Source organism: Ascidiella aspersa, chromosome 6 (assembly GCF_963924565.1).
Source record: "Ascidiella aspersa chromosome 6, kaAscAspe10.2, whole genome shotgun sequence".
In the NCBI taxonomy this organism is placed as follows: Eukaryota; Metazoa; Chordata; class Ascidiacea; order Phlebobranchia; family Ascidiidae; genus Ascidiella; species Ascidiella aspersa.
Genome location: NC_139452.1, coordinates 15,230,724 through 15,282,659, shown reverse-complemented (window position 1 = coordinate 15,282,659; position 51,936 = coordinate 15,230,724). Strand labels below are relative to the sequence as shown.

Sequence of the window (51,936 nt, the reverse complement as noted above, 5' to 3'; positions counted from 1 at the left end):
GTGAATATTATCGCAGTCACGCAAATTAGCAGACGTGCCTTTTTTCCATTCCTCGCCTCTCTCACTCTCTCTCGTGTGTTTTCGCGGTAAACTAGTCAAGTCTGCTGTGTTGTCGCCTTTTTGAATGTTATTAATTTGGACAGGTAAATTAAATAGTGTTGGGTCGATGCATTAACCTTCAGATAGGAATTAGAAATGAGGAGTCTAACAATAGGTTTAATAAACATAAGGTAAGGCATCCCCAATCCGCTACAGGGCCAAGGTAGAATTCATTGTATTGTCTCATTTTCATTGACGTGAAAGATCAAAAAGCTATCAAAGTTCATAGAGATCGAATTTGTATAACTTTTATAATTTAGAATGCCGTATCGTGTTTAAAAAACTTGCGCAAACGCTAAAATGTTGTAGTTTAAGTAGATAAAGTTTGCCGAACAACATTTTGGGGGCCACGGTCTCGTACATGCAGACGACGAAAAACACCTATGAATCGTCTTAAGACTCCGCCTAGCGACAAAAAAACAAAAAAATAGTTGGGGAGGTGCGGGACCGATGGAACAGATTTGTTTTTTCGGTGGTAATTTCAAATAATGGATACCAATATACTAATGCACGGATGCATAGTGTACCCAAATTCCGTGCGTAGTGTACCCAAATTTCAAATAACAACTGAAAAACACTCTTGATTATTTTATTCTGGAAGCATACATCTATGGGTACCCACACGGAAAAAATAATTCAAATATAACATATCTTTCTAAATTGTTTTTAAATATAAAAAACGTCACATTTTGTTTCATCGGTCCACCTCACAGGACCTATGGAACACCCCATGGGACCTATGGAACAGAGCATGACTGCACCTAAAAAAAACTGCGCTGAGTATTACTGAAGTGCATAACTGCTCAATTAATGTTGTATAAATAATGGCACAAGAAAATATATTTACAAGAATGAAATAAAATACACATGAAAACAAGCACAAAATGCAGAAATGGCATTTTTTTTATTTCTGGCGGAGTTTGCAACCAAGGTTTATTGTATCAATTCTTTTTCTCCGTCAGGAGAACATATCTTTAAACATAATAATAGTTAATAAATGTGCGATTTCGTCGAGTCCCTCGACCGACTCAGACTCTACAACCTGTATTCCGCCAATTTACGCAACTAAATGGGTAGATATTCAGCAATCCACTCATAGGGGTGTCACCCACTTACAATACATGGTTGGAAAATATCCACCATGTGCTATTCCCGAATCCGAATCCAGCAAACCAAACCGACTCCCTCAACTCCTATAGTCCGACTCAGCAACTTAGCAATCTTGTATTGACTTACCGGCACGGCACTATTTTTAAATAACTTAACTGGACTTAAGTATTTTGGACAACTTACTTGACTGAAACTTTAAACAAATAACTTCATGTTGTATTGCCAGTGCTCCCTAAAAGTTTTGATTACCGATAGTTTTTTCAAAAGGTCGTATTTAGAGTTCGCGTTGACCTTCTATTGGAACAATACTTTTTAACGTTACTTTCATTAGAAGTTCCTCAGTTGTTTTTTTTGGCAGCTTTCCAGTGACGCGAATCAACAAAAAAACGAGGAAAGAAAACAATTACGGAAATCTCTCTTTGTGGCCTAGAGCGATTTAATATTATTTTTGATATCCTAGACTGACCTAGAGCGATTTGATATTATTTTTGATGAATTAAGTTAGAAGGCAAAGTTGCCTTTTTTCAAAAACACTATCATAGCGACAGTTTCAAAACTGGGTCAACCTGGGCAACGCTAAGTATAAGACATTAAGTTGCGCTAAAATGAAATAAACACGTTTTCTTTCCAGTAACAAAGCTAATAAACGGAATTAGTAATCCATAACATTTTTAGTGATCCATTAAGCAGCTATGGGAAATAGAAAAGTGTATCAAACAAATATTTTGTGAAATAAATTCAGGTAATTTTGTTTTGTACCAGGCACTTTTCCCAGCACTGAGGACTAAATCGCAATACCATTCTTTATTTCCTAACTGTTCCTGATCACAATACGAGATCGCAAAAGTGTTAACCACTGCTTTTGTGCAAAAGAGCCAAAATTAAAAAAAATCCGTTCACTTTATTACAAATTTATAAACAATACAATTATGCATGCAGCAAAAATAATTTGACAACAAAGAACAATGATGGTGGATTTGTCATCAACTATTGCCCGGAGAAACAGTATTCTTGCGTTGCGTTTGATATAAGAGTCGTGCTTCTCTGAAAGCAATTTTACATTAATTACGATTTTTATATCGATGGTTGGAGTTGAAACAACTAAATTATAGTCATCAAAAGTTGAACAGTAAAAAACAAAAGCAAACGCGAGTTTGCAAGTTGTGCTCTTGGTGCGTTTATCCGTCGAATGACAAGTTTCCAAGCAGTGGAAAGTTTTAAGCAACAACACCGAGTGAAGTAAATTGCAAAAATGATATTTGCTAAAAGTTTGACAGTATTCCCATTTTAGAAGAGAACTTCAATTTTCACGTTTTACACGACATAAATTTAAATATGGCTAAAATAAACAAATGAGAAAAATCGTATGGAAATTGAGACAAACAGACACTCACCCAATATCACGTAGATTCTTCGGTAACCTGCATAGAATGTCCATTGGTTTGTGTTTGTTGTTTAGCATTGCCCCCAGCATCACCATTTTCGGCACTTTTTTTCTCTGCTTTTGCCTTTGCCCTTTCTTTCTTTTGCTCGATTTTCTGTCGGATTTCATCATCCTACATTAAAAACATGTAAACAAAATAATATGTACAGTTGTACACTGTACAGTATTAAAGCAATCAATAAGTTACAACATTTAAAGTTAAGATAAGATGTCAGGTTCTAATAAAAAACAAAGTTTTAAGTGTGCTGTAAGATTGATAGTCTAGAATAGATATTCTTTGATATAATACAGTGGTCGGCAAACTTTTTTTGTCGCGGCCCAAAGCACTCTTTTCAGAGCTATTGAAGGCCCACTACGTAAAACCACTACGAAAACAGTGGCGGATTCAGGATATTTGATTTTAAGGTGAAATAGTACACGGCGCTTCAATGCCCAAATAACTGCTATAGCGTAAAACATAGTATCAAACGAAGAATTTACGCGGGAAGCCCGAAAATATTTCAATTACATTTAGTTAAAGTTGGCAAAATATATAGTTTGATAGGTTTTCTGAACCACATTTGGCACGTGGGCCTTTCCAAGCTGTGCAATTTAAAAAATCTATGTCACACTAACTTTTTAAATAGTACAATGATTGTACGGCTACCACGCGGCCAACAACTACATGATAACACTAAACTATTCAAAAGTAACTCGCTCACTGCAAATGGCTCTGCGGCCCACAGTTTGCCGACCACTGATACAATATATGGTTCAAGTTATTAGCTCTTAAAAAATTGCATGTCAATCTCAATTTTTTTAAAATCATGAGAAGGGGATGTTTTTAAATGTTTTGTCTAATTATGCCAAAAAAACAGAAAAAAGAGATTGTAGTCTAAATGAGACCGTAAGCTTTTCCTTTACAAGATACAAATAAACGTGAACAAACAAACGTGATGTGACATTTGTGTTTGTGAGTTTGATCAATTGGGATTTGGCTCCGGGCAAGCTTAACTGTACTGTAAATGAATAAAATTAGAAAAAGACTGCTCCCAAGCATAGTCAACAAACCCTAGTAACGGTATTGTGTTTTTACGAGTTCAAAGTGAGTAAGATACAGCTTAATTAAACATTGTTTATAACCCTGTCAGTATAAATACATTATTATAAACACTGAATGCTAACAAAACATACTGCGTCTTTTTTGGCAAATTTTTCAAACATGCCCTGGTATTTGGCCATCTCCTTTTGTTCGCGATCTTTGATTTTGGCTGCACACTTTTGCATCATTTGGTGGGCAGTCTTATTACTCTTGTTGACTTTGAGAACCTAAAACGAATTAATGAGAAACTAACCTACTAAATAACGTTAACCATATGTACATATAATAAGCACCCATCATCATAAGCTTTAAATATAACTGACACATTAGTGTTTTACATTAAAACGGTTAGAATGTTTTTTCACAAACAATATAAAAATTAAGTTTTTCATACTTACTCCTGCAAAGGAAACTTTAGCTGAATCAAAATCATTTTGATTAAACTGAGCCTCTCCTCGTCGAAACATTGCCTTCTCATTTAAAGGGTTAATTTTCAGAACCTGCAAAACAAAGTTTTTAAAAGCAAAAAAAACTTTATTTGTTAGGTTACTATGAATTCTATGTAAAAATATATAATTCAATGGAAAATAATAGATATTTTAAAACAATAAATAAAGTAAACGAATTATGCATAACCCTATTGTCATAAATTCTCCAACACAAATAACCTTGTTTGAGTATCTCTCTGCTCTAGTAAATTCCCCAGTTTTGTTGTAGCATAGAGCTAAGTTAAGAAGTCCAGCACATTTAACTTCATTCCAATTTTTAATCAAGGCACGGTCTTCATCAGACCCTTCTTCTTTAGTCTCATGGTAATCAAGAAACTTCTCTATCTTTAGATACTGGATAATGGCTTTTTTGTACTGTTTGGCCTGTTAAAAAAAATGTTTATTTTATAAGAAAACTGTATCTTGCAACTGTGACAGCAAAATAATCTAGCAAAGCTAGCAATTCAGGTCAGACACATTAACCAGATCTTAAAAGATATATATATATATTTCGCCAACTCAGGCATTTTGCTGTTACTGATCAGGAAATAAGGTCGACATTTATCTTGAAAGGGTCAAGGTGATTTCCATTGTTGCAAACTGTGGTTATAATAAGCACTTAGGTAAGTGTGATCCAACTAAATTTGGTCACGGGTCACAAAAGAAGCAACTTGTTTTATATTGTGGGTAAACTGATGAACTGACAATAGGGTGTATCTTTATAGAATCGAAAACCATCGGCGGCAGGTTTTAGCCAGTCGATCACTGCTCCGCTGACGCGTATATTAACAAGTAAAACTCATAGTTAAAAACATGAGTAAAAACAGGATCAGACGTTTTGTTTAAAGGAAAATATATTTCGCCAAATTGGCATCATCAGTTCCTGTAAGAGTACAAATAAATAAAATCAGAGCGCAGCCATCAACAAACCAATAAAAGTAAACAATAAAATATTAAAACATTATAATAGACTAAAAACGCAATGAAAAGCACTACAGCCTCGCAGGCAACACGACTGGGATAAATGAGTAGGCGACGAAATAAGTGGAGGAAGGAAAAAAAATACATATGAGCAGTGCGAGATGCTAGACGGTAAAATGCGGCTCGAATGGGTAGCGATAAGATAGCGGTTTATCTTATTCGCGGTGGAACCATTTTTTGGATGTTAATGGTTGCGTTGACTACCTTTAGCCACTTTGCTTCACATAAAAACCACCTTTTAATAAGTTGGACATATGTGAAGCAAAGTGGCTAAAGGTAGTCAACGCAACCATTAACATCCAAAAAATGGTTCTACCGCGAATAAGATAAACCGCTATCTTATCGCTACCCATTCGAGCCGCATTTTACCGTCTAGCATCTCGCACTGCTCATATGTATTTTTTTCCCCTTCCTCCACTTATTTGCGTCGCCTACTCATTTATCCCAGTCGTGTTGCCTGCGAGGCTGTAGTGCTTTTCATTGCGTTTTTAGTCTATTATAATGTTTTAATATTTTATTGTTTACTTTTATTGGTTTGTTGATGGCTGCGCTCTGATTTTATTTATTTGTACTCTTACAGGAACTGATGATGCCACTTTGGCGAAATATATTTTCCTTTAAACAAAACGTCTGATCCTGTTTTTACTCATGTTTTTAACTATGAGTTTTACTGATGAACTGATGGGCGTTTAGAGGTCGACATGGCAAAATGCTGTCAACCAAAGAATAAGATTGATTTCACAAAAAAAACATTGTGGTTGTTTCAACTTAGAGTCAATCTCATATATTTTTCAAATCACAAATATAATATGAGAACATTCCACACTACAATTGGCGGTAATCGATTTTGTTGCGAGATTCTGAAAAAAGTTACAAAAACACGAAGCATTTTGTTTTGTGGAAAATAGGTAGAGATCATAGGCACATAAAGTACTCAATTTAGATCATAGCATTTCTGTGTTTTGTAGTTAACTTTGAATAACTCCTATATTGAAGTAAAAGGCAATTATGTTAGTTAAATAAGTATGATATTCACATGGGCATATTCTGGGGATACACAGCCATGTTCCTCCCCACCCAAACCGAGTTCTCAACCAAAATTGGGGTAGTTTTGAAGTTTAAAGGGGGGAATCTGATTTCTGCAAGAAATCGTAATAATATTAAATGTTCAACGTCAGTTTATGTATTAATAATGCAAAAAACAGTTTTATTTTACGTTAAACATTTATTAGGACCAGCACCCTTTCCATCTTAGTTATCATGCCTGTGCACTTGAGCAGTTTTGCTTGTGCCTAAGAGAGGACTGCATTTAAAGAAGGTGTGAATCAATGGGAAAATGTCAAGAGGTAGTCTAATTAGGAAGTGTAGTGGGGTTGTCCAAAGTAATTTATAAAACATCAATAACTTTTTCAAAAGAAATTGCAAAGCATTGTTTGCACTTAAACAATTTATCAATTTAAACCAAATAAATGCACATTTCAGTAGGAATTTTTAGGACTATACAATACATGTTATTGATGCAAGTCAACTTAAAAATTTAAATTTCACACACAAGACAAAACTTTGACTGATGAGTACAGATCCTTTCGCTCACAATTGAGTGCTTTACAACAATATATATTTTTTTTTCTTAAATATATTTAGCAAATTTGATTACTAAAAAGTTGGTACTAATACAGTGGCTAAAAAGTGTAAAGTTTAAGGAGGCTATATTCTCTTGGTATTGACATATTGGCAGGTGCTGTTTTCTAACAGGAGAAACATCATATACAAGTTGTTACCTTAAAGAATTCTGTTCCCTTTGCTTTAATGACTATACTTTCTTCAATTTTTTCCTTATCATTCATTTCCCAAGATTCTCTTGTTTTTTCAAACTCAATAAGTTCTATTTCATAAATAAGGTCCGCACCAGATGGAATGTTAAACTTCTCACAGCCTGTTGCACCATAGCCATATTTAGACTTCACATTTATTTTGCAGCGCTCGCCCTTGTTCATTTTCTTTACAGCAATATCAATGGCTGGCACAAGCTGAAGTTCATCATCACCTTAAATAACAAAGTGCACTGAGAATAAATTTACAAAAATTGTCAAAAAAAACCTCAACAAAAAAATTGGATATAAAATAAATAACAATAATAATTTACCAAAATTTAAGCTTTTATTACCAGGCATATACTTTTGCTTCTTGCTGCATTATTGTAAAAGTAATATCACTATATTATTTATATTAAGTTTGAATAAAAAATCAAAGTCAATATACCTTCATTAAGGTTGTACTCCACTTCTCGCTCATCGAATATCACTTCATTAAACTTTCCTTGAAATTTTACCTTTACACGTGCCCCTTCATTAGGGTTATCAGGCTCTAATCCTGCTGTAAGGATCTGCCGTATCACGCTTTTATCATTTTCTGGGGATATATCTTCAGCCTGAAAATTATTTTAAAGTTATTGTTTGTTTCTCAACAAAAACAATGTTCTTTAATGAAATCACTCAAGGTAAAATGAACAACAGAATATGCAATTATATGGTAAAACGATGTATTGAATGATGTTTATTACCTCCCAGTCAAAGAGTTCTATTTCAAATACCAAAGTTGAGTTTGGAGGAATCTTTGGAGGGCTTCCTTGCTTACCATATGCATAATATGGCTTGCAAGTAAGTTCACAAAGCTCTCCTCGTTTCATTGAAGCAACTCCAATATCCCATGCTTTTATCACTTCACCTGGTTACAATTTTAGGCTCAGTTACATTTGGGATTACACTACATTATGGTTAATGGTTTTCTAGTTTATAATAGACCAACCTAGCAGCTCATTAAATGTCTCATTTTTTTTAGAATTTTGCAATAACAAACATCAATTAATAAAAAACTACCCCACACTATCTCCTGGACCTTTGGATTAGGGTGATAGAAGGGTACCAGCATCCAGGATCACACTATTATTTGAGAAGGGTTTATGGATCACAGATTATAGATTATTATTCAACAGTTTAAACTACTCAGTACTTAGACTTGATTAATACCTCTAAGTGCTTTTTTAACCTTTTAATGCAGCAATTGACCTCTAAACACATGGTGGTGCACCAGGTGAATAAAGCGCATCTGAATTTTTAAGGATACATGTTGTCTTAAATCGCTTGCAAGGTTTATACCATTAACCTAATTGTTAATTTTTTCAAGTACCGTCTTCTTAATGAGTCAAGGCAAAAAAGAAATAATGAAATATAAGCTGGTTTATATACGTTGCTATAAAGTCATAGAATAAACAAAAAATAGAGAATATTGGGGAATAACTAAATTAAACAATGTTGAATGTTGAGCATGCCACAGATAATGATGACAAATATTGGATATTGGTTTCATACCATTTTACTGTTGTCACCAATGTTCCCTGTAAAAGTGCAAAATGGGCTCCACAAGCTTTTACAGTGTTTTTTTTTACCAGACCACACCTTGTATTTTTACTTTCACATAACTCGTATAAAACTAATCCGGGTATTTTTTGATTCGCATGCTATTTCAAAAAACAATTTGGGGACTTTTAGTTTAAAGGTAGCTCAAAAAATTGCTTGTGCACTTCCGTGTAAAGAGTATGCAAGAGAACCTATTTTATTGCCGAAAAAGTGCTTAGCAGGAACTGGTTGTCAACAAAACAACACCAGTCACATCACTATATAGGATAGCTTTTATAAAGACTTGAAATTAGTAAGATGCTTTAAGAATTGCAAACCAAACCTTTTCCTAAATTGAAGGTGAACTTATCCCCCCTATCTCGAGATGAATCAAACTTAGTTCCATCCAGCAGTGTTCCTGTGTAATGAACAGTGACCTTATTTCCTGCAGTTGGTTGTTCATCACATGATCCAGGTCGTTTAATTACCTAAATTAAATAGCATTTATATAAAACTTTTTTAATTTTAACAGGCTAACAAAGGTTTTGAAAGAGATGTTGTAAATAATGAACTTTTGATGGGTTCAACATTCTCAGGGGCATAGAGTGGGATAATGTTTAAAATAATGATAGCAAAAACTAAAACCAGGATTGCTGAATTGTTATGTGACAACATTGCACCTGGCATTAAAACTCATGTACCCTTATTGCAGCCAACACCTAATAATCACTGCTTGTTATCATTGTTTTCTTTAACACAGGGATGCGTACCAATGAATAACATATTTTTAATGACTCATTTGTCTTTATAGTAATAGTGGCAAATGCATGCTAAAAAGCAAACTACTAAACGCATTTTGCTTCTCTTTTTAAACACCACAGATGACAACAATTAAAGAGAAGATGCAGCAGTAAAGTTTCACATTAAACTAACATGCAGGACTTGCAGGTAAATGTATGACCCACTCCGGGGATTTTTTTAGATTAGGGAGCCTGACGTTTGGCTAGAAAGCAGTGTGATATTTTATTAAGCGCACAGGTGCACTTTCAGCAGCATCAAAGCCAAGCATTTTGTAGAAAATCGCTGTTGAATTCATTTAGCCACAGAAGTCAATAAATCCAACAAAACTTCAGACTTTTGATTTCAACCAGTGTTCCATTACGGGCTGGAAACTACATAATTTTAGGCTGCATAAACAACCACCCTGTGCAATATTCACAATTTTTAATCTGGTTTGTATCTGTGATCGAGATTTGTTAGAATTCCGGGCTGGTCTGGAATTCTACCACTTGTTTTTGTTCAGTAACAAAATAAGTTGTCAAATTTGAAATAATAAAATAAATATGGTAGAAAAAATATAATATTAATAACCACCCAAAACCAAATTCGCACCCAAACTCAAATAGTGTCAGTATTTTAACCCCCAGACGAAAATAACATATGGAGGTAGTGTGCTTTTGTTTCTGTTTATATATTCATAAATATATATCCTAACATTTTAATAAAATTTTTGGATAAAAATCTGATTGCTGGATTACTTAATATGTGAAAATTTTAACTGGATCTTTGTTATGACTCTTTTGCTTTCGAGGCCAATTAGAAATATTTGACATTTATTAATTTTTGAGAAAATATTTATAAATAACTGACAGAAAATTACAGGGATTTCAAATGAACAAAAAAAATCTCGGAAATTTTTTTTACAATTCCGGGTATTCAGCAAAAAGGCAAAACTCAAAAAAAAAAAAAAATTGTCGTCCTTGACTGATATAAAGAAAAAGATATTACCAAAGGTCTATTAAAGTTGTTGCCTGAGTTGCTTTATTTTCGCTTACCAGTGGAAAAACTTTTTAACTAAATTTATCTTATCAATAAAAATGCGCCCTACACAAGGAAGAGGCTAAAAGTGAAAAGCGATTAGATGCAATCATATCGGAATCATAAACAGAATCCCGGCGCTGGTCTAGAATCCTACCACAGTGTTGATACAATTATTAAAGGAATGCAGAATATTTGGGCTAACCCGCACCCTAACCCAAGTAATGTTCGGTGTGGTAGGATTCTAGACCAGCGCCAAAGTCACTGTACAAAGCTCAGGCGAAAATCCGAATATTTATTTAAGTCATATTCTCTTACGCCTTCAATCCTTTTGCGTTTTAAAAAAACCCAAAGCAAAAAGTCAAATAATTTCGTCGGGATTCCCAGGAACTTTTATTTTTAATTCCATTTCTCGAGAGTGAAAAAATCCGGGAAAAAGGGGATCATGGCCCTGTTTAAACACATTGGTATCACCCTATGTGAGTCACTCTGTACATGCTTAATTTTTATTGCAGATCGGAATAATTTCTGATCGACATCTAATTTACTTGTGAAGATATTAGATGGTAAAATTTCGGACGCTGGTATAGAATCTTACCATAATTATTAAATCCACGCACAATATCTGGGTTAAGGTGAGAGTTAGCGTTTAGGTGTGGGTGGGTCAAGTATCATTGTATTTATTTTTTAAGAATAATACTTGACCCACCTTAATCCAAAACGCTAACCCGCACCCTTGTACACAAATGTGCGTTGTGGTAGGATTCTACCCAAACTCGCACCCTAACCCAAACAATGTGCGTGACGGTATTTGTAGACCGTTTGTTGCGTTACTTTCAACGCACCACATCGAGTGCCGAATATGTGCTATATGAGAAAGACAGACAAAAGCAATAACATAGATACCTTTAGAACGCCTCCATCTTGTTCTGGTGTTAAATCTATGGCTCCGATGTTACTGTTTCCAATTTCAGTATCAACTTCCATGATATAGTTTAAAATTTGGCTGCAATCAATCCAGTACAAAATACAAATCGAAAACTTTAGGGTAAACGGACAATTCTTTCGAAAATTCTCGAATTGTAAATTGTAAACAAAACGCACGCCGGAAAAAGAGAATTCGTAATCTATGCCGCAGGGTCCAATTTCTGCATGTTGAAAATCGAAAGGTTTAGGACTCTCGTAGTATTTTGCAAACATTTTAGCAACTGTAGGAGGAAAATGGCATATAGCATAAAATAGTCAGACAAACAAAATATAACTCCAGGGTGAATTTAAGAAAAAAGTTCGTTTACCCATATTTATAATGTTTTGGTTTGTATTAAATACCGGTATATAAGCATCATACCAAAAGTACATCACTCTTTGAAAATGATAAAGTAAAATCGTAGTTAGGCGCGAAGCGCGAAAAATTGCGTTTATTTTGTTTGAATTGACTAGAAACGCTCAACTATAAGTTCAGAGAAAAGACGGATTGAAGGTTGCATAATACGGTCTTGTTAGTACAGTGGTGCCCGACCTGATGATCGCGACTACAAATCGGTTTTGAACCCATGTGTTAGTATACCTGATTTATAACTAAAAATGACCAATCTGAATAAAAAATAATAGAAACAAGTATTTCCCAACTGGTTTGTGTCACGCGATCCGTCAGAAATTTATTTGAGATTTAAATATGACGAGAAAGGTCCTATTTCGTCGAAGCTACAAAGACGCATTTGGTTTTATTTGTCGTTTGTGGTCATTTTATGGGCCATCCTACTGCCGTGTTAGTTTTGCTTTATATATTTTATTGTGTGTTTCAACTCAATGCAATCGTATTAAAGTAACCATCAGCAACTCTATTTTATCAATACATATATAAATGAGAAAATATATAAATGAGAAAGTTTGTCCGCCGGACGGCGGACGATGCCATGTGTTCGCTAACTCGGTCGCTGGCGTACGACATAGTTATTAATAGGCCACAGCTTGATGGAATCTTATATTTTGTTTAACCTATACTCGAGAATGATTTGATCCGGAAAACACTTATTTCTTATGGACACAGCGCCTTTGCCAATATAGGCTTAATATTCTTGCTGCTTTCATAAGGGTCGCATCCTATTTAATTGTGAAATAGTATTTGCTCGACTCATTTTGCATGTTAAATTACACATTTATTTACACTTACACGGAATGGCACACCAAAATGCGGTGGTGATCAACAATCAACAGCTTGATGGCGTGATACATTTTTAACCACGCAAAATTGGGGAGTTGCACCAACTTACATAATACAACTCGCTTTATGCAAAAGGCTACATATTATTGTTACAAGTAAATACCCTATTTAACCTGGGCAACGCCGGGTATTTCTTCTAGTCTAGTATTAAATGGGAAAGTTGGGCTTACGGACCTCTGATGGCGGTCGAGATATGTTCGCCCTGTCGGTCGCTGGCATGGCGGCAGACCACGACGTCACATTGTGCGGTGCTCAAGTTACGGATAATTGCGCCTAACAGGAGCGGCAGCGTCTATGTGCGCTCGCTTCTCCGCAGGCGCGCGCGCGACATATCGTAAAAAGTAAAGCCTCCGCGCAAAACCTTTTTTAAGCGCAATTACTTGCGTTGACTTAAAAATAAAATAGAGTATATTGCGTTAATACAAATTTAAGAACTTCTTAAAGTATGTTACAGCCTAAAATTTTGGTAGAATTTCGCAGAATATCGCATTTTTTATTTGCGACGGTTTTTATAGTAACCAATTTTTAGTTTTAAATGAGATTTTATTTACTTTGGACGCAGTATGGTACCGGGATTACATTTTTTCTTAAATATTACGCAATGCGACCAAAGGCTGCTACAACTTAAGGTTTTACGTTTGAGAGTGGTTCCCTATCAATATATGTCAAAGGTTTTCGTTACTTAAAAGATCCTTAAGTTATTATGTGATGTGTTTTTGTTCTTCACAGCCATGATTAAAATGCGTTAGGCCTACATTGTAAAAGCAAAAACGCTGGTCGTCGCTATCCCTATTTTGTTGGACGCTAACTGCGTGTCTTAAATCGGGTAAATTAATAGGCCTTCTTTCAATCAGAGTAATACCTTGCAGCCTATGTGAAAGCGGCATTAACAGTATAACCTAAAAACCAATGTTGCGTTTAAAATAGGTCATTAAGTAGAAAGGCACAATCGCGCTGTGACCATTTAAACAATAATTCGCGTGGTACCAGTCTTACATAAGCTTGCTCGTATATTATAGCCGATAATTTAAAAAATGGGGTATTTAACACCAAACCAAATTGTAATTTTGTGTGTTTTGTACAAATAAAACGACTAAACACACAAAAGTCCCATTACATATTTTACGTAACGGAAATTCGTGACATATGTTATATCAATCGGAAATCATTAACAAAACGTAAAAGCAGCAAATGTTTAATGTGCGCAAATTTCAAGAAAATACGTAATGCCGACACCATACTGCGTCCAACGAAATAAAATTCCGTTTGAAAAGTAAATTTGCTTAGTTTTTAAACCGCTGCAATAAACGCGATATCTTGCAAAAACTATTTGTGAAGTTAAACAGATTGTAACAAGCTGTTTTGCTTTCACCTAGATAACAACAATTTATTCTCAATTAGGGTTGTTGAACGGTGTCTGAATAGGTGAATTGGTGCCAAATGAAAAATTTTTAGGAATACGTTGCTATAAATGTAATATTTTGCGAACTCTATAAATTTTTTTGTAAGAATGTAAGAATTGTATGTACTTTAATCAGTTTTACTTATATCATTCAGCCCAAAGGCGATATTCTATGGGTTTTTTTCGTCGTAAGACTTACAACTTTACAGTCCAATTCTGTTAAATTATACTATAAATGTCGTTATTTTGAGCAACATTCGAAACCTTTTAACTAAAGTTTTGCCAATGCAAAACAAATAAACCCTTTTTTGCGATTCGCGCAATTAAACTGGATTTAAGCTTCATATTTGCGCACGAGTTCGTTCAAGAACAACAGGTGTTCCTAAGAACAATTGCTGTATGACTAGGGCAATTTTTTTTTTACTTAAATTTTTTTTTTGACTTTTTTTACACGTTAGGTAAAATTTTGTCAAAATTATTTTAAGTCAGAATCAAATGAAAATGCAAATAAATAGTTTAGAAAAAAAAAAGAAAAACTATAGTCAGCTTTTTGAAATTATCTTCATTTTTTTTATTTCGTCGTTTAATTTTATCCAAAAAAATTTTGTTTTGATTTATATTCAACGACTTTTTAACTGTAGCAGGCTATAATCAGGGTTACCATCAGCTCAGACCAAAAAATAATTGCACGCTACTCGAAAAAAATAAGCACGCTAAAAAAACTAGGGGCAGATCCAGGATTCCAGGGGTGAAATCCAAGCTTTCAGGAATAACGTTATAAAATAAAATAAAAACTTGAAAAACAGCTATTTATGTATACGAAAAACGTGGTTTAATCGCGCGAAGCGCGAAAGTATGCGTTTATTTGGTTGAAATTGGCAAGTTAATCACCCTTATTTAATGCAACCTTTGTCAACTTTTTTGCGTCAGAGCGCACCTGTACAGCGTGTACACTTTTTAAACCAGGGGTCGGCAACCTTTTTCTAGTCGTGGGCCAAACCAAAATCATTTTTTAGGTCAAAAAATAATTGCCTTATTTGTGACATAACGTTGCAATTCTAATGCCTCCAACTCAAAGCAAATATCCTGGATCAGCAACTTTTTTCGTAGAGCCCGGGCTTTACAAAGAGTGCCGGCACTTTAGGCCGCGCAAAAAAAGTTTGTCGACCACTAATTTACAACTTCGCCTTACTAGAAGTCATATAACAGAGAATATATTTGGTGAACTGACATGGAATGAGTGTAATAATCCAAAATTGCGGCTTTTTCCTGGAACTTTTTTGGTTGATATATAGATCCTACATTACACAAATCAGTTGAGAAATACTCGTTTCCAATTATTTCACAGACAAAGTGAAAAATAGGATATAGATATCGTCTTGTTTTAAAATAAAAAATAAATTTAATTGTTCGTAACATGCGGCAGTAAGTGGAGGTCGCGCAACGAGCTTTAGGAATCGTGATTATGACTATATCAGTATAAATTGTTCATGTCACTTGTACAAATGTAAGAACTAACGAAAAAGCATGACTAAAACAAATGTGGGCCGAATAAGACAATGATAAATAATATGTGCTTTAATATCAAAACGGTTGCGCAACGTCGTTTTTAAACCGTCAAACTGGTATACATGACTTAAGCTTTAAACCTAAAAGTTAACTTTTGTGCCAAAAACACAAGATAAATTTGTTTCTGTATTCAACAAAGACAACTTCTAACATTATTGTAAACTGAAAAAATAATGTGCTATGATTAAAAACCATATACAAGTACACACAAATTTATTAAACGCAAAACAAAATCATAATTAAGATTCCACAATGTAAATATTTTAATTATAGAAACCAAAAGTAACAACTAAAGCGCTTGTTTATAGTTTAAATGGAAAGAATATATTACTTTATAACTATGTTGAAATCCATTGCTCTGCCTTCTTTGTAAACGATATTAAAAATAACAATTAGGAAGAAATAATTCCCTTATATAGTGAAGATGTTGGATTGCGGTAAATTAGGCGGCCCATGTTCTGACTTCCTCAGCTTGCTATAGCATGTGATTAAAAGTGCCTCTGAAAAACAATTGAATTTTTGTCAATAAATCAGAATTAAAAGGCGATACATATATTTATATGACAAGCCAGTAGAGCAACAATAAAAATAAACAGTTAAAAATAACACTACATACACATTGCTCATAGCATCCTGTTCATAAAAAATTACAGTTTAGTTTCACACTTTGTCAAATAAGATAAGATATATTTAGTGTACAATAAGTTAAGTTGGGAAAGAATTGGTTAAAATATTAGCCTAATAAAAATAACATCATTGTAGTTAAACCAACGGCATAAATTTTAAGTCTAAATCAATTAACTTTGCACAACATTGGTGTGTCTTTAAAGGCATTAAATACACAAGGAAAGTACTTTTTTCAATTCTATACAATATTTTTAACACCACAATATATTTTACTTCATTTTTTTATGATAAACAATAAATCAAAAAAACAATAGGTACTTAATAACTGTTTAAAAGAATAAGAAACAAAACATTGTAAAAATTATTATAAATTAGTTGAAAGAAATTATTTGTAAGTGGAATTACATGTTTAAAATTAACGTCTTTTCTTTACATAATAATAGGCAACTGCAGCAATGAGAATAAAACCAATTCCAACAAAGATAATCTTGCTTGAGGAGCCCTTGGGCTTGTGCTCATCAGAATATTTCTCCTTAAAAATAAAACAAAACAAATGAAGTAGTAGTATTTTATGGTTTCAAAACAATATTGTTGTGATTTTTGTTTCTTATCCTGCAGTATCTCATTTGTGCAAAGTAAGTAAAAAACAGAAACCAAGTCTTAATCTTTTGCACATAAGATTTTTTTACATGGCAATGTGCAGCAGTGTTTAACAATAATAATGTTTTTAGAGGAGGAAGTGGGTGACCTATGGCCTAACTATTTCATCTTTTGTTGTACCAACCCCAATCTCATTTGTGCAATGGAAGTAAAAAACAGAAACAAGTCTTAATCTTTTGGACATAGATTTTTTACATGGCAATGTGCAGCAGTGTTTAACAATAGTATTGTTTATAGAGGGGGGTGTGCACAACCTATGGCCAAACTATTTCATCTTTTGTTGTACCAACCCCAAATAAGTTATCTAATTTTGGAATTTAGAGGTTAACACTGATATATAACCTGACCTGCATATTAATCGCTAATTTCTTTAAACAAAACCAACTTGCACTAACCTAAGGCTCTTTAAAAAACCTATCGTTATAATGGTTTCTGAACTTAGTAAAGGCCAGGGGTGAAGGACTTCTGAAAATACCCGACAATCTATCATGTTTATACTACCTTTTCTTGCTTTGTGTTGGCCTGCGGCCACATTCTGCCACAATCCCCACTACTTGCTTACTACATCAATTTATAGCAGGGGTTCCCAACCTCTGGTACTCGTACCACTAGTGGTACGCTAGTGGCCACTAGTGGTACGCCAATGGTTTTCAGGTGGTACGCGAGTAGCTTCTTTTTTTCACAAAAACCTGCATTTACAACACAACTTTGTATTTTGTTTATCTGGTTTTGTTTGCAAAAATCTCCTGAAGCCTATTGATTGTTATGTAACTATATATCCCGGCTGTTTCGTATCATTGCAATCTTCAAAACACAAGTCAAGTCAATTGTCAACAAGAAGCACAGTTGCTTTGAAAAGCTGTAAAATGCTGTGGGACAGTGGCCGTTAGTTATGTCAAACGATTGCTCTTGATAGATATCAACTACTGCAAAATGCTAGTTCTATGATAAAATTAGTTGTTCTGCAAGAAGTGGTACGAGTGGCACTACACAGCGTCCAAGTGGTACGAGATCGTAAAAAGGTTGGGAATCCCTGATTTATAGCGATTGTTTTGATTTCTTTTTGTTTTTAGATTCTTTGTTTTGGGTTGAAATTATATTTATAATTTACAAGAAACATTTTCCCATGGATTTGCCTAGGAACGTTAGTTTGAGAAGGAGTGTCACGAATTTAACAAGGATTGAATGCCCAAGTTCTTTTTCACTCAAATCAGCAAGAATCAGTATTTTCTTTTGAATAATAAAATACGAATGGTGAAAAACAAATGATTCCGGTTGCACATCAATGATAATAAAGAATGTTTGGATGGTAAGAGATAAATATAATTCGCTAATAAAGCATCATTAGTAGGGCTTATTTTTTGTCCTAAAAACCCTAAAAATATAGTTTTTTGACAAAATTTTGACCTATTATAAATATATTGATTATTTTAAAAAACAGCATTAGGGTCTTGGCGTCGTCAACAACACGTTTTTCATATTTTACTGACTATCGGTCGAACACAAATCAGCTATTTTTTCAGGTTTATGCAAAATTATTGAAATCCTTAGTTGATATTTTTGTTATTTCAAAAAGTCAAATAACTATAAATTGACGAAGAAAACAAAGACGCTGGTTATTTTAGGAAATGCTGTCAAGAGAAAACAGACAGCAAATATTGTTTAATACATTTGTCCAAATCAGAAATAAACAACTGTATAATGCAAAAACGAAGCTGAGCCTAATGCAATAAAACTTGGACAGGGTGGTTAATTCTGGAAGCTCGCGTATATATAACACAGTTAAAATGCTGTTAAATATAACTCAAAAAAAAACTTTTTTTAATAAAATTTTAACATAACGTCAATTATAAAAAAGCTGATAATAGTTTTTTATAATTTTGTAAATTATTTATGTGCATTTTAAATTGTTTTTGACTTGAATTAATTTTGACAAATTTTTACCTAATGTGCAATTATTTATCTCATAACATCTAAACCAGTGGTTCTCAGCCTTTTTTTCACCGCGTACCACCTCGAGGTTCTATGATCTTGTTGCATACCAACAAATTATCGAAAAACAGACGGTTTATTTCTTAAAAAGTACTAAATTTTGATTATTGATTGAACAATTCACAACAAGAAACTAAAAAATCTTGGACTTGCCACAAATTTTGATGACACACAGCCTGCAGTCATAATTAATCTATCCAAGAAGAACTTATCGTCTGTGGAAAAAACGGTACTTAATAAAGGATTGAATTTTGGTATTTTTCCTACTAAATTCAATTACACCCATGTACAAACGGAATTTGAGAACTTTTACCAGCAATTAAGGCCGATGCTTGGATTTGCTAAGAAAATCGACTGCAAATGTATGCTGATGAATTTATATAGCAAATATAAATCTTCCTTCTTCCATGAAAGGCATCACACTAAGATGGACATCACCGATGAACAACGTACGGCCCTTCATAACCTCAGTCTGGACAAGACCATCACCATCTGCAAGCCAGACAAAGGAAATCGTGTTGTTATTCTCGACAGCCAGGATTACGAAGAGAAGGTTTATTCCGTTTTAAACGACTCAAGCAAGTTTGTCACCACCCAGGAAGACAACAATCTCTCCAAGCTTAGTCGTTTTCAAGGGTTTCTTTATCGTTTACACAAGAATGATAAACTGGAAGATGATGTGTACGCCAGAATCAGACCAACAGCTGCCCGTACCCCTACATTGTAAGGCGTTCCTAAAGTACATAAGGTCAACACACCACTTGGACCTATTCTAGACTCGCGTGGATGTTTCTGCTATGACTGTGCCGAATGGCTGTGTGAAGTTCTACAACCACTGCGCGCACATCCCACCAATATAAAAGATACCTTTGATTTCGTGAACCGTGTTAACCACACACAACTGTATGACAAGGTCATGGTATGTTACGATGTAAAAAGCCTGTTCACTAACATTCCAGTTGAATTTACCACCAACCTTATTCTCAACAACTTATACAAGGAAGGTGTTAAGCTGTTTCATGGACTTAAGAAATCTGAGTTCAAGAAAATGTTAAATTGGACCTGCAATGACACCACATTTCAATTCAGGCAAAAATTTTTTGCTTCCCCGATCGCCCCTCTGCTTGCTGATGTTTTCATGAACTGGTTAATTGATCAAACCGCGGAAAACCCAGCACAACCCCATCTTTTATGCCGCTATGTAGATGACATTTTTGCCGTATTCTACAACAGTGATGAAATTGAGGCTTTTCTCTGCACTCTAAATGGCATCCATCCAAATATCCAGTTTACCTGTGAGTGGGAAAAGGAAAATAATCTGCCCTTTCTGGATGTACTGGTTAAGAAAATGCCTAATGGACACAGCACTCACGTATATCGCAAGCCTACCCATACAGGCCTCCTAACAAGATGGTCAAGTTTTGTTCCATTTAAATACAAGCGCAACCTGATAAATAGTCTATTACACCGGGCTTACAGAATTTGTAACACTTACATGGGAATGCACCACGAATTCCGCAACATTTCTAAAATGTTGATGATGAATGGTTACCCCAAGCAGTTTATTGATACTGCCATTTACAGGTTTCTTGACCAAAAACACAAGGACGTGCAAAACAAAACGGTAGAACATGAAGAAAACAAAATGTTGTATACCATCACAATGAAGCTCCCGTTTATTGGAAAAACATCGATGAATATATGCAAAGAACTTACTACCTTCGTAGCGCGCAACACCGAAAATAAAGTCAAATTTATTTTCAGCCACAAAACCACACCTATCAGTTCGTTTTTTATATACAAGGACCACCAGCATGTGTTACGTCGTTCAGGAGTTATATACAAAGTGCAATGTTCGTGCGGATCTACTTATATTGGACAAACCAAGCGTAACCTACAAGTGCGTATGGACAACCACGACCCTTCATCACGGTCCACGCAGGACACAGACGTGGCAAGACATTTGCATCAAAATCCTGGTCACAAAATCGATTTAAAAAAAACCCCAAGATTCTTGCGACAAGTCGGTGTTGGCGTCGTCTTTTGATTAAGGAAACCGTAGAAATAACACGGCACAACCCGGAAATTAACGCAGACCAAGCTTCTATACCACTCTATCTTTTCAACATCTGATCACGTGGATGGCCTTATCTGCTATCGGCGACCTACCTTCTAATCGCCGCACACCCGGTTTAGATTATGTATCTATCCACGTTTCCTTCTTTCTGATGTCTGTCTTAGCACTATATATACACTTACCATCAGTGACTTCTCTCTATGTTGAAAATGAATAAAGAGTTATTCGAAACGTTCAAAATGATACCTACTTCTGTATGGGCTTTGATATTTTTATTACGTCTTACTACAACCTCCAACCATTATGCTCCAAAGATTATTAAATTGTTGGTGTTTGCAGTTTTACTTTGATTGGTAGCACTCAAGTATACCTATATTGATTCAAAGAAGCAATCACAATAGCCTCGGACCCCCCCCCCCCCTTTTCGTAAGTGACATTATCGTTTTTTGTTCGTTTTTGTCGGAGTTTTACTCACCGTCCGAAGCTGCGTGTTTTTAAATGTAATTGGGTCATGCGTCTTGAGCTAATGCGAAACCAAAATCAAAAGGAAAACGCCGTTTTTCGTCTTTTGTTTGGTCGACCGTAAACGCTAGATAGTTTTTCTCTTTCACCTTTCCTTATTCGTTCGGGTGGGCTAATCAGCAAGTGTGTGTTCGACAATTAATAATATAAACCAAGCGGTTTCCGCTTTTTTCTCTCTGAAAACGTCGAGTTAGACGGTGCTGATGTTTCTCGCTTTTTGTTATCTGCGTTAATATCATATGTTGGTGTAAGACTGGGGTCGGCAACCTCCTGTATCGGGCCCGTCGCCTCTTTGACAAACTATACACAAGTTCATTTCAAATACTTTTTGACTATTTTAACTACGCAAGTGCGAAAATTTTTCGTGTGATCTTACTACGTCCCATTTGTTGACGTTTTGATGCTGCATTTTGAACTAGATCAACGCTTCTTTACCGTTGCGCCGTGGAAAGCTGCCAATTGCGTCGCGGACAAACCGAAAACGTATTCAAAAATATTTGACATATATTTTTTAACATTTTCGGCAATGTAATAAAAATTTGCAAGAAATTTAAAAGAAACGCCGTTATACCAAAAAAAAATCGCGCTCGCTTCGCTCGCCAGGTGACCCCAAACTTAAAACGGTTATCAAACTCTGAACTCAATTACCTAACTATTAACGTTAGACCGTTTTTTTTCGAAATAGTTTAATATGTCGCGCTAATCGAAAAAAACACCCGGGAAAAACGATCTCCGTTTAGTATTGCAGATGGCGAAAGACGTGCTTGTAATATAGCCTAGTCCCGTACATGGATCTACCAAAATCAATCATACATATTTAACGGTATTCGTTTAGTTTTTCTCCTGAAGTTAACGATTGCACACTAAGCGGTTTCGCAGCTGGCGCCTGGTACGATTGTCGATTACGCACGTGTTCGCTTTCCGTCTAAATGTTCGTTTCGGATGATTTTTTTTCTTGTTTATGACGTCATTACCATCGCTATTTTGTGACGTCCTATCCGTCACTATTTTATGACGTCATTAACGTCAGACGAAAAACCAACATGGAATTCCCTAAGTTGAAAATTCGTAACCCCCCCCCCCTTTTTGAATTTCTGGATACGCCCCTGGTTAAGCGTAGCGCGGTGTTACTGTCCAATGGCTAAGCCAAGGTAATTATCGCGCGTAGTGATTTCACAGTAAGCATTTTCAACTTTCAAATGCTTTACGCATTTTTATTAAGTTGATAACTTTAATTAAAATAAGATTTCGTCCTCGCGCCCTTTCTGTGTATATATTGACATAAATTCAAGCTACTCCTTTAGTTGACACAACACGCAACACTGCTTTTTTTGTTATATTTTAATTTGCATTGTACACTGTTTTACCAAAACAGTGAGCCTAAAAGTTTTATCTTCAGACAGTCCTAAACTTTTAAGCTTTAAAAAACAGCATGAAAAGTTGTTTTTTGCAAATAAAAGCATATCACAGATAATTGGAATAATTTTGTTTGAAAAAGTTTAAAGCTATTACAACGCGAGGTTTTTTTATAAAGCAAGTACTATTCTATAACACATAAAGTTAACGTTTGGGTTCAAGTGGGTTAGGTATTATTAATTCTATTTCAGATTTTTTTATCTCTTGTGAATTTTAAGCAAATACTTTATTTATCTATGCCGGGAGCTAACCTAAAGGTCCAATTCGTGCATTGCCGCAACCTCAAGGTTTAAAAGACAGACTCTCCTGTTCTTTGATGCCCTGATTGTCAGACCTTTTTACTTAAAACTGCACTAATTTCTGACGGATCAGATAAAACTACACACACGTGTCTAAATCATAGGGCATCGAATATCGGCAGAAATCACACCAGACGTAACATGATACCATAAAAATTATTGCACAAAATATAAAATATTTATAGCAGTACTTGCGACGCCCTGAGAACTTGCCATCGCTCTATTTAGGGGGGAGCGCCTCCTCTAGTTAAGAAACAATTTTTTCTCATGTATATCTCAAATAAAACAAATTTTGACACTTTTTGTTCCGTACGTAGCTTGGATAAAACTAATTTGGGCACATTTTTGGTCGTACGTAGCTTAACTAAAGAGAATTTGGGCACTTTTTGTTTCGTAGGTAGCTTGAATAAAACAAATTTGGGCACTTTTTTGGTCGTCCGTAGCTCAAATAAAACTAATTCAGGCACTTTTTGTTTCGTAAATAGCTCGGATAAAACTAATTTGGGCACTTTTTTGGTCGTACTTAGTTCAAACAAAACTAATTTGGGCACTTTTCTGGTCGTACTTAGTTCAAACAAAACTAATTTGGGCACTTTTTGTTTTGTACATAGCTTGAATAAAACTAATTTGGGCACTTTTTTGTCTGCATGTATATACCTCGGATAAAGCTAAATTGGGAACTTTTTTGGTCGTACTTAGCTCAAACAAAACGAATTTGGGCACTTTTTTGGTCGTCCGTAGCTGAAATAAAACTAATTTGGGCACTTTTTGTTTCGTACATAGCTTGGATAAAACTAATTTGGGCACTTTTTTGGTCATCAGTAGCTCAAATAAAAGTAAATTGGGCATTTTTGGTCGTACTTTGCGCATAAAAAACTAATTTGGACACTTTTTTGGTTGTACCTATACCTCAAAAAACTAATTTGGGCACTTTTTTGGTCGTACGTAGCTCAAATAAAACTAAGTTGGGCACTTTTTTGAAATTTTCTTGAAGTAAAAATGGGGTACCTAAGGTATTATTTGTAATCATCTTTGCAAAATAGCGATAATCTGGGATTGAGGAGACGACTGGAGGTAGAATTTTAGTAAAAAAAACAACTTTTAATTTTATTTTTGCTTGCGCACTTCCGTGAAAAAATGTGCGCAAGTGCCCAAAATTCTGCATGCGCTTAGCGGAAACACTGGTGGCCACTATCCACTTCTCTAAGTCATCGCCAATTTGTTGTGTGGCTCTTGACAGTTAAAAAAATATGTTTTTAAAAGTACAAGACCTTGGTCTTATACTGATACAACTAAAAAACTGTAGTTAGTGGTATGTTTTACACAGTAAAATTTATAATAAGATAAATGCTTGATTAACATTCCCAATTAGTGTCTTTGGTGCCCCCAAATAAAGAAAATACTTGCAGTACCTCTTTAATTCCCTCAGGACGCTTCGTTTGAAAACACTGCTTACAGCATAAAAATATAAACAAATTATTAACTAGCAAGAATAACAATTGGCATTTTGTCTTAAGCATACAATTTCTCACTAGGCAGTTCTATACAGTACATGCAATTACTTACAATGAGATGTTTTTGAGCACCATGCCATACTTCTACTGTGACCTCTTCACCAGCATTTATAAATAGCTCAACTGCTTCAGAGTGGGTTATATTAAGAAGTGAATGGTTGTTAATCTGGAGAAATAAAATAATGTTTTCATTTTTGATTATGCCAATTTTTTTTTATTTCTGTGTACTTGTGACAGTAAGCCAGACTGTACTGTACATGCAGGATAATAAATACAGAATCTTTGAGCTTTTTTATAACATGTGTAGAAACAGTATAAAAAATTCAATATTCTTAAACATAAGTTAAGCGATTATACAATGTACAGGGTTGAGATTTTGCTCGCCAATGCAAGTGCAATTCGCTTAGGACAAGTCCAAAGCAAAAATTGTTTTTTCAATCCAGAACTACAGAAGGTCTTAATTTAGTATCCAGATCAAATTCTGTTTAATTTTAACGCCTATAGGCCTATCATTTCATTTAAACACTTATAATATACTTTTCAGCAACTACAACAGGTGAGCAAATGCATCCCACATGATAAATAGTGCTACGCTTTTATTGAGAATCTAAATTTTAGATGAACAAATCCAGTATGGCAGAAAGCTGGTGACTTGGCGACTATGTCGTCCGAAGAATCAGACAGAAAACCAAAGAAATTGGTCCAAAAAAAAATGAAAAAAAAAGAATAAATAAAAAAAATTTTAATTTTTTTTTTGAAAGATTGATTTTCCAAACAAACGTGTGCTTGTTCTACACATATTCAATCCAATAGTTTTTTAAATGCTGAATATATAGGAACATTTTGCACTAAAATTGGCAGAAAATACTTTTTTTGTGCCATTCTGAAAAAATGAAGCTTGCTGTTTAGCAGGGAACAGCCAGTGTTTGGCATATAGATTGTTTATTAGTTTAAAAAGTACTAAATTTCATAAAACTGTTGTGTATTTGCAGATTTACTTGATTTGGAAAATACTTCTTATTGCGTTAAAAAAGCAATCCCGATTGTCGCCATTCCTGTTAAATAGACAGGTATGACATTCGCATGGACATAATAAGGGTGTACTTGGCCATGCTGTTTCATCTAAGACTTAAACTATATTTTTGGCTGAAATTTTAATTACCTAAACTCAAAAAAATTTCGAGCTTCGTGCGGACTTCGGCCTTGTTTAGCTACAACTGTGTCTCTGAAGCATATCTATTCAGCCAGTAGATATTATGCACACTATGGCATGGTGCCAGACTTGGACAACTAGATAATTCTAGTTTTCTAATTCAATGATAGAGCAAAATGCGACTAATTCTAATTCTAATCTAATTTGTGAATTGCTTGTGTGCTCTAATTCTAATTCTAATCTAATTCGGATTTTACCAAATATGCTACTTTGTCCAACGACATTTTTAGTCTCTTAGTGAAAACAAAGAATTTGAATTCAAACTCTTTGGTTGAAACGTAATTTTCATGGATTAAAAATCATATGCTATGCTAAAATGCTTAAAAATTAGCACACAAATAATTGACATGCACATTGCACATTCCTATTGAAATACTTCTAGATTTAAATGTGATTGATTGTGAATATTAAAATATAATTTTAGTTTAAATTCTAGTTCAAATTCGTTTTTTTAAGAATTCGGTAATTCTAATTCTAATCTAATTTGAGAAAACTCAAATGATCTAATTCTAATCCTAATCTAATTTGGAAAAACTGAAATGCTCTAATTTTAATTCTAATCTAATTTTAAAAAGCTTAAATAAATCTAGTTGTCCAAGTCTGCATGGTGCACTTCACATTGTGACTCTAATTTCAAACAATTTCTATTAACTTGGATATTACACACCGTTATTTTTTGATTAAAAATTTCTCCCAGTTCAAAAAAAAATTCTAGCTTTCTAGTCAGGTTTTAAGCTGCATGTGTGCACATGAGTTAGCCCCAAAACAACTAATCTATATAATGGTGTTAGAGTAAGAAAAGCAGACATGTGCACCCACAGTCCCCCAGGCTGTACTTCACCATACCCCATATGTATATCTTTGTGTCACAAAAATTTTTGCGACGGCGGCGCAACTTTATTTTGAGTCTTTTACTTCTTCATAATCTTGTTTATCGCCTAAACATGGCAAGGTTGATACATTCCTTTGACGAAAACATCATTAAAGTTTCGGGGCACAACCAAAAAAAACGGAGGATTTATGCAAAAAATGCTTGTCACCAAAAGCAAATCAAAGCAAATCAAAGTTCTTGTGGGTTAGGAAATAGTTATTTTACTAAGCAAAAAGTTCACCCGCTACATTAATATGGCTTGGGCTACTTATCAGTAGCAAGATGGTCTCTCTTTAACTGTCTGTTTTTAATTTTTTTTATTCTTATGAGTATATGATTTTCTTACTGCAAGCAGTTTTAGAGACATTTGATTCTTTTTTGGAGCAAATTACAACTTAAAAAAAGTAAAAAGTTACAATTAGAGGGTTTATGATATACCGGCAGCACTATGACTTACTGTAACAATAAAATAAATGATTATTACTTTGTTTAGGTCAATGTCTATAAATCTCTAAGTCCATTTAAAGGATTAATCAATAGTTTAAATTATTGTTTATATGTTTAATCAACTTTTTTTACTTGCAATTAAATAAAGAAGTGTTTTAGACAGCAAAAGATTTATGAGGCATATAGTAATAAAGCTTGGAAGTCAAGAGGTTTGGATTTTGTTTTTTTATCTTAAATAGTTGTAGTGCATGTGATAGCAAACCTTTAAGAAAACTGTCACACCAATTGAAAAATAAAACCAACTTCCAATAGTTTGTCCCCTTCCTTTAATCGACCATCTTCAGCTGCGGATCCATTGTCTCGCACTTTCGTCACAAATATTCCTTTATCATTGGGAAGATGTGGAGCATCAATACCCCCTCGAATATTGAAACCAAGACCTAACCAAAGGTTCACAAAGCTTTAATTCGGTTTAAATTAGGACAAATAAAATTACCACACTACTATGTAAGCTGCAAATGTAAACTTAACTAGTTGAATTTAAATTTAATTGGGGGAATTTCCTCATATTAAAATCTTACCATTTGGGCCACGGTGAAGGGTAAACTTTTGGGTAACCATTTTTTGATCCATATCTACAACCAGACTAATTAAACAAAGAAAATGAAAAAGAACATCGGATTAATAAAAAGTACTGTAAATACATATTTAGATATCATCTCCCTTCAGATGGAAAATATAGCCTTTCAAAAGATAAATCCTCTTAGTTGTAGTTTAAACTGCTGACAAAGACACACTTTCATAGTAAAACCGCTTAAGCAAATGTGCAAAACTTTTGGGGTACTTTCGTTTTGATATGTAGAAAGTAACGCAAACGTTTGGGTTTTGTTATCAAATATAATAATACTTGACCCAGCCACACCCAAACGCTAACCCTAATTTTACGCGTAAAGCATAATTTGTAGACGGCACCTTTTTATTTTGTATTTTTTGTTTTTATTACATATCAAATTAAAATAGCCCCAAAGGTTCCCACATAGCTCTCCTGTACTATAATGTTACTATAAATTAAAAGTGTATAAGACTAAAAAAAAACATAAATTTACTTGCAGACATCAACGAATTAGTTATTTGAGAGATCCTGCTATAACAGTTTTTTCTTTGCTTTTGAAGTAATTAATTGTCTTTTTAGTAACAAACGTTTGTTCTGGTCTAGATTACTACAACAAAACTAATTGTTTAACGCACATTGTGGTGGTGCATGGCTAGAATCCTACCAAAGTTATTAAATGAACACAAAATATTTTGGTTAGGGTGCCAATTGGGGGAAACATCTAATTTACGGAATGATGAATGGTCGGAACGCTCAATAATTTACGGAATGGTCGGAATGGAATGAATAGGGCCGAAACTAATTTGATGAATGGTCGGAACGGAATGAACCGTCGGAATAGAATGAACGAAGCTGTATGAACACAATGAACTGTCGGAATGAAATGAACGAAGCTGCAGGAACAGAATGAACTGTCGGAATGAAATGAACCTGAATTAGTTAATTGCAAATTCTAATTTGGGGCACTGATCTAGAATCCTACCACAGTTATGAAATCAACGCACAAAATTGAGTTAGGTTGCAGGTTAGTGTTTGGGTGTGTCAAGTATTATTATATTCTTTATTTAATAATAATACTTTACCCACCTTAACCCAAATGCTAACCCGCAACCTAACCCAAATAATGCGCATTGTGGTAGGATTCTAGACCAGCGCCCAGTTGCTGTTACGGCAAGTAACTTAACAAATAAATTTAAGCACGTTTTGGCGCTGGTCTAGGATCCTACCACTTTTTTTTAATAAAGGAACAAAAGTTCAGGAGATAGGGGTCGAGGGGGGGGAGAAATTAATGGGTAACACTAATTTACGGAATGATGAATGGTCGGAACGCTCACATTATTATTATTAAATATAATAACACTTGACCCACCTTCACCCAAATGCTAACCCCCACCCTAACTCAAATATTGTGCATTGGTTTACTAATTGTTTTAACAGGGTAACACTTCAATTAGTGAGCGTTCCGACCATTCATTATTCCGTAAATTAGTATTATCCGAAATTAATATGGGAGATTAAATATACTAATAATAATACTCAACCCACCCGATAACAATATTTGGGTTAGAGTGAGAGTTTCAAGTATTACTATTAAATAATGAATAAAATAATACTTGACCCACCCTAACCTAACCCAAATGCTAACCCCGCACCCACCTCAATTAATGTGGGCTGTGGTAGGATTCTAGCCACAACGTTGAAATGATTATTAAGCAATGCATAATATGTGGGTTAGGGTGTGGGTAGGTCAAGTAATATTGTTTAACACTATTACTGGACTCACCCAAACCCAAATAATGTTCGTTGTGGTAGGATTCTAGACGAGCGCCCCATTCGGTATTTAGTACCACCCTTGGGAATCCATATATGAGTGAAACAGCAATACTATACTGTAGAAATTTAGTAAAACAGTAATACCATCATCATTTGCATTTCATTGAAATAGTTTTTGCTGAAATATTTTTTGGCTGTTTACCACATAGTAAATATATTAGAAAGACACGGTAACACACACTCTAAAAGTCTAACTCTAAACTCTAAAAGTTACAATTTATGAATTCAAGGTAGCCTAAAGATTAATGACTAATATAACAAAATACTTTAAAGATATAAACAGTAGCACAGCACTTAATTATTTTTTTAAATACATTAGTTTTAAAAAAAATACCTAGTTAATTAGGGGGTAGGGGGTTGGAAATTATCCTGTAACCCAGGGGTGTCCAACTCAAACATGACTGCGTGCCAAATTTTATCTTATAAGTTCTTCCCATGCAAAAGTTTCGTAACTAATTCTTTTTAATCTTAGCGCTTTTTATCCAAAAATAAAAACGTTTAATTACACATGAAAAACATTTGTTTATTTAATCAAGCAAACCATTCATCATTGGCCGAACTGCTTATTTGCAAACGTTTGTTTTCAGCCAAACCATGAATATAGATCGGCCTTAAGCTGTGTAGTAGCAGTTCAGATTACCTTGATTTCCCACAAGGCGTCAACCCCCCTGGAAGACCATGTACCCAAGCTGTGCGTTTAGGATTGGGAAATCCCTAATAACGTGATCTACTGTTTGTTCTTCGGCACTGCAAACGCAGTCTCCGTACTTGGCCAGATCCATTTTGCACATTGATGAGCTAAAACGCCCAACACCAATTCTTAACCAGTAGGCCTACAGGGTGCAGTTGACTCGATGTACCCTTGCGGTCTTTCGCTGCATCCAGGAACAAACAACTGTAATTTTCTTTGTAACTTTGTACTGCGTTCTAGTTGTTTCGGTTCCAAAAAAATAAAATCTTTCTATCTATCCATCTAAGCCTAGCCTATGAAGATCTTGGTATTGACATTTCTATGGCGTCCAGCCACAGGAATAAAGTTGCGAAGTCGGTTGTTGACCGAATGCCACTCAATATTCCAATTGTGGTTCGTCCAGTGGGCCGCGTTGGTAACAAGTTCATCAAGGGTTTTAATTTTAGACCGGGGCTCTTCCTTTGGCAGGGAGGCCAACACGAAGTGAAGCAGTTGCTGGTTATAGGGTTAAGTGCTCGACGGGCCAAATATCAAGTTGCTTCTTTGTGACAAAGATACGCCAATGGAGTGCCTGCAAGAATTGGAAAACATGTCGTTGATGTTGGCTTCAGACAACCTGCGACAATACGCAAGGCATCGTTAAACGGTTTACGATTTGTCGCGCGCGCGCCCGTGGGGAAGCGAGCACACGACGGGGGGTCGCCGGTCCTTTTGTTAGTCGACAGCTACGTTTCTCTACCAGCGAAGGCGGAAACTTGTGTAAGATTTGAGACAGTAAAACGATTTTTGAGGCAAACAAGTAAAAAAATTTTAATTCCTGAAGAATTGTATATTGTACTAAAGCAAATGCTTTTAGAAACATTGTTTAATAGGAAAAAATATTATTGCATTTTAGTTGTGGTGGCAAATAGTACACCTGAAAAGCTAGTCTAAGTTTGAACTCAGGCCAGGTGCCAATGGCCGCCATGGGGACCAGTGGTTCACAACCCGATGGGGACAGGTGGTTAACTGATTCAGCAGTATTGTTAGTCTACCGAGTAAACAAATCACAGAGGCATGCAAATTTCTTAACATCTTTTCCACGGATCTCTAAACTTTAAAGTTAGTGATAGCCTTAAACGTCTTAACAGACCACCATGTAATTATTAACTCGATAGTAGTAAAGGGACATAGTAATTCCCCAATATACTTTTGTTGATAGAAATATATATTAAACTGCAAGCCAACCCATAAACGAATGGTTCACTTGAGTAGCATTTTTTGCATGCAAAATAAACAACTTTTTTGGTTATATTTTGAGTTAAATGTTGTGGTATGTTGAATGATTACAGATTAAATTTCATGTTAAGACTTTTAAATCCCATTTTACGTGGCAAATAAAACCTGCAGATCCAAAAACGTCCAAACTGACCAACTGGCCCACATCTCCGCTCTTTTTGTATTAGTTCATAAAAAAACTGTAATAAATTTCCTTTACTAAACATTTGTTTTTTTTAAGGCCGGTCTGCGACAAATTTAAGATGTAAAACCGGTCCGCAGAGCAAAAATGGTTGCCGACCCCTGGTTTAAGCCATATTAGGATAGGAATTTATTTCCGTGTGCCAGAGAGAAGCAAAAAAAAACGCTGAGCTGCCTCGCCTTTATCACCTCTTATGCCTACGCAATATATTGAAATAATGTAGTTATTGGTTACGTAAATATCATACTGTCTATGTTGCCTTTTTCGTGTAGATTTATCTTCTAAACTTCTATATAAGCAAGAGCTTTACCTGTTTTATATGAATAAAACAGATTGCATGTTGGCTAAGAGAGGCTTGCAGTTTCAGGCCATTCAGGCCTTATTCCGATGAATTTAGGACGTATTTCGACAGATTTAGGTCTTTTTTAGACGATTTCGATTTTATTCTGTACTGGGCAGTAATCTGCGTATTTGGGTTTATTATGTCGTTGGTCTTTATTAGGGGTTTATAGATTTTTCTGCTTTAGGTTTTGTTGCTTTAGACGTTTTGTTGTGTGTTCCCCTTAAAAGTGATAGCACAGAACGTAGATAGTTCTTCACGCGTTTGCAGCATAAATAGTAAAAGTAGAAATGAAAGCAATTAAAATGCACGAAGTAGAACACAAGCGCAAGTAAAAGGCGATGAGTATAACGAAGTTTAATCAATCCACAGACACATGCTCGTAAAGACGTGACTGGCTCCAAAACAAATTTGAAGGTCTTTTATGCTGTGTAATGTTTTCATAAAATGTTCGCCAACAGGTTTGTCCATATGTCTATTTCTTGTGTAACTTTTGTGCCCCATGCGCTTTCTGATGGTTGGTCCAGTTCCTTCAATATAGATTGTTTGGGGACATTTTACAAATGTAATTGCGTAAACCGCATTTGTGGTATCACAGTTGTAATTTCCGCGACTTCAACGCTGCTGCCATTAGGTCCTTTAATGGTGGAACTCTTATTGATATTTAAGCACAGCTCATAACGACTTTTCCCGCAGGGCAGGGTGCCAAATGTTTGTTTTTCTTCTTTAAATTTGCTTGTGACGACTATGTTGTGCATGTTACGCGGTTGCCAAAAACTTAGAAATTACTTTCAAGAAAATATCGGTGCGGTTATTGGAAAGGTTCGCGATTTTGCGGCTCACGTGTTGCAGCCGTGGGTTGTATGTTAGTACATAGGGTGTCCGGTTGTTGTCCTTCTTGGTTGTGGGCGTCAGGAGGTCTTCTCTATTGCTCATACTGGCTTTTGTAATCTGGCTTGGCTTTAGTAATCTAGTAATCTTGCTTTTCATTCATACAACAATGAATCTTACAAACACCTGTTGTTCTCGAGCGAAACCTTGTGCAAATATGTAGCTAAAATCAGAGAAATGCGTTTATTTGGTTTTAATTGGCAAACTTTCGATTTAAAAGGTATAGTGTAGCAGGCACATAAAAAACTTTTGCATGTTACTCCAAACAACAGAATAATATTCTGTTTTAACAGTAATTGCTCGGACCAAAGGCATGGTGAAAAAAAGTAAAAAAAAATGTATTTACAGAGTAAAGTTGGCAAAAGTGTAGTAAACCTTATTGACGTTAAACCATTTTAAGAGAATGAATATATTTGCTTTTAAAACATGTTTGTTGGCCAAAATTTAATAACGGACTCCAGCCATAAGACCGAGATAAGAACAACACCAACGTCAGAATAAAACACAGTTCGGAATAAGAACTCGTCGCCACTTTATTGTCGAGGTAATATATAAAGAGGCAAGGTCATGCAATAAAGTGCGCATATTATTCGATAAAGTGGCATATATCAAAAAGATTTTGGCTAAACAAAAGTTTGTGAAATCGATAACCCAACAGATTGAAAAAAGAGTGTAGCACAAAAACTGTGTATTTATTTTGTTAAAATTATTGGTTTAAAGGCGGTTACTTACGTTACAATCAGTGGCGTATCCAGGAGGGGGGCTCTTTACGTTAGTGACATTATCGTTTTTTGGTCGTTTTTCTCGGGTTTTTACTCACCGTCCTAAGCGGCAATGTTTTTAATGTAATTAGGTCAAGCGTTAAACCGAAAATCAAACGCAAACGCCGTTTTTTGTCTCCTGTTCGGTCGACCGTAAACCCAGGTACTTTTCCTCTTTCGCCTTTTGTTATTCGTTCAGGTTGGCTGCTTCGCAAGGGTGGATTCGACAAACGACAACGCTAAGTCAAGCCTTTCTTACTTTTTTATCGTTAAAAACGTCGAGTTAGGCACAGCTTATGTCCCACGCTGTTCGCGCTAATATCTGATGTTAGTGAAACAACGGCATTTTTTTTAACTGAAGCAGATTCTCGACTGTGACTTTCAAAAGGGCCTTTTCATGTAATAATTGTTACCGCCAAATTATTTCTCTATAGGCACAACTTATTTTCTCTCAACCGCAGCTTGTGTTTTAGCTGATTCGGCACACTGCTCGGCTCAGATTTTGTGCTAATCGTGGCATAATAACACCCGGAAAAACGATCTTCGTTTAGTATTGCAAGTGGTGAGAGATGTGCATGTAATTTAGGGTGGTCCCGTACATGGAACTTAGGAAAATGCGCTGCTGATAATCTAAACATGATTCTACCAAAATCAATCACTCATATTTCACCTTGGTTTAATTTTTCGCCTGAAGTTAACGATTGCACACTAAGCGATTTCGACGCACGTGATCGCTTTGTGTAATTGGTTGTGTCTGATTATTTTTTATGACGTCATTACAAATCACTATTTTATGACGTCATACCCGTCATTAGTTTATGACGTCATTATTCATTAACAATAGACGGAAATAGGGAAATTCCCTGAGCTGGAAATTCGGGACCCCACTTTTTTTGATTTTTTGGATACGCCCCTGGTTACAATGGCCATATTACAAATATGGTAAAAGTGCAGAGTATTTGCCCACGAGAAATCCATACACAACGAAAAATCTGTAATAATTGTTTTTCTGGTGTTTGGTGCAGTGTTGTAAACAAGTCATTTTAAAATGACTGAAGTCCCAATCAAGTCATTTGTAAAATAACTGAAGTCCAAGTCAAGTCATTTGTAAAATAACTGAAGTCCAAGTCAGGTCTATTTGAATAAATAACAAGTCAAGTTCCAGTCCAAGTCATCAGTGGCTCAAGTTAAGTCATTACAACACTGGTTTGGTGTAATCTGAATAGGGCTTGTATATTTCATATTTAAAAGACGCGATGTATTTGTGCAAGTTGCGATAAAATAGATTTATATACAGACTATGTCACTATAGGTTGACGAAACTGTTTTTGCCAAAAGCTACCCTTTTATTCTGAGAATATTCTCTCATAACCCAAACATACCAGAAAGGCAGAGAGTCGTGCGTACGATAGCATTTCACCCTTATAATAAAAATAAAACGTTAAAAGTAGAACGACTCTATCCGAATAAAGACTTTGCTAACTTATTCTAGAAAACGAGCTCCGAAATTATGTTTTTTGTTGTTGGAAAACTGGAAAACTCTCGCATCATACAATATTTCTGCCAATCAAGCACAATATACATAACTACTGTACTCACATGCTTTTAACAGGACAATAAGCATGTAATTGTGCAGTAAAGCAAAGTTCCTTAGTAGGCACAGGTTCGGATGCAGTTTTTTGTTACTAATTTGCCGAATCAGGAGTATACGTTTTGTCTTTATAGATAAGTTGTCTTACAATACACTGTTTAGAGCGGAACCATGGGAGGGCGTTCTGAACGCCAGCAAAGGTCCACCTGTGCCATAGCCAGCAAAGCAGCATTAGGTCCGCTGCTTGATTACATATCTGTTCCCGTGTTAGCAAACCAGTACGCGGAAAGTATGAGTGAGGATTGATTTTACTTGAACGACTGAACGAGTACACCAACAACCCCGGAAGTTTGCAAGTTTTACCGGTATGGGGTTTGATAGACATATATCTGCAAAAAACTATAGTAATACAATAGTACATGGATTTTCGTAGCAATTTGAATAAAAACATAAACTTAATGTTGAAAAGCCAGCGTTCCTTCTTTCCTTGTTTGGAATGGTTCTTTTCTCTTATTGCGTTTGGAACGGATTTACCATCACTTCATTCTACATTGATATTGCCCAAAGGCATAGGTTTTTACCAAAATGTTTAAAAACAGAAATATATGTCACCCCATATTAAATGTTTTGGCTTTTATATTATTAAAACATAAATTGAGAGAAGAAAAACAAAGTCAGTGATTTTGGTGTAAATAGCAATTGTTACACTTATACTGGTATCTTTGCAGTTTGATTTATATAGACGTAATGTGTAACTGTTTTTGTAAATGTACACCTTAAACCTTAATAGGTACTTTTCTGGATATACGGAGGTTTTAACACAGGAAGTGCAGTTGGTTATAACGGCCAGGCACTTTGTGGCCTCAACGACGTGGTCCTAGTCGTTCCGCAATATCGCGTTAACGTGTTTGGATTCTACAACCTCGGCAAGGAATCACCAAACTTTAACAACAACATGGGACTACGGGACCAAATTATGGCAATGAGGTTGGTACATAACCAGGGGCAAATACAGATGTTTTGTTCGATAAGAATTTTCAGGGTTACGCCACAAAGTCACGTCGTAAAACAATTAATCTTACGTAATAAGAATATCAAAGAAATTAGACGAAGTAACCAATGCCATATTGAAGACGCTTGAAAAGGAATATCAGGATGGGGATCGTTTTTAATGTAGTAAAATTTTGGGAAGTATATCGGCAGACAGTACTTTGGTTGCTCCTTCCATTGTCCAAGCTAAGGAACATTCTGGTAATGGAAACATTATTTTGGTTTAATTTCAGGCCATATTACGGTATTAAATGAAATTCATGTAAGGGAGGGGTTATAAGGTTTTAGTAGCACCAGGATAGCGGGGTGGGTTCTATTTAACCCGAGTCTGATTCCGGTCATAAGTGCGATTTGGTGGAGTCCCGCGTCCAACGGTTCTGAATCTGCAGCCTTTATTTAACCGTTTATACGTAATTAAAATAAGTTGAATACTTAGCAATTCATAGTTTTGTAAACAATTCATTTTGTAATGACTTAAGCCCAAGGCATGTCTTTTTGAATCAATAACAAGTCAATTCCAAGTCATGTCGTTGTCATAAAAATTTAAATGTAAAGTATTAAAATTGGTATTAAAATTCGTCCGAATATGAGAAAGTAAGTCAACCGAAAAGTGACACTAATGAAACATATTGCAAGCAAATTGTTTAATGTCCTAAACGTAGGATAAGTAACCCAATTTTATAAAAAAAATGCGTAATGAAAATACTGCAGTCATTTGTCCCAAAGACTTATCAAATCAAGTAATTTGGACTCTGGACACGGGTAGTCTTACTCGAGTCCCAAATCTCGACACAGCAAAACAAACCGACTCCGCCAAGCGCCGACTCCGCAGCCCTGATTAAGATCTGAATTTGTGTACTTGCTAATTACAGGCGCTGGTCACACAACCTACGTTTACTACATGACCCAACAACTTAAGATACCACGAGGTAGAATATTCAGGAAAATGAAAGAAAAAGCCTTCATTGTGTGAGGCGGACCATGGTGATGATTTTATTTTTACCATGGGTTATCCTTTCCTTAACTGTAAATTCACCTTGGAGGGGTTTAAGTTTAGCGATGAAGAAAAGCTTCTTAGCAAACAGTGGATGAAGACGTTGTGCAACTTTGCCAAAACTGGGTAAGTTAGTAGACCAAGCGAGAGAAAACAATGATACAATTAAAAAATATTTATAGGCCTTGTAACAATATCCGGTTTTAGTAATTCTATATAACTGTTGCCCATTTTTAATTTCTTAAATCATCCTTCTAGTAGTACTGTATTGAGTTAAATTTAAAAGTTTCAGTTAATATTTTGAACTTAATAAATATGTTTCCTATGGTGTATTTCAGGAACCCCAACAGCGACTGCAGTGACATTGTGCAATGGCCTCAGTACGACTGTGAGAAGAAACGTCACCTGGTCAAGATGCCTTACGCCGAAGGTAGTGACTTGTTGGCAGGTCCTTGCAAGCTCTGGCTCGAAGCTGTGCCTGGAATACTCTCGCGAAAATAAAGGAACATCTTTATCGTTTTGTTTGACCAATTTACCAATGTATATAGAAGCTTTAATCCCAACGAACATTAATGGCGTTTATTCCTCTGTAATTAGAGTTGATTTATGAGTTTTATTGTGTGTTCCTTCTTAATCTTTACAACTGCATTGAGTAGGCTAGCCACCAATTCTAAATAAATATATCATTTATATACCCGCACTTTATATGAAATAATAAACAACGTTTTACTTATTAAACCATCAATTTGTCCAATAGAGTGGGTTAAAATTATATCGATGTGTAAATATATGTTTCAAAGAAGATGATTTGCACCAGAATTGAAATATAGGTTTTTGCAATAAAATCAAATGAAATATTTGTTCCGCTTGAATGATTTGGCAACCTATGTTAAATGATTTTGGCAACCTATGTAAAACTTGCAAGAAATTCAAAAGAAATGCTGGTATACCTAAAAAATCGCGCTCGGTTCGCTCGCCCCGCGCCTCTGACTTACAAAGGTTAGCAAAAACTAAACAAGATTAACTATTAAAGTTGTCGCGTTTCTTCGAAGTACTTTTATCACATTTTTCATAAGTAGTATGGATGACGACGTTTGGGTCGAATTTTAAACCAAACTAACGCCTTTTTTCGCGCTTTGCGCCAACACTTTACTGCCTCCTTAAATGTAATTAAACACGCTTTTAAGTGAAAAAAGAGATCCTAGGTCCGCCTGATTAAAAGTTGTTCTAACAATTTAATAACACAATTCTCAGTTAACATTTTGTGCGGCCCCTAAAGACCTTTTTGAGTTTGGTGTTGGTCCGCGACTAGAAAAAGGTTGCCGACCCCTGATCTAAACCAACTCATCATTTTTCTCACTGAAACATTCTTGGTGCTGTAGCACACTTCACTTTTGACTTTTAAAACTTGTCAATATGTTGTAGGGTACATTTACGCAAATAAAGCACCATAAAAATTAAAGCGTGACCAATATGTTTACTATTCGCATTTGGTGGATCATCATGTTGTCAGGTTTGACTGTGGTGGATCATGGCAGATATCATTTGAACACCCCTGCACTAGATAATATAACTAGTACAACTAAATAAATAACACATTTCCTTGTAACCTTCAACGCACATGCCTTGGTGTGTTACAATTTATGTGAACCTTATTTGGACGACATAATACAGAGACAAAATGGTAACACAGACCATAAAATACCAACCTTCCATAAATAGACAGAATATAACTATAGCAAACATGATTTTGTTTAAATCTCTTTTAATTTATAATAGCACAGTTTACTTTTCCAGTTAGGCTTTAAAGATCACAAACATGACTTAGGAAAAAAGGTCATATCTATTGATATATAAAGTATTTTAAAGTATAAAACAAATACGTACTCTTTCCTAAAAAGACTTTTCTGTGGCAAATTTTAATATCAATTTTGAGAATCTGAAATCTTCGTTACATCTCGACTTCTTCTTTGTTAAATAGGCCCCATTTGTAACAAATCAGTTGAAAACACTCTCTATTTTTAGCCAGGGAAAGTTTCTACATAGTGTGATTGATTTAGGGCAGGTTTGGGCAATTATTTTTACCGCGGGCTGCATGATAAACATAAAATGTTGTGGCGGGCCAGATTAAAAATACAATCTTAAATTCACGCATTATGACGCCATACTACGACGCTATAAAAAAATTAACTGAAGAACCTGTTATTACGTTGGGAGTTGTACAAGCCGTTATTACGTTAGGCAAATGTATAACGGAAGTCGATTTGGGCCGATTTAAAGGGTACAAGGCATCGTGCAAAGAATTAACTTATTGCAAAGACGGTATAAATCGGGAGAAACACAAACGTGACATTAACCAAATTATACAAACTGTGAATCGGTATGTTTTAGAGCAGTGGTTCTCGTTTTTTCATATTTCTACAAGCCCAAACGCTGTTAATTCGATTCTCCCTAACAAAAACACGACATACTCATTTTTAACTTACGACTTCGATGTACCCTGCTGACAAAAAAGGCCGGATTAAAATGCTTGGCGGGCCAGATATTTTTCCCAGGTCTGATTTAAAGCGTTCCTGACGGGTTGATGTTCTCAGTTAGTAATATTATTGTGCATATATGGTGCAATTATTTCGTTAGTCTTGATACTATATTGTTAGAGATAATCACATTGTATATATTGTTCATTTTATGGAGATATGACAGGTTATGTTTTTTTTTTTAAATTAAGCTCTGCGTCAGTGGTTCCCAACCTACTTGGCATATGGCATCGTAAAGACTATCATGGGTCGGCAACCTACGGAAACAAATGAAATTTGTTCGTGCTCGATATATATATCAATTGCCTTTAAAGTCATATGTTGTTTAAGTCATTGACTTCACAATGTAAGGATGTGAAGAAACCACGTTACCTTGTTTAAAACGCGTTACCTTGTATAGAATGTTATAAACACAATAGGGCCTATTACAATAACGTTATAGGTTCGCGCAAAAGGCTAAGCATAAAACTCTGTCCCTGGCGCTATCCAGTGGTCATATATAGAAAATATGTAAAATAAATTTTGGTAAAAATGGGCCATCAAACTTTTGATAATATGTGTGGTTTGAATATACCTAAAACAAGCAATAGTTTGCACAAATAACTTTTAGCTAAAACTGTTTACAAAAATGACTAAACAAAAATTGCAGACCCATTGTTAAAATTGGCCAAAAAAATATTAGGGAGGGGTATCTTATCAGGTACCTCACCCCTGTGAAAATCTTAAAAAATTGTCAACTGTATCAGTTATTTTTTTACTAAACATATCCAAGTCGCTCGTAAAAAAAGCTCAAACAACGAAAATTTATTGTCAATGAAAATTGGAAAATCATGAACTAAAATTTGTAGTTAATAAACTTTATACATGTTTAATTTAGATGAAAAACACAGGACAGCATAAAAAGCAAAATTAACACCAAACATATCATGGACCTATTACAATTATTATATAAAGAGGTAAATTCTGTACTTAAGTCAACGCTCAGGCGTGCTACTCAAGGTGGGGTCCTAGGACACATGTGAGACAGTGAGAGAGTTACAAGAGGCCCGCGCGACACTTTTCAAACTAATAGAAAACCACATCTTTGTCCGATATGTTAAATAATGTTGTGGCTAATAATTTCGTTTATAAAGCATTTCAGTTTTGTGTTGTGTTTAAACAATAAACATGTATAAGTTTGTTTTCTCCCAAATTCTATACACCTAGTCGTTTACTGATTTCAACGCAGAGAAGTTCACGATGAAACCTTTGGCTTTTGCGAATTCCAAGGTTCGATATAGGTATAGTTTTCATACTTTAAATGTGACCAAGTACTATAGGTTAACAACAAAATTTAAAACTAAGAACAAATATCAGTCGAAACGCAGTGGTTTAGAATATATTGGTGGTCATCTATAATAGCTTTAGTTTATCACGTAACCATATTTTACAAAAACAATTCATGAAAAGTTTAAGACATATTGGATGGCACATCGTGAGAAATGGCAAGTTTGCCTTATTTGGAGTGACAAAACAGTTTAATTAAACATGCACTTTCCCTGTGTGCTAGGGTGTTTGCCCTTTGTACTCGCGCGGCATTTCTAAATATGGCTTGATGTAAGGGGGCTCAAGTTTATTTAGTTAAATATGTACTTTCCTGTGTAATACGATGTTGGCAGCCGCGCGGTATTTCTAAATCGGCTTTATGTAAATTCGAGGTGGAGAAATGTTTTAGGATCGAGGTGATAAACTGCCTTAAAAAGTAGGATAAAGTCGGTAAACTTTATTAATTGAAGTAACTTTATCTAGGGAGCGTTAGTTTTGTATGCTGTGGCCTACATTTTTTCTTGTCCCTGGAAGTCAAACAAGTGTCTGTGATATAATTAGGGCGGTAATGCCAAACTGCCAAACGTCGGTATTCCAGTATAATATTTTACAAAAATGAATTCAAAAATGTATGGTTGGCTGAAGCGTATTCGATAACAACAAAACTCCCTTTATACACATCATGCTTTTTAAATCTGTGACATGAGAAAAAACATGTAAAGGTCAATATATACCGTAGGCTACGTAGGCTACCTAGCTAGATAACGAGTCTTATTTAACGTATTAACTGTGTTTAACACAAAACAATTTGAGAAAGCTCGGATCCCTAACAGGATCACAAAAGATCTAAAGGGTTGGTAAATATGTACTTTGGCCTCTGTGATAAAGCGAGGTACCGGTAGTCGTGAATAGCTTTGCTAAGTATTTTCAACCTAACATATGTACACGGTATGTAGTTCGTATGTAAAACAAATTAAAAAGAACAACAGTGTGATGGACCGTCTGAAAAGTTAAATCAACATTATACCATACCCCTATTAGTATTCTATGGATCAAATATAGTAAAGACCCTACAAGAATTGTCCTGCTTCAGCAAAGCAACTAAGTGAAGTGTAGGAGCGGATACAGTGGGGGCATATGGTCATGTAACAGCATTTTCTTGGGGTGGGGGCAGATCAGCCTGAATGCGTCTTTGCCCCTAATTCGACCTTTGAAACAAAAATTTGGGCAACCTAAACTTTTCGGGGAACCTAAACAAGTGGCATCATCCAGGCATTGTTTCATGTACCCCACAACAAAGTAATGCACCCCCCATTAAATTTCAGTCAAAATCAGTGGTTGTAAAAATATTGGTAGTCACCTATAATAGCTTTAGTTTATCACATATAACTATATTTTACAAAGGCAAATCATGACAAGTTTAAGGCATATTAGGTGACACGCAACGTAAGCAATGGCAAGTTTGCCTTATTTGGGGTGACAAAACAGTTTAGTTAAATATGTACTTTGCCTCCGTGATAGGGCGTTTGCAGTCGCGCGGCATTTCTAAATATGGCTTTATGTAAAGGGGCCCAAGTTTATATAAGTCGAGGTTGAGAAATATTTTCAAAACGCTCTGATTGCCTGTCTTAAAAAGTAGGATGAGGCCGGTAAACTATATTAATCTAAGTAACTTTATTAATGTAGGGAGCGTTAGTTAGCCTACAGTCTTTTTGTCTACAGTTTTTTAAGACGAACAATAAGTGCCTGTGATATAATTAGGGCGTAAATGCCGAACTGGTATCGGTTAAATCTAATTACATCGGTATTCAACTATAATATTTCACAAAAGTCAATTAAAAAATGGAAGTTGTATGGTTGGCTAAAAAGGCTTCGGTAACTACAAAACTAGTTTGGCTAACAAGTCTTATCTAGCGTGTTAACTGTGTTTAACAAAAAGAAATATGAGAAAGCGCAGATCCCTATTAGGTTGACAAACATCGAAAAGGTTGGTAAATATGTACTTTGGCCTCTGCAATAAAGCGAGGTATAATCGTGTATGGCTTTGCTAAATATTGCTTAACCTGTATGTAGACGGTATTAAGGTCCTATTAAAACAAATTAAAAAACATCAACATTGTGTAATGGACAATTTGAAAATGTTGAATCAACATGATGCCGTATCTATCAGTAGCTTACGGTATATGGTATATTAAAGACCCAAATATATTAAAAGCCAAATATATTTAAAGACCCTACAAGTGTTGTCCTGCTTAAGCACCTAGCTCAAGTGTAGGGGCGGATACAGTGGGGGTATATGGCCAATGGCCATGTAAATGCATTTTTTCGGGTTCTGCGGGAATCTAAGTTATGTTTCTAGTAGGTCTTAGCCTGTATTGTTATAATCAGATTAACCTGAATGTTGTGCGCCTTATTGGACTCTCGAAACAATACTTTGGGCAAACTAACCTACACAGAAAGTTTTCATTCTCCACGTATGTATTTCCGTATTTTGAATATTAAAAGTACGCCACGTTTCGACGCTACTTTTTGACGCAACTTGTGACGTTATCCATGCATTTTTCTTCATGCATCCCCAACAAAAATTCTAGATTCGCCCCTGGTCAAGTGGAGTAAAAATATCTAAAATGATCTCCTTATAGCGATACACATATATTTAACCCAAATTCAACTAACATATAATTCTTTTAAAAATGGCATTTGGTCAAAAATCATTGGTTTAAATACGATTGGCTGGCACGTTTCAGAAAATGCTCTAGCACAGTGGCTCTTAAACTTTTTGAAACATGCCCCCCTTTTACAGTTTTAACATAACTCACGCCCAGCTTGTTTAAAAATCAAAAAACATAAAGCAGAACAGCAATTTATTTCCAGGTAAGTTGCATTAATGCGAAGGATGTAACTGTTTTTTTGGATACCAAATGTTTAATTCGAGTATTAGTAGCAGGGAAATATCAGTTCGCCTTAATGTTTAGTCATAATTCATACAGAGTTTGTCAATTTCTCGCGCCCCCCTTGTAAACCTCACACGCCCCCCAAGGGGGGCGCGCCCCCCAGTTTAAGAACCACTGCTCTAGCAAAAAACCTGCGTGTGTACATCTTATCAAACATCCAATACCAATTTTGATGATTAAGCTATTATTTACTACAAAGTCTGCAAATCAAAATTATTTTAATTTCTAAGCCTTTGGGATAAATTAAAAAATATATTTAAAATGACATGCCCAATTGTTTCAACAACTTTGGGCAAAATTAAAGGTGTCGCAATACCCAAAGCAAATCACGAGGAAGCTAAACAAGTTTTTGCCTACTTTGGAATTCCGTTCGCTAAACCACCGCTAGGAAATCTGAGATTTAAAGCTCCAGAGAAGTAAGAAATTTTAACTTAACTTATGTAATAGAGTAATAAAAGCAAAGTAGTTATTTTGCTTTATTTATCATGAACAAAGACCTAATTTTCTCAAATAAAAAAATATACAGCAAATGTACTGTGACCAGTTGAAATGTCTAAAATTAAGGTAAAAAAGATTTTTGCGTTGACTGTAATAATCACGATGCTATGGCCATATTGCTAATACGTTAAATATTTACGCTCAGCGTGACATTTTTTAGATAAAGTTGCAAAAAACTTTTAAGTACCCTTTGCTGTCTGATAACTGACATATCGGATATAGACCTACCTAAATTACTCTAGGCTATAAAACTGTTAAACAAGAAAAAACTAGTTTTAAATGGTTTACTATACATTTTACCAATAGTAAGAAAATTATTTGGCATCGAGATTTAAAAGCCGTGCCGTTTTATTTCATATCGAAATTAAAACGTAAAGGTATCGGTATCAAAATAAACGACGAAGTGTTGGACATCCCTTAGCGTGGATAAATCAAATTCACTTATTGCCAGAGTATTTTACTAATAACTGTTCAGACCGGAGCCCTGGGATGGCGTTTTAGACGCTAGCAAAGGTCCACCTGCGCCAATGGCCAGCAAAGCGGTAGCCAGTGCCCTTGATGATTATATCTCTTATCCTGTGTTGGAAAACGAGGATACGGAACGTATGAGCGAGGATTGTCTCTACCTGAATGTGTACACCAACAACCCCGACATGTCAGCTGATTTACCGGTATGATGTTTAGAAGGTTACACAAGGTGAAACTTGTACAACACAGATATAGGCCGTGTCGATTAACAGCAATTGTCTCAAATAAGAATTGAAAACTGCAAAACATCTGTAGCAAAATAAGTGTATATGCACTGAAAAATAACATCCCTGTAACATTAATACATAAATGAACATCAACACACAAATAAATGTTCCAGTGACTTGATATGCTGCAATTGGTCTGCCTCAATATGGGGTTGTGCTTACAAAATAATACAGCGGACAATGGCGCTACGACTGTTTCTCGACTTGCTCCCCTGTACCTTTGTAGATCAGTTGGTAGAGCGACGGTCCCGGTGTGGCCGAGGACGTGAGTTCCTGTTTGCACGAAAATTTTTAATTGATCAACTAATTTTGGTTGCCCACTCTGAAGATTTCCAGTGTAAAACAGAATATTTACCGTACGAATTGTTTAAGCGCTGTTTGTTCGTAATATAAATTTAGGTACTATTCTGGCTATACGGAGGCGGTTTTAACTTTGGGAGTGCAGTTGGTTACAACGGCCAGGCACTCTGTGGCCTCAACGACGTGGTCCTAGTGGTTCCGCAATATCGCGTTAACGTGTTTGGATTCTACAACCTCGGCAAGGAATCCCCAGACTGCAACGGCAACATGGGACTGTGGGATCAAATCATGGCAATGAGGTTGGTAACTCACCACTGTAGAAGTCATCGGCGACACGTGCCTTTTTAGATAAAGCAGCGATCGGATCTACATGGCATCCTAATTTTATCTTCAAACTAAACTTGTTTGACTCCAGCGATAAGACCAAAAGAAGAACAACATATAAAACACAGTTCGTAACATCAAAATAGGTTTGATACCCAGTCGTAAAAGCGATTAAATCGAAATAGGTCCTATACCCGTCGGAATAAAACCTAAATGGTAAAAATAAGGCCTATCCAATCTATATCCTCACCCAATCCATTAGGCTACCCACAAAAAACCCAAACAGGCGCAAACAATTCGGTACATCGGCGCCCGAACGGTGGCGTCCATACCATAGGGCGTCACAAGCAAATCGGCTGATGCCGAACCGATGCCCCCCGATCGTCCCATAACCTTTCATAGTTTTAGGCGTTATTTTGGTCTTTTATTCCGAAAGGTTTAGGTCTTAGTCAGACGAGTTGGAATTTTAGATTTTATTCTTCGGTGGATATTACTGTGAATTTTGCTTTATTATGTCGTTGGTCTTGACACTATGGTATTATAGATTGTTCTACTTTAGATATTTATTGTGTGTTCCCACTTTTTTACGTGAAGTCAATTTTCATTGTTATGTCATAAGCGCACAATAACTTTCTTGATTGGGATTATAAAGTCGTAATGACGCGAACGAAGCCTTTAACTGTACATTTAGTTATTTGTTACAATATGTCTACAAGTTTAAACTTAAAGTTAAAAAAACGATCCTAACGGACTGATTTATGCCTAATCCACTAAACATAGCGGGTCGCGCATGTTTCGAACACTGAAAGGAGGTTACGGAATAATGTATTTATATGTTTTTTTCGGTTAAAAATCCATAACTCAGAACCCGTTGTATTCCTAATCCTATTTAGATGGGTAAAATACAACATTCGGAGTTTTGGTGGAAACCCCAATAACGTGACCATATTTGGAGAAAGTGCTGGAGCGTCTTCTGTCAGCTTACACGTCATGTCGCCCGAATCACGTGGTCTATTTCATCGCGCCATTAGTCACAGCGGAGTTTTAACATTTCCACGTGGTAAAAAAAATACTTAACGTAACAGTTACGCCAGCTGTCGCGTGCTCTGATTTACATTAAATATTAATTATTATATTTTGGAAATCCTTAAAATAACATACTTTCTCTTCAACTTTTGTACGACTTCGGTGTTATTACTTACCCCTTGTTTCGATTACTCCCATTGGTTGACTAAACATACCTTATACTAGTGGTCTCCAAACTGTGGGTCGCGTTGCGACCCTATGTGGGGTTCCTTAAATATTTTATTGGGTGGCCATCCCTTACTATTTCCTGTAGTTGTCTGGCAATGAGTATCTTGAAATTGTTAAAACAAATAAAAATTTCGTGCTCCCTGTTAACTTTAATGTATGTTTCACTACTTTAAACTTCTTATTTTGGCACACATGTTTAACACAGTTGTTGGTAATTGTTAAGTATATTCAATCGTTCGTGTTATTTAGTTTAGGCATTCGGCCTACACTTCTCCGAAAACAAACTGGGGTCGCATGTAAATGCTGATTTTATTTTAGATTTAAATTGGGTTCGGTTATTGAAAAGCTTTGAGATCAAATCCTTATCACCTAACGTTACTTATAAAAGGCCGGTTGACAAGGGCTTGTGATCGCGGATCGGATCAGTGCAAAGTTAAAAAACCGCGGCTAGGAAATTAAACTTGATATTGGCCTTAGTTAATTTTTTTAAAAGAAGGAAAAATAACATATATTTATCCAGCTATAAACAGAAACTAATGCACGCCTGGAATAAAACTACAGTGTTTTCCTTTTTTCACATTTACAGAAATGATGAGCTCGGAAGCGCAATGTAAATCTCTTCACGAGAAACTAAACATCACAGCAACGGACCCTGAAGACATTCTAAAGCAATTGAGAGAAATTGACGCCGAAAAATTAATTGAAGTTATTGACGCCAATGTAAGATCGGGTTTTGTATTCCATTGACCATTTTAATAAATTAAAGGTTAACCCACGCTATTCGGCAATTATGTCGGAGAAACACGATTTTAACATGAGTTTGCTCGGTATATGTAGATTGTAGAAGGAACTTTATACATTTTACAGTGTCACAGTGTGTATTTCACTCCTATTGTTGATGGAAAGGTGATACCGAAACATCCCATCGAGCTTATAAAAGACGCAAATTTTGCGCCGGTTCCCTATATAATTGGTTTTAACAACTCAGAGGGATACGGAATTGTTGCTTATGGAATGCCCAAAACATTTGCCCAGGGCTTGGATAAAGAAACATGCGTCAGTGAGTTGAAGAAAAACCTCTCAATGGGATTTCCGGTATGTCATGAATTACAAAAAATAAAAACAAGTTTTCTTTGAATAGAGATATACTTTTGTTTGATATAACACAGAACCTATAGTTATCAATACCTGCTGTTCATTTCGACGGCCTTTGCGCTGATAGACCCCCGTAGTTAAATGCCGTTAACCCAATAAACCTATTTCGGTTTGAGTAGTACTCGACACCAGGACGGGGTCGTAATGAAACTTTAGGCGTGTCAGACTCTGGCTAAAAAATATCGAGTCTGACTCCAAAGACGCAAGGGGCTCCGACTCCACAGCCCTAATCGTAACTTGGTTAAATCACGCTTTTAAACTTTACGGGTACCGGTAATGTCCTCGTGCGTCAATTCATAACTTTTATAGAATGAAGACTATGACAAGCCATTCCACTATTAAATATAATTATAATTACAGATTAAAGTTGGAAGTTTTGCGCCAATGTGTTTCACGGTACTTAATCAGATTTTTCGGGCTTATTGACTATAATCTTTTAATTGATGTTATCGTAGCCAGAGAAATTAGAAGAAGTCACTGATTCCGTATTAGAGACACTTAATAAGGAATATAACGATGAAGACCAATTTAAATGGAGTAAAATTTTGGGAAGCATATTTGCAGACACCACTATGGTTGCTCCTTCCATTGACCAAGCTATGGCACATTCTGGTAATATCATTTTGTTTTAGTTGAAAGTATTTTAAAGCAAATGTATCGGTTTTAGCGGATAACTTTTAAAACACTGAACGTTTAATTGTATAAGCTATTGTTAAATATGAAGTTTTATCAGCTATTGGAAAGTGGTCAACAAATTCCTCGAGAGATAACTTTATTAGGTTTTTTTCGCTCTATAAATTTGTTTACATGTCATTTGACAGGCGCTGGACACACAACCTACGTTTACTACATGACCCAACAACTTAAGATGTATCACGAGGAAGAATATTCAGGAAAACTAAAGAAAAAGCCTTCATTTTGTGAGGCAGATCATGGTGATGATTTGATTTTTACAATGGGTCACCCTTTCCTTAACTGCAAATTTACTTTGGAGGGGCTTAAGTTTAGCGATGATGAAAAGCTTCTTAGCAAACAGTGGATGAAGACGTTGTGCAACTTTGCGAAAACTGGGTAAGTTAACTTTGCTTTGTTCCAAGCTAAAACAAAAAAACAGTCGCCTTTTAATATCCTGTCGAGCAGAGCAATATTTTCTTAGTCGCGGGCCTGACTCAAACTCCAAAAGGTCCAGGCGGGCCGTAATGAAATTCAACTAGTTCTTTTGTTAAAACGTGTATAGTTTTAGCCATTTTTTGTGACAACTGTTGATCAGGGGCTGTCGTCGGATGTTTTGCATTTAGAAATGAGTCTAATTAGCCTATCTTAACAAACATGCGTTTGTTCAGTTTAAAGTTTAAAGTACTAAAACATCGAGTCAGCACGTCAGCGTCACCCATGATCACAATGAAAAGGTGTAATTAAAATACTCTACGCGATAAACTTAATCATTTATCTAGTTTATGATGAAATTTGAAGAAGAACCGCTCACCTCTTGATAAAATATTTAACATGCGCAAGAAATATATTATTACGCAGCACAATAAAGTGCATCCAGATATACAATTTGGCTGAACTTACCAGATTATGTAAGGCTTTAGGCTAAAAAGATTTTTCGGCAAACAAGGCAAACATACTAGATATGCAAATAAGATTTTTTTTACATTCACGTAAAAGAGACAAAATACTGGAAACGGCCACTTGTCTAGTTTTAAAAGAGGTGGCGTGCCGGATGATTTACTTTGGCGTGCCGTAGGTTGCCGACCCCTGGTGTACAGCAGTGCTATTGTCAAATTTGCCGAATATTAACTTTTTTTAAAAGCACTGTTCCAGTGAAAGCCCAGTTGGTATACTTTTTTTTAGGTTGATTAGAATATTTTAAATTACAGATATTTGTTTTCAATGTTTATTTCAGAAACCCGAACAGCGATTGTAGTAACGTTGTACAATGGCCAAAGTACGACTGCGAGAATAAACGTCACCTGGTCATGAAAATGCCCTACGCCGAAGGTAGTGACCTATTGGCAGGTCCTTGCAAGCTCTGGCTCGAAACCGTGCCTCAAATACTCAAGCTGAAATAAAGGGACTATATAGTCGTTGCCCAAATCGATATGCATAGCCCTAGCTAATTTCATCGTCGATCGTTTAACAATTGAAAAAAATTATTAATAAACTTATATTGAATTCATGTGCACGTTTTCAATCAGCAGTATAAATTATTAATAATTAATTTACGTAAACGTTTCAGCCATATACAAGCGGAGACCATTTTGTTGAACTTATATCTAGTAACTCAGGTAGCCTATTTGAATATTGGTTCTCCAAAAATAATCGAGTTAGGTTCACAGTTGTGTACGAGTTTGTCTGCAGAAGAAGTAATATTGCTGCTTTTCTGTCCCGAATTATTGAAAATATCACAAAAAGAAAACTAGGAAATGTATTGCTTATTGGAAACAGTTAATATTTGTACATGCGGTTTCGCGTCATCATCGACAAACACCTTTTTTGCGAAACCTCAAGGTAAACAATTAAATTGGACCAAGCCTTTGTTGACACAAGAGTTCATCCAACGCAGTGGGCGCAACAGGTCAAGGGAAGGATTAATATTCATATGACATCAACGGTTGACATTAACCTAAAGGATGGGCCTTAGACTTCATCAAAAAATGCTTAGTGTCTAGTTAAAATTTATTACTTCAAATTCAACATAGGCCCTCTTATGCTGAAGAGGATGCCTTGACAAAATCGTGGTTCGGCCTTGTTGTTTGCTCAAGCTGACTGTACTGTAAGCTGTAAAACAAAGTTGTGTGCGCAAGCTGAATGTCTGTATGCATACTAACTGGACGTGTGAGAACGATAAGGAGAATAGACTTAAAGCTGACTTATATATGGTGGTTTAAACGTATTCAAAGATTATTGTGCATCTGCTGAAATCTACCATAATGGTTCCGACAGCAAATAAGCTATAGTTAGTTTATTATTACAGCACAGTGTTCTGTAGAACATTACAAGCAATTCTCTCATTGATATGTTCGTTGTAAAACTTTTCCGAAATAAGTTAATTGCTTCAAAAGAATGAACGGCTGAAATCACAGTATTATGTATTTTATGGCAGACTGTAAAATTTATCCAACATTTTTATGTAGACACAATATTTTTGGGTTGCAAGAAGAATATAGGAAATAATTCACAGGCATTTCCGGGAAATTACTGACATTGTTTAAACTGTAAGGAAGGCATTTTAAAATAACCAGCTCAAACGAAAAAATCATTCTCAAGTGATTAAGTTAACAATTTCGTTCTTGCAACCCAAAAAACGAATTACTGGTATATTTCGCCTGAACCTTTCACAGGTTATTATAATTTCGAGAAAAAACTTTTTTTC

General features: G+C 35.5%; 4 protein-coding genes across 5 annotated transcripts in view; 2 read left to right on the top strand and 2 right to left on the bottom strand.

The window, feature by feature from the left end:
* Positions 1 to 1,323: 1,323 nt before the first annotated feature.
* Positions 1,324 to 11,488, bottom strand: LOC146140403 (peptidyl-prolyl cis-trans isomerase FKBP4-like). Its single transcript, XM_083391196.1, has 10 exons — positions 11,326 to 11,488; positions 8,945 to 9,089; positions 7,767 to 7,930; positions 7,466 to 7,634; positions 6,985 to 7,250; positions 4,403 to 4,606; positions 4,133 to 4,234; positions 3,827 to 3,961; positions 2,604 to 2,765; positions 1,324 to 2,253 (listed from the first exon to the last, which is right to left on the bottom strand). Exons 1-9 carry the CDS (start codon positions 11,404 to 11,406, stop codon positions 2,610 to 2,612), a joined length of 1,422 nt encoding a protein of 473 aa, XP_083247322.1. The 5' UTR covers positions 11,407 to 11,488; the 3' UTR covers positions 1,324 to 2,253; positions 2,604 to 2,609.
* A 4,322-nt stretch (positions 11,489 to 15,810) lies between these two features.
* Positions 15,811 to 27,966, bottom strand: LOC146140402 (synaptojanin-2-binding protein-like). 2 transcript variants are annotated; one of them, XM_083391362.1, is made up of 5 exons: positions 27,834 to 27,966; positions 27,556 to 27,692; positions 24,774 to 24,887; positions 16,647 to 16,773; positions 15,811 to 16,114 (listed from the first exon to the last, which is right to left on the bottom strand). In XM_083391362.1, the coding sequence occupies exons 1-4, from the start codon at positions 27,883 to 27,885 to the stop codon at positions 16,657 to 16,659; spliced, it is 420 nt and encodes a 139-aa protein (XP_083247488.1). In that variant the 5' UTR covers positions 27,886 to 27,966; the 3' UTR covers positions 15,811 to 16,114; positions 16,647 to 16,656. The 2 variants fall into 2 exon arrangements, with proteins under 2 accessions (XP_083247488.1, XP_083247489.1); XM_083391363.1 differs by having other exon boundaries at positions 16,675 to 16,773.
* An 8,566-nt stretch (positions 27,967 to 36,532) lies between these two features.
* LOC146140401 (pyrethroid hydrolase Ces2e-like) lies at positions 36,533 to 38,328 on the top strand. Its single transcript, XM_083392278.1, has 2 exons — positions 36,533 to 37,601; positions 37,814 to 38,328. Exons 1-2 carry the CDS (start codon positions 37,486 to 37,488, stop codon positions 37,974 to 37,976), a joined length of 279 nt encoding a protein of 92 aa, XP_083248404.1. The 5' UTR covers positions 36,533 to 37,485; the 3' UTR covers positions 37,977 to 38,328.
* Positions 38,329 to 44,522: 6,194 nt separating this feature from the next.
* Positions 44,523 to 51,936, top strand: part of LOC146140400 (uncharacterized) — a 13,798-nt gene continuing 6,384 nt past the window's right edge. Inside the window, exons 1-9 of the mRNA XM_083392616.1 lie at positions 44,523 to 44,687; positions 45,245 to 45,440; positions 45,924 to 46,123; positions 47,042 to 47,208; positions 47,989 to 48,122; positions 48,270 to 48,497; positions 49,013 to 49,169; positions 49,379 to 49,628; positions 50,467 to 50,622. Of these exons, the coding sequence (XP_083248742.1) occupies positions 44,533 to 44,687; positions 45,245 to 45,440; positions 45,924 to 46,123; positions 47,042 to 47,208; positions 47,989 to 48,122; positions 48,270 to 48,497; positions 49,013 to 49,169; positions 49,379 to 49,628; positions 50,467 to 50,622 (1,643 nt within the window). The 5' untranslated portion in view covers positions 44,523 to 44,532. The remainder of the gene's footprint in view (positions 44,688 to 45,244; positions 45,441 to 45,923; positions 46,124 to 47,041; positions 47,209 to 47,988; positions 48,123 to 48,269; positions 48,498 to 49,012; positions 49,170 to 49,378; positions 49,629 to 50,466; positions 50,623 to 51,936) is intronic.

Bases quoted from the DNA above. Each gene is read 5' to 3' on its own strand.
- LOC146140403 (XM_083391196.1), bottom strand. From the start codon at position 11,406: ATGGAAGTTGATACTGAAATTGGAAACAGTAACATCGGAGCCATAGAT. The intron at 9,090-11,325 runs GTATCTATGTTA...TATTTAATTTAG, and splicing joins AAGATGGAGGCGTTCTAAAG to GTAATTAAACGACCTGGATC. The intron at 2,766-3,826 runs GTATGTTTTGTT...TTTTTAATGTAG, and splicing joins AATTTGCCAAAAAAGACGCA to GATGATGAAATCCGACAGAA.
- LOC146140402 (XM_083391362.1), bottom strand. From the start codon at position 27,885: ATGGATCAAAAAATGGTTACCCAAAAGTTTACCCTTCACCGTGGCCCA. The intron at 24,888-27,555 runs GTTGGTTTTATT...TTATTTCTCCAG, and splicing joins AAGGGGACAAACTATTGGAA to ATTAACAACCATTCACTTCT. The intron at 16,774-24,773 runs GTAAGTAATTGC...TTTATTTTTAAG, and splicing joins GTGCTCAAAAACATCTCATT to GAGAAATATTCTGATGAGCA.
- LOC146140401 (XM_083392278.1), top strand. From the start codon at position 37,486: ATGGGTTATCCTTTCCTTAACTGTAAATTCACCTTGGAGGGGTTTAAG. The intron at 37,602-37,813 runs GTAAGTTAGTAG...GGTGTATTTCAG, and splicing joins TGCAACTTTGCCAAAACTGG to GAACCCCAACAGCGACTGCA.